Source organism: Dendrobates tinctorius, unplaced genomic scaffold, assembly GCF_039654945.1.
Source record: "Dendrobates tinctorius isolate UK_male_01 unplaced genomic scaffold, ASM3965494v1 ptg000196l, whole genome shotgun sequence".
NCBI classification, from domain to species: domain Eukaryota; kingdom Metazoa; phylum Chordata; class Amphibia; order Anura; family Dendrobatidae; genus Dendrobates; species Dendrobates tinctorius.
The window spans coordinates 15,453,436-15,525,524 of NW_027361863.1; the positions used below are offsets into that span (position 1 = coordinate 15,453,436).

Sequence of the window (72,089 nt, forward strand, 5' to 3'; positions counted from 1 at the left end):
AAGAATTACATGCAAAAACAACCAGGGAGGGAGGAAGGAAGGAAGGCGTTCACTGTGAATGTTGAAATTTTGGCATGAATGCAAAAGAACAGCTTGCTCTAGTTGTTTCTATAAGCCCTTATACAAATGCAAGCCATTGTGGTGTGCACCAAGTTGTGTCCTGGATAGTACTTTTCTATACACATAGAATGCTGGAGCAATTCAAGATGTCATGTTGTTGAATTCTAAAGAGACATGTCAGACAAGTTTGGGCAGTTCCAGAGCTGTAATAGCAATGAGGAAAGATTAGAAAAAATGAAAGAAAAGTCCAGAGGGAGAAAAACAGAACTAGTAGAACAGCAGCTCAACATAACAACATAACATAGCATAAGATAGAACGTCAACTATGTCACCACCCTCACATGACTCACCCAGATCCTTATGTGTCCTACCTGATCTCTATGAGCAGTTCTTAAAGGAAAAGGTTGTGTCTGTATATGTAAATCCCCTGCCTAACAGTCCCTGTATTACATTACACACATAATCAGATCTTAAGAAAAAGTATTTCTGTAGTCCGTTTATGGTATGTAAATGAGGACTTTGACAAATCGATGGGGAGTTAGTGTCATCATAACTTACAAGCGCTGTGCTTCCCTCACTCAGGAACTCGGCTGCCTGCCCTCTCATTATTGATCATCTGAAGCCAGATGGACGCGAGTTCAAATGGTCAATGATAGTTTCTGGCTTCAGAATAATAATAATAGTTTCTGCCTTCATAAAGGCGCACTGCGCATGATCAGAGTCACAGTGGATTATTAGAAAAACAATGACTGATGTAGCTGAGCAGGAAAAACAATAACTGGTATAGCAGAGCTGGAACCAAGCTGACTCCGGTAGTGCTGAGCGGCAACGCATTCACATTACCTGCTGCTACTGCCGGCTTCTAAGCAGTGAGCTGTGCCTGTGTGTGCACTGCAGTCTGCAGATGAGTCCCGTCCTCCACCACACCTGCTTCCTGCCCAGCGCTTCTTGTCTGAGACAGCCCAGGTGGATGACGTCACCATCCCATCATCATCCAGCACGCTGCCTCAGACAGAAAGCTGCCGGGATGTGCTCCTGCGGGGAGGTGAGCTGTGCTGTGTGTCTGTGTGCTTGCATGTGTGTATGTGGTCTGCTGCTTTGTGAGTGTGAGAGGGGTGATGGGGAAGGACAATGATATTGGTGGGGGAGGCAATGATGGTGGGGAGAGGCAATGATGGAGGTGATGGGCAATGATGTGGGTGAGGCAATGATGGAGGTGATGGGCAATGATGGTGGGGAGAGGCAATGATGGAGGTGATGGGCAATGATGTGGGTGAGGCAATGATGGAGGTGATGGGCAATGATGTGGGTGAGGCAATGATGGAGGTGATGGGCAATGATGGAGGTGATGGGCAATGATGGAGGTGATGGGCAATGATGGAGGTGATGGGCAATGATGTGGGGGGAGGCAATGATGGAGGTGATGGGCAATGATGGTGGTAGGGGGAGGCAATAATGGAGGTGATGGGCAATGATGTGGGGGAGGCAATGATGGAGGTGATGGACAATGATGGTGGTAGGGGGAGGCAATAATGGAGGTGATGGGCAATGGTGGTGGAGGCAGGCAATAATGGAGGTGATGGGCAATGATGGTGGTGGGGGAGGCAACGATGGAGGTGATGAAATGGGAAATGATGGTGGTGGGGGAGGAGGCAGCAATGGAGGTGATGGGCAATAATGGTGGTGGAGGCAATGATGGAGAATGATGATGGGGCAATGATGTGGGGGAGGCAATGATGGAAGTGATGGACAATGATGGAGGTGATGGGCAATGATGGTGGTGGGGGATGCAATTATGGAGGTGATGGGCAATGATGGTGGTGGGGGAGGCAATGATGGAGGTGATGGACAATGATGGTGGTGGGGGAGGCAATAATGGAGGTGATGGACAATGATGGCGGTGGGGGAGGCAATAATGGAGGTGATGGGCAATGATGTGGGGGAGACAACGATGGAGGTGATGGGCAATGATGTTGGTTGGGGGCAGGCAATAATGGAGGTGATGGGCAATGATGTGGGGGAGGCAACGATGGAGGTGATGGGCAATGATGGTGGTAGGGGGAGGCAATAATGGAGGTGATGGGCAATGATGGTGTTGGAGGCAGGCAATAATGGAGGTGATGGGCAATGACGATGGTGGTGGGGGAGGCAACGATGGAGGTGATGAAATGGGAAATGGTGGTGGGGAGGAGGCAGCGATGAAGGTGATGGACAATAATGGTGGTGGAGGCAATGATGGAGGTGATGGGCAATGATGGTGGGGGGCAATGATGTGGGGGAGGCAATGATGGAGGTGATGGGCAATGATGGAGGTGATGGGCAATGATGGTGGTGGGGGATGCAATTATGGAGGCGATGGGCAATGATGGTGGTGGGGGAGGCAATGATGGAGGTGATGGGCAATGATGGTGGTGGGGGAGGCAATAATGGAGGTGATGGACAATGATGATGGTGGGGGAGGCAATGATGGAAGTGATGAAATGGGCAATGATGGTGGTGGGGGGAGGCAATGATGATGGTGGGGGAGGCAATGATGGGGTAATGAAATGGGCAATGATGGTGATGGGGAGGAGGCAACGATGGAGGTGATGGCCAATAATGAGAGCTATCACGTGACCGCGCACACAGGAAGAAGCATAGCATACCGGCGCCAGCTGGAGGTAAACAATGCAGGGACCGCGTGACACGGAGGACTCAGGTGAGCCCGTGGGAGGGAGAGGAGGAGACTGAGCCCAGAGCCATGCATACAGGGGAGGGGGGAGACTGATCCCAGAGCCATGCATACGGGGGGAGACTGAGCCCAGAGCCATGCATACAGGGGGGGAGACTGAGCCCAGAGCCATGCATACAGGGGGGGAGACTGAGCCCAGAGCCATGCATACGGGGGGGGGAGACTGAGCCCAGAGCCATGCATACAGGGGGGGAGACTGTGCCCAGAGCCATGCATACAGGGGGGGAGAGATTGAGCCCAGAGCCATGCATACAGGGGGGAAGACTGAGCCCAGAGCCATGCATACAGGGGAGGGGGGAGACTGAGCCCAGAGCCATGCATACAGGGGGGAGACTGAGCCCACAGCCATGCATACAGGGGAGGGGGGAGACTGAGCCCAGAGCCATGCATACAGGGGGGGAGACTGAGCCCACAGCCATGCATACAGGGGAGGGGGGAGACTGAGCCCAGAGCCATGCATACAGGGGGAGACTGAGCCCAGAGCCATGCATACGAGGGGGGGAGACCGAGCCCAGAGCCATGCATACGAGGGAGGGAGACTGAGTCCAGAGCCATGCATATGAGGGGGGGAGACTGAGCCCAGAGCCATGCATACGAGGGGGGGAGACTGAGCCCAGAGCCATGCATGCGGGCGGGAGACTGAGCCCAGAGCCATGCAGACGGGAGGGGGGGGAGACTGAGCCCAGAGCCATGCATACAGGGGGGGAGAGACTGAGCCCAGAGCCATGCATACAGGGTGGGGGAGACTGAGCCCAGAGCCATGCATAAGGGGGGAGACTGAGCCCAGAGCCATGCATACAGGGGGGGGAGACTGAGCCCAGAGCCATGCATAAGGGGGGGAGACTGAGCCCAGAGCCATGCATACAGGGGGGAAGACTGAGCCCGGAGCCATGCATACAGGGGAGGGAGGAGACTGAGTCCAGAGCCATGCATACAAGGGGGAAGACTGAGCCCGGAGCCATGCATACAGGGGAGGGAGGAGACTGAGCCCAGAGCCATGCATACAGGGGGGAGACTGAGCCCAGAGCCATGCATACAGGGGAGGAGGGAGACTGAGCCCAGAGCAATGCATACAGGGGAGGAGGGAGACTGAGCCCAGAGCCATGCATAAGGGGGGGAGACTGAGCCCAGAGCCATGCATACAGGGGGGGGGGAGACTGAGCCCAGAGCCATGCATAAGGGGGGGGAGACTGAGCCCAGAGCCATGCATACAGGGGGGAAGACTGAGCCCGGAGCCATGTATACAGGGGAGGGAGGAGACTGAGTCCAGAGCCATGCATACAAGGGGGAAGACTGAGCCCGGAGCCATGCATACAGGGGAGGGAGGAGACTGAGCCCAGAGCCATGCATACAGGGGGGAGACTGAGCCCAGAGCCATGCATACAGGGGAGGAGGGAGACTGAGCCCAGAGCAATGCATACAGGGGAGGAGGGAGACTGAGCCCAGAGCCATGCATACGGGGGGGGGGGACTGATCCCAGAGCAATGCATACAGGGGAGGAGGGAGACTGAGCCCAGAGCCATGCATACAGGGGGGAGACTGAGCCCAGAGCCATGCATACGGGGGGGGGAGACTGATCCCAGAGCCATGCATACAGGGGAGGGGGGAGACTGAGCCCAGTGCCATGCATACAGGGGGGAGACTGAGCCCAGAGCCATGCATACGGGGGGTAGACAGAGCCCAGAGCCATGCATATGGGGGGGATACTGAGCCCAGAGCCATGCCTACAGGGGGGAGGAGACTGAGCCGAGAGCCATACATACAGGGGGAGGAGACTGAGCCCAGAGCCATGCATACAGGGGAGGGGGGATACTGAGCCCAGAGCCATGCATACGGGGGGAGACTGAGCCCAGAGCCATGCATACAGGGGAGTGGGGAGACTGAGCCCAGAGCCATGCATACAGGGGAGTGGGGAGACTGAGCCCAGAGCCATGCATACAGGGGAGTGGGGAGACTGAGCCCAGAGCCATGCATACAGGGGAGTGGGGAGACTGAGCCCAGAGCCATGCATACAGGGGAGGGAGACTGAGCCCAGAGCCATGAATAGGGGGGGAGAATGAGCCCAGAGCCATGCATACAGGGGAGGGGGGAGACTGAGCCCAGAGCCATGCATACATGGGGGGGAGAATGAGCCCAGAGCCATGCATACAAGGGAGGGGGGAGACTGAGCCCAGAGCCATGCATACGGGGGGGGACTGAGCCCAGAGCCATGCATAGAGGAGGGGAGAATGAGCCCAGAGCCATGCATATAGGGGGGGGAGACTGAGCCCAGAGCCATACATACGGGGGGGAGGGAGACTGAGCCCAGAGCCATGCATACAGGGAGGGGAAACTGAGCCAAGAGCCATGCATACAGGGAGGGGGAGACTGAGCCCAGAGACATGCATATAAGGGGGGAGACTGAGCCCAGAGCCATGCATACGGGGGGGACTGAGCCCAGAGCCATGCATACGGGGGGGAGAGAATGAGCGCCGGGGGGAAATGAGTTCTGGGAGGGAATGAGCGGAGCCTGCACTGGGGAAACGGGTGCACTGGGGAGATGGCTGCACTGGGGAGATGGCTGCACTGGGGAGATGGCTGCACTGGGGAGATGGCTGCACTGGGGAGATGGGTGCACTGAGGAGATGGGTGCAGTAGGGAGATGGGTGCACTGGGGTAATGGGTGCACTGAGGAGATGGCTGCACTGGGGAGATGGGTACACTGGGGAGATGGGTACACTGGGGAGATGGCTGCACTAGGGAGATGGCTGCATTAGGGAGATGGCTACACTAGGGAGCTGGGTGCACTGAAGAGATTGGTGCACTAAAGAGATGGCTGCACTAGTGAGATGGCGGCACTGAAGAGATGGCGGCACTGGGGAGATGGGTGCACTGGGGAGGGGGTGCACTGGGGAGAAGGGTGCACTGAGGAGATGGCTGCAGCAGGGAGATGGGTGCACTGGGAGATGGGTGCACTGAAGAGATGGCTGCAGAAGGGAGATGGGTGCACTGAGGAGATGGCTGCAGACTCAGTAGGGAGATGGGTGCACTGAGTAGATGGCTGCAGTAGGGAGATGGGTGCACTGGGGAGATGGGTGCACTGGGGAGATGGCTGCACTAGGGAGATGGCTGCACTAGGGAGAAGGCTGCACTAGTGAGACGGCGGCACTGAGGAGATGGCGGCACGAGGGAGATGGCTGCACTGGGGAGATGGCTGCACTAGGGAGATGGCGGCACTGAGGAGATGGCGGCATTGAGGAGATGGGTGCACTGGGGAGATGGCTGCACTGGGGAGATGGCTGCATTAGGGAGATGGCTGCACTGGGGAGAAAGGCTACTTTCACATCAGCGATTTTTGCCAAAGTGTCGGCATTAGTCATTCTCATCAATGGGGGAGGCAGCACTAAAAGTGCCTAGGGCAGCATAAACTCTAAATACGGCCCTGGACATGCCCATCTTGGGTGTAGGGAGGAAGAATCTTCTGCCACCCAATTATTAATAAACCTGCCTGGACAATTTAACAATACCGCTTCCTGTGCCTACCTCAACTGCAGCTGACTACAAACCTCCACAATATATATATACACAGAAAAAAAACACAAAAATTGAGCTTTGCTTAAGTTGGTATTAGCGATGAGCGAGTATGCTCGTTGCTCGGGTTTCCCCGAGCATGCTCGGGTGTTCTCCGAGTATTTGGAAGTGCTTGCAGATTGTTTTTTGGTGCAGCTGCATGATATGCAGCTACTTGACAGCCTGAATACATGTGGGGATTGTCTGTTAGGGAATTCTCATATGTATTTAGGCTGTCAAGTAGCCGCAAATTATGCAGCAGCGGCAACAGAAACTAAATCTACGAGCACTTCCAAATACTCGGAGATCACTCGAGCATGCTTGGGGAAACCCGAGCAACGAGTATACTGGCGCCGGCCCTCCCTGACTTACTGCTCCACAGCAGCCGCATGTGCTATGGGCCCCTGAGGGTGGAGGAGCTCTGGCCTGCCGGCCCTAATAGCAGACAGTGTTAACCGCAGCCTGCAGCTAATACTGCCCGCTGTTAAAGTGAAATGAATATTCACTCCTCTCCACGCCTATGGGGGCGTGGGGAAGAGAGAATATTCATTTCATTTTAGCAGCGGGGACAGGCTTTAGCCTCAGCAGCTGGCTTCTGCCTCCTGTCACCAACTGCTGCTCCGCTGGCACTGGGGGCCCCCATAGCAGCTGCATGGTTTGCTGCTATTAGCGACACGCCACTGGCTGGGGACCTCTGGAACAGTAGGGGCCCTAGGCAGCCGCTGGCCCTGTATGCCAGCAGGTGTCAGTGCCTGGGCCCACCAGAGAATCCTCCGGTTTTCCGGTGTGCCAGTCTGACCATGGCGGCATGGCATGGAGGTGATCAGTCTGTGGCACTGCTGAGGTGTTATGGAAGCCCAGGTTACTTTGATAGCAGCCTTCAGCTCGTCTGCATTGTGGGGTCTGGTGTCTCTCATCTTCCTCTTGACAATACTCCATAGATTCTCTATGGCAGACCTGTGCAAGGGGCGGCCCCTGGGCCGCATCCGGCCCACCCGCTGCCTGTGACCTGCCCGTGGAGGGGTCCGGGACTTTTCTGGTTCCTGCTTTCCTCATGAATCATTTGTGGCGCCCCTGAGGGTTCAGTTGCCACAGAGGTACTGCACCTCCTCCTGAGGTGTGGTACCCCGCCATCCAGGTTAGTTGGAGGCTCCTGACCACATTCCAACACCTGCACCCATCTTCACAAAGTAGTGTAGCAAAGCCACATTGAGGCTCCCTGCTTGGAGTGTAGCAGAGCACCTTTGGTGGCTCCCTGCTTGGAACACGAAACGTGCTGGGAGGCGGGTGTAGTTAGAATACATAAGAGTGGGAAGGTTTAGGAGTTCAGTTCAGTTCAGTTGAGAGTTGAGTTCAGTTCGGAGTGGAGGAGAGGAGATCCCTGGGAGAGGGATGGAAGAAGGAAGTTCTGCAGCAGATCACAGTGACCTGGGTCTGCTGGCACGGGAAAGGAAAGAAAGAGACAGACATTAAAGAGAACCCTGATTTTCCATAAGAAGGAAAAGACTAGTATGGAATGTAGGAGTAAAAGGGAACAGAGGACGTGGGTTAGAAGAGAACCCTGCTTAGAAGTTCTAAGCGCAAGGCCGGGGCCCGGTCCCCGAGGTTGTATGGATACTAAGGGTCCTACAGCAGACACCGGTGGAGTAGTGGGCTGTAAATGCACTAGTCCAATCTAAGACTTGAGGGCACAACAGCAACTTGGATAGTGAGCAGGGACTTAGGAGTGAGGAGTCCCCGAAGCAGGCTACAGCTGTCTGCCGTACAAGTATAGCTCTTGGGAACATCTGACAGGAGGAACTCAAGTGTAACTCAGTACTAGGAGTACTTCACTCAAAGGCGCTATAGAGGAGACGTTCAGAAAGGCACATGCTGGCGGAGTGTTGGAAGGGAGCATTCCATCTTGCTTGGAGGCTGACTGAGCCCCTGACCCGGAGGACACAGCACGGAGGCAGGCACCTGTGTGTACTACAGACTGTGAGTAAAGCTTTGGAACTACAGGCCCTGGTGTCCTCTGCTCATTCCGGCACCAACACCCCAACACTGCTACATTGCTGCACCATCCACCTCTCCCAACTATCATCTCCTTTAGGCTGAGTTCACACGTGGCGTTTTTTTCGCGTTTCCGCGGCGGTTTTAACCTCGCGATTTTGCCGCGAAAACGCAAAAAATAAGCATCCCATGCATTCCTATGGGATTCCGCAATGCTGTGCTAATGCTGCGGTTTTTACCGCGGCGGAATCGCTTCGCGGTAAAAACCGCAGCATGCTCATTAATTTGCGGTATCGCGGCGATCCCGCACCCATAGGAATGCATTGTTCCGCTTACTTCCCGCATGTGGCTGTGCACACCATGCGGAAAGTAAGCAGAACATTTGCGGATGGTACCCACGGCCCGGAGGAGAGGAGACTGTCCTCCAGGCTTTGGGTACCATATCCCTGTAAAAAATAGAATTTAAAAATAAAAAATATTGTTATTCTCACCCTCCAACATCCCGCACAGCCTTCCTGCCTCTCTCCACGCTCTCGTTCCCAGTAGTCCTTTGCGAAAATGCCCACGATGGCGTCCGTTCTCGCGGGATCGCGAAGTCTCGCGGTCATTCGCGCGACGTCATCGCGAATTACCACGAGACATCGCGATCCCGCGAGTACGGATGTCATCGCGGGCATTTTCGCAAAGGATTACTGGGAACGGATGCGCGGGACGTCGGAGGGTAAGAATAACACCATTTTTTATTTTTTTTTACATCCTATCTTTTACTATTGATGCTGCATAGGCGGCCTCAGTAGTAAAAAGTTGGTCACACTTATCAAACACTATGTTTGACGAGTGTGACCAATCTGTCAATCAGTTCTCCAAGCGATGCTACAGATCGCTTGGAAAACGCTAGTATTCTGCAAGCTAATTACGCTTGCAAAATGCTAGTTTTTCCGCGGGAAAATCACGGGAATTTAAAATGCGATTTTCCCGCGGACTGGAATTCCAGAATTCTCGCGGTAATTTCCGCGAGAGTTCCGGTACGTGTGCACTTAGCCTTACACTGCCCTGGGACTACAGCTTCACCTGTGGGGAGCTTTTACATCTTTGCTGCACCACACCACTAGTCCCAGTGGATCTGCATGCAGCGTCGGCTTAACATCTCAATTGCCGAACACCACAGGTGGCGTCACAAACTATTCATTTAATCCACTACATTCCACCATTCAAGCTCCCCTATTAATTGGGCGCCCAGGGCCATGGACCGGGTCACTGCTGCCGTGACACATCCCGCTGACACCGGCCCGGTACCGAGTGCCCCACAGCCCTGGGAGGGCGACCCACATTCATGAGGAAAGCACAAAGAGGAGTCCCGGCAGACGCGGAAGTGAGCAGGGCGGACCCCGACCTCCTGAGAGCAGCACAGAAACATTGCCTCCAGCGCACCGCCCACACACCAGACCTGCAGCGCTGACTGGTCGAGGCTGGAGGGGGCGTGGTCTGAGAGAGGGCTGCGTAGATGCCGTTGGTGGCGTCTGCTAGCAGCAGTATACATCACACCACGCCTCCAACTCTGTGCTAATATGTGCGGGCGTGGAGGCGTGGTGCGATCTATACTGCTGCAAGCAGACCAGGGACACTGTGGTGCAATGTAAGGCTAGCATCAATTACTTTAGACTGGGTGTTTACGTCAGGCCAGGGTCTGGGACTCTGGGTAGAGTTAACTTTTAGACTATGTGCACACGTAGCAGAAAATTTCTGCACAAAAACCTGACTCCCTTCCCAGAAACCGTGCCTTTTTTGTCTTCGCGTTTTTTGTGCGTTTTCGTCATGGTTTTTGCGCATTTTTGATGCGTTTTTTCTGGTGCATTTTCAAAACATATTGTACTAGCCAGAAATGCGGAAAAAAACGCGAAATTAATGAGCATGCTGTGTTTTTTACCGTGATGCGTTTTTTTCGCAGTAAAAAACGCATCAATGTGCACAAAAAGTGCTAAATGCATAGAAATGACTGGGAAGCTTATTTTTAGTGGTTTTATAGGGAAAACCGCTAAAAAAAAAATGCTGTGTGTGAACACAGCCTAAGGCCTCACACTCACTGGCGATAAAATCGGCCGATTGCAATCCGATTTTTAATCGGATTGCACTCTGACCCATGTTAGTGAATGTGTGTCATCTCACTTGCGATTTTTTTTCTCAGCCAAAATCGGTCTGAGAAAAAAATTGCAGCATGCTGCGATTTGCCGCAATTTTCGGCAATAGAAGTCAATGGGTGCGATTAAAAAAACGGACCAAAAACGGACCATCCGTTTTCCATCCGTTTTTGATCCGTTTTTAACGGATACATCACCATTCTGTGGTATAGAACACTGTAAATGGTCCTGTAAATGACTGTAGAAAAAGAGTGGCTGGGAAAAAAAACGGATGAAAAACGGACACAAAGCGGATGGAAAACGGATGGGGAAAAAAAAAAATCGCATGACACTGGCATAACACTCCACCCTTTTTTCCAGTCCAGAAATCGGACCTTTTTTTAGTCGCCAATGGGTATCAGGCCTAACACTGTTAAAGTTAACAATTAAAGAGAACAATCACAAGCTGGTTACAGTTCATCGTCTCATCATTAAATAAAGATGTAATTAGGTCCTCCATATTTTCATTGTATTGTTTATGAAAAGATAGCATATGTATACTATATATTCTATACATATAGAGTATTGGGTGCAACTGAGTTAATTACATTAGTCCGGCCCTCTGACACCATCCCAATTTCTAATGCAGCCCATGGGCAAAATTAATTGCCCACCCCTGATCTATAGGGTTAAGGTCAGGCGAGTTTGCTGCCAATCAAGCCCGGTGATACTGCTGTGTGTACACCAGGTATTGGTCCTTTTGGCCGTGTGGACAGGGGCCAAGTCCTGCTGGAGAATGACATTTCCATCTCCAAAAAGCTTGTCGGCAGAGGGAAGCATGAAGAGCTCTAACACGTCCTGGTAGACGGCTGCGCTGACTTTGGTCTTGATAAAACTCAGTGGACCTACACCAGCAGATGACATGGCTCCCCAAACCATCACTGATGGTGGAGACTTCACACACACACTTTTTGGATCTGTACTGACACACAGATGGATACAGTTGAAACCAGAAGTCTCCATACACTAAATAAGACACATCTGCAGGTTTTTCTCAAAATCCAACATGAAATCAGAATAAACCTTTTCTTAGGTCAATTAGGATAATCATAATTATTAATATTTGCCAAATACCAGTATAGTGAGAGCGAGAATGTTTTAAGGCATTTTTATTACTTACTGCAAAGTGATAAGTTTCTATCCACTAAGATTACTATGCCTTTAAGCAATTCTGAACTGCCCATATGATGAGGCCATGTGTTTTGGAAGCTTCTGATGCATTTTAATGCACACATGAAAAACACTGCTTCTTTGTGTAGCGTCATGGGAGAGTCATCACCATATAGTTGCATACATATTTGCATTAAAGAGTTAATGTGCAGAAACGAAGTTCATAACGTAATACTGAATCAGCTCAAAACACATACAGTGCAGGAACCAGATCATTACTTATATACATCACCAGGTAAAAGTATTGGAGAGTTTGGTTAAAATAATAAATAATAAATGGACAGAGACCTAGAGTCCAGTGATGTGTCACTTGCCAGGCTGCTTGCTGTAGCTTTGATAAAATCACTATTTTATCAGCAGGAGATTATCATTAGAGGACTAGTAAAACTGCAGTCAGGTAGTCCTCCATATTCATGAGCTCTGTATAACTGCGCCCCCACCAATGATTTGCAGCTTTCTGCCAGTGCACACAGTAAGCAGCCAATCAGTGGTGTGGGTAGGGTTATACACAGCTCAGCATTCAGAGAACTGGCAGATCTGCAGCAGATAAAACAATATATAATCAAACCTACAGCAAGCAATGAAGTAAGTGACTAGAATCAGGGTCTCTGTCCCTACATCATGCTGCTGTCAGATAGGGGAGCAAAAACCTGGTGACAGACTTCTTTTAATCCTGCATTATACATTTTTCATGTGTTGCTCTGCTCCTCTACTGTTACCTTGACAATGGTAAATTAATACCTTGGCTTCACAAACACTATAATGAGGCTGCTGAGAGAGGATACCAGCTCCGGGGGGAATAAACAAAGGCGCTCAGCGATTCCTTATGTGTTTAGTGGTTGAAGCCGAAGGCTGCAACGGAAAAATACACAAAGCAGGAGGATAATGGCTCAGTGGTTAGCAGCGAGGTTTCTATCCAGCGCAGGGATCCTGAGTTCAAATCCCCCCAAGGACAACATCTACGAGGAGCCTGTAGATTCTCTCTCTGGGAGTTTGTGAGTTTTCTCCCACACTTTAAAACAATCCAGTGGTAGGAAATTTAGATTGTGAACCCCACTGGGGACAGAAATAACGATGTCCTGTGGAATATATTGTCAGTAAATATAAATTCCGGTTTTGCCCCTGCCATATTCACTGGTATCTACGTCTTTAGGACAGGTGTGCAATTTATTCCAGGAAGGGGCAAAATGGCGCAATATGTGATTCTATAGATGAGCCTCTATCTCGCGCCATCATCTTATTTCTGTCACATGTGTAATTATACGTTAGGCTAAGGCTCTGTGCACACGGTGCGGTTTCTGCTGTGGATCCGCAGCGGATTTGCCGCTGAGGATCTGCAGCAGAACTGCAGGTGATGTACAGTACCATTATAGCCTATGAAAAAAAAAACGCTGTGCACATGCTGTGGATTTTTCCGCGGTAAAAAAAAAAGCAGCATGTGACTTCTTTTGTGCGGTTTTGCTGCAGTTTTCCACCTGCTCCATTCTACAAATCCGCATGTGGAAAACCGCACAAAAACAGCTGTAAAACCGCAAAAAAAAGGAAGAAATCCGCAGGAAAAATGCAGGTCATTTGTCCTGCGGATTTAGTAAAATCAGTGTGGAAAAATCCGTGGGAGGATCCGCACCGTGTGCACATAGCCTAAGTGCACACGTAGCAGAAAATTTCTGCTGGAAAACCTGACTCCCTTCCCAGAAACCGTGCGGTTTTAGTGCAGAAAACGCGCGTTTTCAAAACGCATAGAAATAGCCAGAAACGCGGAAAAATGGGCAAAATTAATGAGCATGCTGCGTTTTTTACCGCAAAGCGGTTTTTTCGCAGTAAAAAACGCATCAATGTGCACAAAAAGTGCTAAATGCATAGGAATTAATGGGAAGCTTATTTTTAGTGGTTTTATAGCGGTTTTATTGGGAAAACCGCTAAAAAACCACTGTGTGTGAACACAGCCTTACAATTCATACAAAGCGTGGAAAGAACGAGTCCTGGCTCGTCTGTGGTTTGTGGAGCATAAAACAATAAATTACTGCAAAAAAACGAGGGAAAAACTGGCAAAAATGAATAATAAAAGAATCCCTTGTGTAGAACTGAGGTGTTTGTAGCACAACCTGTAGGTAAGACAAGGCCGCCTTTATCCCCCACAGAATTTATTATACACCACATCCTGGAGATCAGGTTATACTTTGCATGAAGAGTAAACACACAATGTTTGCTTTGGTTGTGTCTGCACCTGGTAACCTCACTGCTGCCTGCAGGTAACGGCAGATAACGAATTCTGCAACTTCCCCACTGTTGCTTCATGAACCCACTGCCAGCTGAAGTCTCCACTGTGTTCCCTGTTAGACCGGGGTCACACTAACCGACGCAAAATACGGTCCTTAGTTTACATGCGTAATACGGATGAATGGCCCCTAAACAGTGCTCCGTATGTCATCCGTAATCAAGGTGCGGTTGCGTATTTTGCACATGTCAGAATCCGTATGTGATCCGTATGGCGAGATTTTCGCGCAGCCTTGCAAAATGGACATTTAACGGTTTTGAGGCCTGCAAACTATTTAAATCATTAGCCTGCACCCTATTTATTGGCTCAGGAACAGGTGGCAGCCTCCATTCTGCCCATTTGTGACCTTGCCTTCACTAGGTGTGTTGCTGTTGTATGTGCAACATGGCAGACAGTCTGAGTTTCAACACAACTGACCGTGTTCTCTTCAACTGGCTTTTGTCACGGCGCTTTGGGCAACCATACCCAGTGATAGTGGATCCGCGGAGGAGGAGACGCATGTGGGTACATCCACTTTTGAGGCAACGACTCACAAGAGGTCATTTTCACCGCCTCTATTCTTCTCTGCGGGATCATCCTGTAAAATTCTACCAATACTGTCGCATGAGCCTTGCAACATTTGATCGACTCTTGGAGACAGGTTATCCCAGGGCGCACTTTCAGGACACAAGGATGCACAAAGCCATATCTGCAGAGGAGCGACTTCTACTCACAATACGGTATGTACCACACAATCACATTCTCTATGTTCATGATGTGTTGGCCAAAGTCTGTATTTATTGCTTCATGGACTAAGTTTAATGCCCTCATCTTATTCCAGATATGTTGAAACTTACAGACCAGAATGTTATGTGTAATATGTACTGAATGTCACTTAGTCATTGTGCAACCAAATATATGTGTGTTAGTAGATGTGAATCACTAACAAGTTTGGTATGTACAGTATGTACGTGGTGTTTTGTTAATTTGTGCATTCTAAAATCTTCCATTTCTGTTGTTCTTCAGCTTCCTGTCCACTGGCCTGTCTTATGCCGCCCTCCACCATGAGTTTCTCATTGGAAGATCTACCATTTCTGGCATAGTCAGGTCGACATGTAGTGAAATCTGGACAAGACTCCATCAAGTGGTCATGCCCGAGCCCAGGATGGAAGACTGGTTGAGGATCTCAAGGGACTTTGAGGAGGAATGCCAGTTTCCTAATTGTATTGGGGCCCTTGATGGCAAACATATCCGGGTGCGTAAGCCGCCGAACTCTGGCTCCCAATTCTTCAATTATAAACAATACTTTTCTGTTGTATTGTTGGATGTGGCCGACCCTCAATACAAGTTTATAATTGTTGACATTGGGGCCTATGGAAGGACGGGAGACTCTCGAGTCTTCAATACTTCCATAATGGCTCGGCGGCTACGCACCAACCAGTTGGATCTACCACCACCACGCCAGCTACCAGGCTCCACTCAAGAATCTGTCCCTTATGTCCTTGTGGCAGATGAGGCGTTTCAGTTAACGCGCAATGTCATGAGGCCATATCCCCGACGCAACCTTGACCACAGGCGCAGAATTTTTAACTTGCACCTATCACGTGCTCGGCAACTGGTGGAGTGTTCCTTTGGCATTCTTTGTGCAAAATGGCGGGTACTCCAGTCTGCCATTCAGCTGAGTGAACAAAATGTTAATGAAGTAGTTAAAGCCTGTGTGGTTCTTCATAACTTCACCAGGATACATGATTGCTCCTCCTCTGCTGGTGTTGTGCGTAGGCCGGACAATGTGCGCAGGGCGAGACCACCTATCAACCATCAACATAGACCGATCTCTGGCCTCAAAGTGCGTGATTTTCACTAATTCCTTAATGTCACCTGAGGGGGAAACTTCTTGGCAAAAGCATGTTGTGTCTATGTTATAATATTTTGGTTTATGTGTGTCTAAATATATATATTTCTTCCCCTTCTGATTCTATGACTGTTGAATTGCATTGGTAAGCGTATGTTATAACGTATGCTAACACGGTTTTTTTTAATTGAGACAGAGACGTAAAATGTATTAGACAAATGTTTACTTTAGCCTTTTTTTTGTTTTCTTTTTAAAGCAAAACATATCAGAAATGTGGAAATGGGCCAAATTGGCCTTTTTGCAGATGTGAACATTGTGTGACAATAAAATTTTCACACATAGAAAACAACAAAAATAACATTAGGCAATAACAAAATGGAAACATTATAAATTTTGGTACGTTGGGGGAGGAGAAGGCGGAAGACCAGCCTGTGTTTGCTGCTGGCTACTTTGCCCAACTTGCCCATCGCCCTGTGTGGGGGCATACTGTTGCCCATGATGTGGGTAGTGTACTGCCTCCTGGGATTGGGCTTGGTACTGGCCAGAGTAATAATGAACAGGGGCATCTTGCTGGGTCGGGTAGGCTGGTGTCTCATACCCACCAATATAGCCATGTCGTCCCCAACCAGGTTGGGACCAGCCTCCAACACTGGGTGGGAAAAAGTGGCCATATTAGTGAGGTTGGCTAGAGGCAGACATATGTTGCTGGTGTTGTAAAGGTTGGGTAGGGGGAGGAAGGGGGTGAGGTGTAGGCCCACGTATCTGAGGATCCTCAGAGCCTGCTTGAGCAAGCATGTGTGTGTGGTGTCTAAGGTGCATTAGATTTCTGGGTGAAAGCTGCCACCTCTCCAGATATTCAAACAACTCATATGGAGTATTGGGGTGTGTGCTTGCATCAAGCAGGATCTGAAAACATCCTCGAATACGGAGCCTCACCTCACGGGAAATGGCACGAAGATAAAGGGCCATGCTGCGTGAGTATGCCTCCTCGCCATCATCATTATTGACTCTAGACAGATAGTTGAGGACCCCTGTGTCCACATTGGTCCGGGTATCTTGGGCAGGGATCTGGCGCCTTTTTCGTCCTCGCTGGGATGTTCCAGCAGGCTGTGGGGAGCCCCGGATCTGGGCAGTTGGGCTGCTGCTCATGTTGCCCTGCTCCTCCAGTATGGCTGATGGTGCAGCAGCAGACGGTCCTGGTGGTGGGGATTGTGGCGCAGGCGCTGGGTTCTCCTGAGAGGATTCTTCACCCATGCTTCTTGTAGGGGGAGAAGATGGGCCAGCCACCTCATCCCCTACAGGATCAATGATGGGCTCTGTATCTGAGCCAGTTCCTCTATCCGTAAGGTTGGACTGAGTTCTGTTATGAAATAGAACAGAGACAAAAATAAATCAATATTTTTGGCCCTGTAAAGTATCTGTGTAATGTGGTGTGAGGTATCTACTTACGGTCTCAGATCCAGAATAGGGGCGAGGAAGGAGAGGCGATCATAATAGACGTATTTCCTCTTTAGGTGTCCCGCATCACCACTCCTGGACCGCTGCTGACGTTCCCGCCTGTATTGGTCGCAGATGCTGCGCCAGCGTCTCATCACATCTTCCACTGCAATGTGACAGGAAATATTCTCAATTTCACATATTTGATAGCTCAAATTTGCTACCAGTAGCCTAGGCATGTGGCCTTCTGGGGTGTGCTTTCTACCCAGGGTGGCATATCTAATTGGGCCATCCAGGCCAGATACACAGGGTCACAATAGTTCAGGTATCAAGTAACTGCACTTAATAACTTGGTAGGGTAGGAGGATGAGGAGCTTGTGGCCTGGGCCAAAAGATGGCAGTGTAAAACCATGGGTCACATCAAAATCTACCCGCCTCATGAGGAAAAAAGTACAAGCACAGGAAGGGGGGGGGCTGATTCTATATGCATTTTTTGATGTGAGGTATTTTTAATCAGTTTTTGGCCTTGTACTTACTCAGTTTCTGCTGCTCCTCACGTGGCCAATCACCAAAATCATGGAACATCTGGCGACATATGCGCCTCCATGACGCCTCCATGACGCCTCCTTTCTTGCCCGGTTGGCATAATGGGCATCACGTTGGTCCCAGAGTTCTGGCCGCTCCTGCACTAACACAATCAACATCTCCACATTCAGAAAATATGGCGCCATGACGCTGATGTACTCCGTGGAGGCGTACTTCCTGGATGTCTGGAGCGCTTTTTGAGCTCATTTGCATGTCTAGGCTTCCTGATGATGGATTGGCCCATTTCCTGTCACCTGCCAAAAGACCTGCGTATTTCTCACAAGTCACACGTGTGGTCCGTGTGTAATCCGTATTTTTTGCGCACCCATAGACTGACAATCCATGCTGCGATTGGCACGGTCTGTAGAATACGGGCGAGAATTATACGGCTGTTGGGAGCTGCCCCATAGAGAATCATTGGTCCCTGTGTAATGCGTGCTTTTAACACCTCTCACTCATCCGTATTCCTCTCTAGTGTGACCCCGGCCTTACTGGCAGCTCTGGATCACTGTTACAGATGAGCGGATCTAGCAAGATTTCAGTTTAACACATCACTTGTAATAATAATAACAATAATCTTTATTTATATAGCGCCAACATATTCCGCAGCGCTTTACAGTTTAAGGCTATGTGCCCACGTTGCGTTTAAATCCGGACACTGAAAACCGGACTCCTTCCCAGAAATCGCGCGTTTTTTTCCGCGCGATTTTACCACGATTATGTTCGCGATTTTGCCGCGATTTTCGCGTGCGATATTTAGGCTATGTGCCCACGTAGCGTTTTAAAACGCTAACAAAAAACCGGACTCCCAGAAATCGCGCGATTTCACCGCGATTCTGTTCGTGATTTTACCGCGATCTTCTCAAGCACTTTCCAAGCGATAGAATGTTAAAAAAGAGAAAAAAATAAAAAATCAGGGTATATTTACCTTCCGGCGTCCCGCGCTGCATCCCCGGGCATCAGCGTTCCCAGTAATGCCTTGCGAGACCTGTGATGACGTTGGTCTCGCGTTGGTATAGCGATCTCGCGAGACCACGTCATCACAGGACCGTGCCGCAAGGCCTTACTGGGAACGCTGAGCGCGGGAATGCAGCGCGGGACGCCGGAAGGTAAATATACCCCGATTTTTTTATTTTTTTTTTACAGGGGTATGGTACCCAGGGCCCGGAGGACAGTCTCCTCTCCTCCACACCGTGGGTACCAACCGCACATGAGACGCTTAACTTCCTGCATGGTGGGCATAGCCACATGCGTGAAGTAAGCGATTCTCATGCATTCCTATGGGTGCGGAATCGCGGCAATTCTTTGCGATTCCGCACAAAAGAATGAGCATGCTGCGATTTTTTCCGCGATGCGATTCCGCCGCGGAAAAAAGTGCAGCATTAGCACAGCATGTGCGGAATGCCATAGGAATGCATGGGGGGCGTTCTGGACACGATTTTTAAATGTTTTTGCAGCGTTTTCACGCCGAAAATCGCAGCAAAAACGCTTAAAAATCGCATCATGGGCACACAGCCTTACAGTTCCAAACACAAGTCCTAAGTAACAACGTTAACAATACAATAATTAAAGCAAAATAAGATGAAATAAGACGACCCTGCTCGTGAGAGCTTACAATCTACAATTGCTCAGACTTTGCAGCGACGTTTTTCTCTACAAATTGATGGCTCCTTAGTATACTCCAAGCGCCAGAGCATAATAAATGTAGGATAAAAAAAATAATAATTCTTCACAGCTCACTTGTTCCACCACCCCCACGTCTCGCCGTTCCGTCCTCGGTGCCTCTTCTTTTCTCTTTGCCTCTTTCCGCACATGGTCTTCGCCTCCTTCACTTCAAGCACCGATTTCGGTTTGACCATGCCTCGGACTGGTGTCACTGCACATGTCGTGCCGTCAGTCGGGCGACCTACGTGGTACCAATATGATGTCACATTGCACGTCACGCTTTGACATCAGTCAGAGGCCTCATCATCCCAGAAGACAAGGTCCACAGTAAGGAAGTATTGATATCATTGGAAAGCACAAGCAGCTTTTTAATCACTTTGTTTGGGAGATAAATTGTAAAACAGCAATTCTGGCTCTGCTGTCTGATACATATAATTTTTTTTTTAAGTATTTTTTTATTATTTGTTTCATTTACATTTTTGTATGGCATTGATGTTAAAATGACATGATAATTTTATTGCTTGGGATCTTTAACGATCCGGGTGTGGATGCAACAATACAAATTATGTCTACTTGAAAAATTGTATCATTTTTTCTTACAATTTTTTTTATTTCCTTTTCATTTCTCTATTTGAACATTCATATTTTTGATGGCAATGCTAATGTATTTCACTGCATTATTCCCGTTAGTTTCATTTCTACTTCCAGTTTATTAGACCTTGATTCTGACAGGACCTAACACTTCCATAGATGGCAGATCCTGGAGGCCATTATTAGGCCATCATAACCAGTGGTTCCCACATTCACATCTCGAGGATGCAGTGGCTGATGAAATCCAGATGGAGCTCCTCCCTCTATCAACCACTTAGTTGCTGCTGTTACTATTGGCTATATTAAATTATCAATATTTCCGTTTAGCTCAGACTGGGACCATTACAGCAGCTTTTTAATGGTATGTTACAGCACCTGTGGTGTTCGGCTATGGAGATGTAAGCCGACGCTGCAGACAGATCCTCTGGGACAGATGGTGTGGTGCAGCAATGAGGGTATAGCCCTCCACAGGCAGGGCTGTAGTCCCAGGGCAGAGTAGGTGAAGTGACACGTAGATGGTGTGGTGTCAGGCACAGAGGGGGTAGCAGTGCTGGACAGGTTGGCTCAGGGAATAAGTGTAGGACACCAGGAAATGTAGTTCCAAAGCTTTACTCACAGTCTGTTGTACAAACAGGTGCCTGCCTCCGTGCCATGCCGTGTCCTCCAGGTCTGGGACTCAGTCAACCTCCAGGCCAGATGGAATATTCCTTTCCAACACTCCGCCAACATGTGCCTTTCTGAACGTCTCCTCTTATAGCGCCTTTAAATGGAGTACTCCTAGTACTGAGTTACACTGGAGTGCCTCCTGTCCGATGTTCTTATGAACTCTACTTGTACGGCAGACAGCTGTAGCCTGCTTCGGGGACTCCTTGCTACTAAGTCCCGGCTCACTATCCAGTTGCTGTTGTGCCCCCAAGTCTTGTGTGGGAATAAAGCGGTCACTACTTCTATTCCTCCGGTGTCTGCTGCAGGACCATTAGTATCCTTACAACCTCGGGGACCGGGCCCCGGCCTTGCTCTTGGAACTTCTAGGAAGGGTTCTCTTCTAACCCACTTCCTCTGTTCCCTTTTACTCCTCACGTTCCGTACTAATCTTTCTTTCTATGGAGAATGAGGCTTTCAGTCTATGTTGCTCTCTCTCTCTCTTCCTTTCCCGTGCCAGCAGACCCAGGTCACTGGGATCTGCTGCAGCACTTCCATCCATCTATTCCTCTCTCCGGGGATCTTCTTCTCTCCAACTCCCTAACCACCTGAACAACTAATCCCAAACTCTTCCCGCTCCTTGTAATGTAAACTAACTCCACCCACCTCCCAGCACGTTTTGTGTTCCAAGCAGAGAGCCACCTATGGGTGCTTTGCTATACTCCAAGCAGGGAGCCGCCGAAGGTGCTTTGCTACACTACTTTGTGGTGTGGGGAGCAGGTGTTGGAGTGTGGTCAGGAGTCTCCACCTTACCTGGATGGTGGGATACCACACCTCAGGAGGAGGTGCAGTACCTCTGTGGCGACTGAGCCTCAGGGGCGCCACAAGTACACCTGTCTCATCAGATCTAACATCTATTTAACATTGTATGGAGCTTATACTGCGAAATTTGTTTCAGGTAGCATACAATATACACAGGTAAATAGGAGTATGTACACTCACTATGCTCATGCATGCTCACAAATACTTACCTGCTACATACACACATATGTATGCTCACTACATGCAGGTGAAAACAAGACATATACAGTAAGGTGCAGAAATATTTGGATAGTGAACACATTTTTGTGATTTCAGCTCTGAAGGCCGCTATTTTGAATTTAAAATGAAGCCTCTTGGATGCAAACGAAGTGTAGACTTTCAGGTTTAAAGGGGTATACACATCTCAAAGAACTAGCCCAATATGTGGTAGGTGTAATAATAATATTAGCAAATACCTCCAATTAGAAATTTAGTATAGTAAGGGTATGTGCACACGGAGTTTTTTGGCTCTGCGGATTTTGTAGTGAAATCCGCAAATAAATTATCTGCGGTTTTGCCTGCGGTTTCACACCTCATAATGGATGAGGTGTGAAACTGCAGCGGTTCTGCACAAAAGAATTGACATGCTGCGGATTGTAAACCTCAGCAAATCCGCGCTAAAAAATCAGCAGCATGGGCACAGCGTTTTTTTTTTCATAGGAAATAAAGGTACTGTACAACGCAGCAGAATCTGCTGCGGACCCGCAGAGCCAAAACCGCTGCGGATCCGCAGCAGAATCCGCAGCGTGTGCACATACCCTTATTCTGATTAGCTACGTTGCTTGCCCCATGTGCAGGGCATTGCAGTAGCTTAGGTATCCATGGTTGCGGCCACTAACAGCTAACTGTCACTATATACGGTAAGTGATCATAATCATGGATACCTAAGCTACTGCAATGTCCTGCACATGGGGTAAGCGGTGTAGCTAATCAGAAGAACTAAACTACAATTCTAATTGGAGGTATTTGCTATTATTATTATTACATCTACTACATATGGGGATAGGTTCTTGGAGATGGGAATACCCATTCAGGGTTGAACAAAAATATTCTGAGAACCATTTAAGAATTTCAACCATATTTCTACAAAGCTCAAAAGTAATTGGACAAATTAACTTTCCCATAAATAAAATAATTATTTTTAATACTTTGTAGAGAATCCTTTGCAGGCAAGCATTGCCTGAAGTCTGGAGGCCACGGACATCATCATCACTAGGTCTCATCCTGGGTGATGCTTTGCCACCTTTACTGCAGTGTCTTCAGGTTTTGCTTGTTTGTTGGTTTTTTTACTATGTTTTGTCTTCAGCCTGTGAAATGCGGCTCGATGGGGCTGAGATCTGGTGATGAGTCAGCAATAACAGAATTTTCCCTTCACCCATGACAGCACCACATGAGAGAGGGATCCGCCCCGCCAGGACAGGAACCTACTGAGACATAAGGGGCGGCACCTCTCCCCCGCTTCAGTTGGGTTCCTGTCCTGGAAGGAATCCCACTGTGGCGGTGCCTGTCATGGGCGAAGAGAAAGAAGACCCAGGCCCGTCCCGGCGCGGGAAGAACAGGTAGCTTACCTGTAGCGCCGGCCGTCGGGTCCTGGAAGCGCAGTCCCCGGGGTCCCTGGGGCTCCGGGTTCGTGCGGGCGTGGATGGGATCCCGGTGGCTCCGGGAAGCCCCCACCGCGCCGCCCTCCCCTCGCGCACGCCGCATCTCGATCCCCGTGGCAGGGGAGAGACGCTGGCGTCTTCCGGCCGCTGACGTCAGCGGCGCTTGGAATGCTGGGTGCGCCGGCTGACGTCAGCAGAAGGCGACGGTGTAATGGCGCCGGGTGCGACGCCGGCCGGCTTTCTGAAGCGCTGGGCCGGCGGTCGCAGGGGGGAGGGGAGGAAGACACTCACCAGGCGGAGGCATGCAGATTTAAAGGGGAAGACAGCGGTAGATCGGCGGTGCAAGATGGAGTCCGAGCAGGAACGTTCAGCGTCCCTGCCTCCCTCACAGCCCTCTGGCAGAAAGCATGGAAGCCATTCAAGCAGCAGTCGCCCCAGCCGCAGGTCGGGGCACTCCTCAAGGTCCAAAGAGCGCGGGTCAGGTGCTCCGACGCAGCCTCCAAATCCGGTACCCTTGATTACGGGTGGTGAGTGATCTTCGTGAATGTCAGCAGTATGTTAATAGGGGGTTTTTCTATTGTATGCTTCACCCTGTAGGAAAGGCCCAGAAAAGCAGGAAGCAAGAAGAACAATAGGGATTGTGCTATATGTAAATCTCCCCTAGCAAGAGACTGGCAAAAAGATCTCTGTGCTTCGTGCATTCAGCGAACTATGGCGGAGGAAGCACCTAGTTTCGCAGCCAATCTAATATCTGCCCTCAGGTCAGAAATGGAAGGCTCAATTAAGTCCTTATTGAAAAAAGGGAAAAAAAGCAGGAAGGATTTCCCTAGTTCCCCCTCAGATTCCGCATCAGTATCATCTCAGGCGGAAAAATCATCCTCCTCAGACTCCTCAGATAGTGACACAGGGGGTAAGCCATGTTTCCCTGTAGAAGATACAGATGCCCTCCTAAAGGCCATTAGAACCACAATGGGCCTACAGGAAGAAAGGGCGGCCAAAACCCTAGAGGACGTCATGTTTGGGGGGCTTCAGGAGAGGAAAAAACGAACCTTCCCAGTAAACGCGAAAATCCAGGCGCTTATTGAGAAGGAGTGGAAAAAGCCTGAAAAATCGGGGGCCCTTCCATCCGCTTCTAAGAGGCGATACCCCTTTGAATACAAGGATACGGAAATATGGGACAAAGTCCCAAAAATAGATGCAGCGGTGTCCAGGTCTTCCAAAAGGTCGGCCCTGCCCTTGGAAGACGCAGGGGTTCTTAGAGACCCGCTAGACAAAAAAGCGGACTCATATTTGAGGCACGCATGGGAAGCAACAGCAGGAGGTCTTAAGCCGGCGATAGCGGGCACCTGCACGGCACGCTCCCTCATGATCTGGCTGCAGCAGTTAGAAGAGAAGCTGGCGTCAAGGGTCCCAAGAGAGAAGATCTTATCAGACATGTATCTCTTGCACGGGGCAGCGGCTTTTCTGGCAGATACCTCGGCGGACTCTATGCGATTAACAGCCAGAGCAGCGTCACTATCAAATGCTGCTAGACGCGCGTTATGGCTTAAAGGCTGTCCGGGTGACCTTCAGTCCAAGACCAAATTGTGCTCTCTCCCCTGCGATGGCCGATTCCTGTTCGGCAAAAACTTGGACGATATTCTGGAGAAAGCAGGCGATAAGAAAAAAGGCTTCCCCAGATTCCCTATGGATCAGAGGAGACAGCCCTTTCGGAGGGGAAGATTCAATAGAGGACGTCCTCCCGCTGACAGAAGAAGATGGGAGGATAAAAAGAAGAAAGAATCAGGGTTTATGTTTGGTGGAGGCACCTCCACCTCCAAAAAGTCACCACAGTGACGCCAGTATTCCAGTAGGAGCGAGATTGGCACTCTTTTTCCAGGCCTGGGAAAAGATCTCCTCCAACACCTGGATTCTGAGCATCCTAAAAGAAGGCCTGAAAATCCCCTTTATTCGTCAGCCAAAATCCGTGGTCGTCATCACACCTATCAGGAAGATGACCGAAGAACAACTGGCCTTAGAAACAGAAATCCTGAGCCTGATAGACAAGCGGGTACTGTCCGAGGTGCCACGCTTACAGGAAGGAAAGGGGTTTTATTCACCCCTTTTCCTAATAAAAAAACCGGATCAGTCGTTCAGGACAATCATAAATCTCAGACGCCTCAATCTATGGATAAAGAACCCGACCTTCAAGATGGAATCAGTAACTACGGCAGTGAAGCTGCTACATCAAGATTGCTTCATGGCCGTAGTCGATTTAAAGGATGCGTATTACCACATCCCTATCCATCCAGATTACCAGAAATACCTGAGGGTAGCGCTTTATATTCAGGGCACACTAAGGCACTTTCAGTTCAGGGCTCTTCCGTTTGGCATATCCATAGCCCCGAGGGTCTTCACCAAGGTCATAGCGGAAGTGACAGCCTTTCTCCGGATTCACGATACGGTCATAATACCATACCTGGACGATTTTCTTATAGTGGGCAGTTCAGAGGACCACTGTACAGCACAGCTGACTCAGGTGATCAACACCTTGCAAGAGTTAGGGTGGATAGTCAATTTCAAAAAATCAAAATTACAACCCCTAAAGAAACAGACCTTCCTAGGATTTATACTGGACTCAGAAAGGCAAGAGTGTCTGCTCCCAGAGTCCAAGATAGAGAAGGTGCAAAATCTGGCCTTGGCAGGCCGAAACCAACCATGTATGACATTAAGAAAAGCAATGTCCCTGCTAGGTACCCTAACATCCTGTATTCCGGCGGTCAGGTGGGCTCAGTTTCACACCCGGCAACTCCAGTGGGAGATACTAAGAGCACAAAGATCGCTAAGAGGGCGTTTGGAAGGAAAGCTGGAGCTTTCCTTAAAAACCAGAGACTCTCTCAACTGGTGGTTGAACGAGACAAATCTGACCTTAGGAATACCATGGGACAGACAGGCGACAGATATAATTTTAACAGATGCAAGCTCCTCGGGGTGGGGGGCACACCTAAGGGGCCTCATAGGTCAGGGTTCCTGGACACCTCAAGAAAGGAAAGCATCCTCCAACCTGAGAGAACTGTGGGCAGTGGGCAAGGCCCTAAACCACTTCATTCCGCTACTCCAGGGTCAAGATGTACGCATCATGTCAGACAACAAGGTAGCAGTGGCATACATCAACCACCAAGGAGGGACAAGATCACACTCCTTAATGGAAGCAGCAACAAACATTCTGAGCAGGGCAGAGGATCACCTACACTCCGTGACAGCCCTACACATAAAAGGGGCAGAAAACATAGAGGCAGATTTCCTGAGTCGCAATACCCTGAGGCAAGGAGAATGGGCACTAAACCGATCCATTTTTCAAAAGTTAATTCAGCTTTGGGGGGAACCGGTGATAGACCTCTTTGCAAACAAGCACAACAGGCAAACAGAAAGGTTCTGCTCTCTAAACCCAAGGGAAAACCCATGGGCAGTGGACTCATTGCACATCCAGTGGAACTTCAGACTGGCTTACGCGTTCCCCCCAGTAGCTCTGATCCCGACTGTGGTAAGAAAAATCAGAAACGATCAAGCCAGGGTGATTCTAATAGCTCCATTTTGGCCAAAAAGGCCCTGGTTCGCTCTGCTACGGAAGATGTCCCTCTCCGATCCTTGGGTTCTGCCAGAAATCCCGGACCTACTAGTTCAGGGTCCAATATTACACGCTCAGGTCAAAGGATTCCATCTGACGGCGTGGAATTTGAAAGGTCGCTTTTAATAGATAGGGGGTTCTCCCCTGGGCTGGTGGCCACTCTGCAAAAAAGCAGGAAACCGGTGACTACTAACATCTACGGCAGAACATGGGATAAGTTCCTACAGTTCTTGGGTAAGCCGTTAGGGAAAGAACCTCCGATTAGTGACATCCTAGAGTTCTTACAATCTGGGTTGCAGATGGGGTTAGCAGTAAACACACTTAAGGTTCAGGTGTCGGCACTAGGGGCGCTCTACAATTGCAAACTGGCATCAGATAGGTGGATAGCCAGATTTATTAAATCCTGCCATAGAGCTAGACCTATTCCAATACCTAGAATAGCCCCCTGGGATTTAAACCTGGTGTTAGAAGCCCTTACAAAAGAACCGTATGAGCCATTACATCAGCTACCCCTAAAGTTTTTGACCCTAAAAACGATCCTGTTAGTAGCTCTCACATCAGCCCGCAGGATAAGCGACTTACAAGCTCTCTCAGTAAATCCTCCTTATACGCAAGTCTTTCAGGATAGGGTAGTGTTAAGAACAGACCCCAGTTATCTGCCCAAGGTAGTGTCAGATTTCCATCGGGGTCAGGAAATTGTTCTTCCATCCTTTTGCGAAAATCCAAAAAATCTGGGGGAGGAAAAATTCCATAGTCTGGATGTTAAAAGAGCTCTTGTAGAATATATATCTGCCACTAGCCAGTGGAGGAGGTCACAGTCCCTATTCGTAGCTTTTCAGGGTGCCAGGAAAGGCTATGGGGTTTCAAAAGGGACTATTGCTAGATGGATCAGGGAAGCCATTAGTGTAGCCTATTCAGCTAGTGGTATCCCGATTCCTGACGGCATCAAAGCTCATTCCACCAGAGCCGTGGCGACCTCCTGGGCTGAAAAGGCAGAGGTATCAATCGAACAAATTTGTAAGGCCGCTACCTGGGCCTCACCTTCAACCTTCTTTAAGCACTATAGATTAAATCTATCCTCCTCTGCTGACTTAACCTTTGGTAGAAGGGTGCTGCAAGCGGTGGTCCCTCCCTAAGGTGTTTCGAAGTCTCCAAAAATCTCTCATGTGGTGCTGTCATGGGTGAAGGGAAAACCACCATGGTTACTTACCGGTAGCCGGTTTTTCCGGAACCCATGACAGCACCCGTACATTCCCCCCCTTTTTCACTGTATGGTGTGCACAATTAGTAGGGTGTTTTGAGTGTTGTGGTGTTGGATAAACATGTAACTAACCGGGAAGTCCTCTCAATGCTCTGTAACCCAACTGAAGCGGGGGAGAGGTGCCGCCCCTTATGTCTCAGTAGGTTCCTGTCCTGGCGGGGCGGATCCCTCTCTCATGTGGTGCTGTCATGGGTTCCGGAAAAACCGGCTACCGGTAAGTAACCATGGTGGTATTCCACTTCTTTGCTTTTGCAGGATGTTTTGGGTCATTGTCCATCTGTCCAAGGTCCAATCAACCTGGCTGCATTTGGTTGAATCTGAGCAGAAAGTATCGCCCTGTACACACAGAAGTCACCCGGCCACTTCAGTCACATCATCAATAACCACTAGTGACCTGGTGCCATTGGAAGCCATGCATGCCCGCGCCATCATGCGGCCTCTACCATGTGTTACAGAGGATGTGCTGTACTTTGGCTCAGGAGCTGCTCCAAGCCTTCTCCAGAAGTTCTTCTCCCCATCATTCTGGTACAGGCTGATCTTAGTTTTGCTTTTCCAGAACTGGGCGGCATCTTCAGATGTTTTTGGCAATGTCTAATCAGATCTTTCTATTTTTCAAGCTGATGAAAGGGAACCTGTCACCTCTTTTTGCCTCTATAAGATGCGGCAACTGCCTTTCAGGGCTTATCTACAACATTCTATGATGCTGTAGATAAGCCCCCAGTCCGACCTGCAAGATTAGAAAAATAAGGGGGGGCGGTCCGGTGTGTCCGATCGGATGGGTGTCACAGGTCCGGGTCCGGCGCCTCCCATCTTCATGCGATGTCGTCCTCCTGCTTGTTTGGTGTCGCGCTCCTGCGCAGGCGTAATTCTCTGCCCTGTTGAAGGCAGAGCAAAGTACTGCAGTGCTCAGGCCCCAGAAATGTCAGAGAGCCCCAGCGCCTGCACACTGTAGTACTTTGCTCTGCCTTCAACAGGGCAGAGAATTATGCCTGCGCAGGAGTGTGACACCAAGCAAGCAGGAGGACAACATCGCACTGGACTGTGGGATGGAGGATGTGTGATGGGTATATGGGCACGGGACTATGGGATGGAGGATGTGTATGACGGGTATATGGGCACGGGACTATGGGTTGGAGGATATGTATGATGGGTATATGGGCACGGGCCTATGGGATGGAGGATGTGTGATGGGTATATGGGCATGGGACTATGGGATGGAGGATGTGTGATGGGTATATGGGCACGGGACTATGGGATGGAGGATGTGTGATGGGTATATGGGCATGGGACTATGGGTTGGAGGATATGTATGATGGGTATATGGGCACGGGCCTATGGGATGGAGGATGTGTGATGGGTATATGGGCATGGGACTATGGGATGGAGGATGTGTGATGGGTATATGGGCACGGGGCTATGGGATGGAGGATGTGTGATGGGTATATGGGCATGGGACTATGGGTTGGAGGATATGTATGATGGGTATATGAGCACGGGACTATGAGATGGAGGATGTGTGATGGGTATATGGGCACGGGGCTATGGGATGGAGGATGTGTGATGGGTATATGGGCACGGGACTATGGGATGGAGGATGTGTGATGGGTATATGGGCACTGGACTGTGGGATGGAGGATGTGTGATGGGTATATGGGCACGGGACTATGGGTTGGAGGATATGTATGATGGGTATATGGGCATGGGACTATGGGTTGGAGGATATGTATGATGGGTATATGGGCATGGGACTATGGGATGGAGGATGTGTGATGGGTATATGGGCACGGGACTATGGGATGGAGGATGTGTGATGGGTATATGGGCACGGGGCTATGGGATGGAGGATGTGTGATGGGTATATGGGCACGGGGCTAGGGGATGGAGGATGTGTGATGGGTATATGGGCACTGGACTATGGGATGGCGGATAATCATTATAATTTGTTATAACTAACCAGTTAGTTACTATGCCTGGACAACACCGGGCTCTTCAGCTAGTTGATTATAAAATTGCATCTTGAATATGATTTGGCAAATAGCTAAAACTTCAAAACTTGTGTCACTGTTGAAATATTTCTGAAGCTACCTGTATGTGTTTACACTTGCATACTTAGGTTGTGTGCCCACCGTGCATTTTTTCCTCACAGAATTGGCCCAAAAACACTAGGGGATCTGTATGCCAGCAAAGTCTATGAGATTCCTGAAGTGTTGTGCCCATGATCAGGATTTTCTGTGTGTTTAATCCGCAGCATGTCAATTCATTTTTGCCCAATTGAATGCACAGGGAAAAAAACGCATGCAAAAACATTGATTTTCTACAGCGTTTTTGCCGCCAAGTGATGCAGAAACCTTGCAGAAATTTCTGCAAGAAAATACTCAATTATAGTATGTACACGGCTGCGTACAGCCACTAAGCACACACTCAATACTTACAGTGCACTCGCCACGGATTGGGCCTATAAATGATCATTTTATGGTAAAAAGCTTTGATAAAAAAATACCAATTTGTAGACTTTTATTTTTCATATCACCGATATTAAGTGGGTTTTACTATGATTAGTTAGTCATATAAACTTACAGGAACTTTAAGAAGCTCTCTAGATAGAACAACATGAAAACCAGCGAAGTAAAAAAAAACCCTGCGGTATTTGTCCAGTAATGTTAAAACTGAAACGTTCCTATCTCCGGAGCGCAGCGGCCTCCTCTTCCCTTATCACTTCCCCCTAGAATAACTGACTTGTTCAGACGGGTAAAGGCAGCGTCTCCACGTAGGATGCCCTTTGTCAGCAAAGTTCCTTTCATTCTGCATTTTTTAAACCCATTGGTCCGTTCATAGGAGCCGAACACAATGAATGCAAGTGGCGACCTCTCACCTGCAGAGAGTTGGGGCATTTAGGAGCCGTGAATCCATATATGATTATGCAAATTGTCTCTTCAGAGAGGAAGAGGACTAGAACTCTAGTGCCACCTATTGGAGGTAGCAATCCTAAAAGTCAATGTCGACCCTTTAACGAGCCGTGTTACATGACTTAGGATAAAAGCCAAGGCAGAATCTCAATTTGCAGACACTGTGTTTCGGGGTACTGCCCCTCGTCAGTGCAAAGTGTGAGATCTGGTTTGGCTGTGGGAGAGGCGTATATGCATCATTTTTTCTAAGGTTTTCTTCCTTGGCAGTTTTGCATTTTAAGAATTAATACAGCAAAAAAAGGGGCTGCAGCATTTACCTACACGGTCAGGATGCAGCAACCCCATATACCAAAGATGGCGGCGACACAGGTGGAAAATACTGATGAGACCACAACTCACAGCCTACCGATTCATGGAGGGGGGATTGCTTAGTATTAGATTACACAGAAGCGGCTTGTATAGGGCGCTGGTCACACACAGGTAATGGCTAATAGTATGGGCGTCACTAATAGGCTGTAAGTCAGACACTGGGCATTCCCTGACAGTGCACTAGTTCTGAGACCTGGACAGGTGAACACTGCTGCCGCTGGTTTCCTGTATTCATTCTTGAACTTTTGGAGGATTTTTATTCCTCTTTGTGGCTTTTCAGCTTTGCATTTTAAGCAAATGTTCGGGTGACACAATCCTTCCCTTCTGTTATCCTGCACATTCTCTCCAGACTTCTGTGAACAATGCTGGAGCCTGGTTATGGCAGCTGGCACCAGACACGTAGTATGAGACTGCGGTGACCCACGCAAACACCCCCGATAATCCCCCTCTCCCGCCACCTCCCGAAATATCCCATCTAAGGGCTCATACTCACTTGCGAGAGACTCGCACGATTCTCCGGTCCAAGTGCCGGCGGCAGTGCCGGGTTTTCACGCGAGAGATTCGCACGGGAATCGTGCAAGTCTCTCGCAAGTGAGTATGAGCCCTGACAATAAGGTCGAGCACAGCTTTTATTTTATCCTGTAAAAATATAACAATAAACGGAAGCACTTGAAACTTAACAAAAGACCAGTTGCCGAATACGCTGAATCATCGGCAGGAAAGGCAGCCTACTTAACTGAACATATCCGGTGCTTCCTTCCTTGATAACGGCCGCTGTCACTGAAATTTCTAAAACAAAACAAGTATTAGCATACACTCAAAAAGGGGACGGAGGGCGGGACGAGCACCTCCAGGACCCAAAGGGAAGAGACAAGCTGCTGCTGCAGCAAATGTATTCCAGATTGTAAAGGGGGGGGGGGGGGGGGGGTTGAACTTGGCCCAAGGGGCTTTTATTGGCCAAGTGACAGAGGGAGGGAGAGGGAAAGCCAAGCAAGACAGCAAGCAGATAGGAGGGGCCCCCTGCAGTCAGTGGCACGTTCCTTAACCCCTTAATGATTAGGGGTAGTGTTGAGCATTCCGATACCGCAAGTATCGGGTATCGGCCGATATTAGCGGTATCGGAATTCCGATACTGACTTCCGATACTTCTGTCATATCGGATACCGGAATAGGAAGTTCCCATCATGCTATGAGCCTGCTTGCTTTGATTAAGCCAATGGGAATCCTCCGAAGTGTGGGCACATCCTGTTAGGCATGTAGGCATGTTAACTATTGGCATGGCTGTGATTGGCTGCCAAAATGATGTCATGATGCACTATAAAAGCCACCGCAGCCGCCATTTCTGGTTCACTCTGCTGTGAATTCAGTTAGGGACAGGCTGCTGTAGAAGACTGTGAGGGACAGTTAGAAATAGCGATTCCACCAAACATCTAGTGCTTTACCCAGGCTACATAAACCACCACTGTAGCCTTCTTTGCCCTAGCAGCAGTGTTCACAGCTGTCTGCAAGGGCTGTGTGAGTGCAGCTCACGCTGTGGAGTGGGTCCTGCAGCCACGTCAGGCTGTAGGCCACCCAGTGTGATCACTGCTGCCTCATACATCTTTTAATTTTTGAGCTGCATTTTTTACATAATTTCAATCTAGTGTGCTTCCATCCGTATCCATATACATTGGTTGCAAACACTAGTAGTAGACAGCGGAGCCTTTCTGCAGCCTTTCAGTGCTAGTGTCCACTTAGCTGCACTGTTCACGACTGTCTGAGAGGTCTCTGACTGTGTGTGAGTGCAGCTCACGCTGAGTAGTGTGTCCTGCAGCTACGTCTGGTTGTAGGACGCTCAGCGTGCGTCAGTGCCTCACACATATTTTTATTTGAGTGCAGCTCATTTTTTCTTCTATTAGTGTGCATCCATCCGTCTCCATCTACGGTGGTTGCAAACACTATATAGGAGTACACAGCGGAGCCTTTCTGCAGCCTGTCAGTGCCAGTGCCCACTTAGCTGCACTGTTCACGGCTGTCTGAGAGGTCTCTGACTGTGTGTGAGTGCAGCTCACGCTGAGTAGAGTGTCCTGCAGCTACGTCTGGTTGTAGGACGCTCAACGTGCGTCACTGCCTCACACATATTTGTCTTTGAGTGCAGCTCATTTTTTCTTCTATTAGTGTGCATCCATCCGTATCCATCAACATTGGTTGGTTGCAAACACTATATAGGAGTAGATAGAGGAGCCTTTTTTTCTGGCTTGTGCCCTGCCGGCGCAGCCAGATTAGTATTACCCAATTTTTTTGGAGCCTCATCTTTTGCATCGTAGGTTACCTGCCTGCATTGCAATAGCTCCAAAAAGTTGGTGATACTATCAGTTTCAATTCTTTGTTCACATACTTTGAGTTTGTTTCCAACAAAGAAACCACAAAAAAAGTTCACCAAACACTACATTTGGAACTTGTGTAGGCCACATCAGCTCCTATTAAAGTGTAGTCCACACACACACACTTCATAAAATTAGTGTTTCTTGTACCTGTAACCAGCTGTTCAGGAATAAGCACACTAAGGCCCCCCTTTGTACTTTTCTGCCTATCTTAAGCAGTCTGGCAAGATGAAGAAGGCAGGGAGTAAGGCGCGTGGGCGTGGGCGTGGAGTTTCAGCAGGGAGAGGACGTGGGGATTCTGCAGGGAGAGGACGTGGGGATTCTGCAGGTAGAGGACGTGGGGATTCTGGGCCTGCTGCGGGCACCAGTGGATCAGCATCCCCCAGTTTTAGCAGGCAACAGTCCTTTATGCGCAGCTTTGTAGGAACTCAACGTACCCCACTGCTGCGGGAGGAACAAATTGAAGCCGTTGTCGGATGGATGGCAGCTAACGCATCGACTTCAATTACTTCCACAGCCTCTCAGGACCAGAGCACCGAAGAGCAACCATCTGTCTCTTCACCACCTGCCAAAGTGCCCAGGCAGTCAGAGAGACATGGACAGGAGCCATCACAGTCTCTACTTCTGTTCTCGGAATCTGTTGGCTTGGAAAGAGGGGGCCAGCCAAGCAGCATTCCTGAATGTGAAGAAGAGGGAGTATGCAGTGATGAAACTTCTTTGTCCCTCTGAATCTGAAGAGGCGAGTGGGCCAGTGCCTATGGTCAGCACACCTCAGTACGCATCAGATGATGACGAGACTCAGTTGCCACTTTCTGGTGCATACGGTGCTGGCGAGACAACCCCGGAGAAGCAGCTGTTTGAAGAGGGGAGGGAAGATGATGAGGTCCTTGACCCATCATGGCGTGAGAAACAGGAAGGTGGTGGGAGCAGCTCGGAGGAAGAGATTCCCTACCGGCCAAAACAGGAGGCAGAGGGAGGGGGAAGACTTGGTTGCCTGTACCCTCCACTTCGGCACCCGTTAGGAGCATTCCTCATTCCAAAGGCAAAACGGGCGCTCCCAAGACTTGCAGTGCGTGGTCCTTTTTTGACACAGTTGCAGATGACATTTGCTTTGTCAAATGCAAGCTGTGTCATCAGAAAGTCAAAAGAGGGAGAAATGTCAGCAACCTCAATACCACAAATATGTGGAAACATGTGCGCACCAAGCACGAGTTGGAGTTGCAGAGACACCCTGAAGACGTAGGCCAACGTACAGCACCACCTACCACCTCTTCAGTTCGTGTTGGGGCCTCTTCCTCCAGCTCACACACTGCTGGTTCGGCTTCCTCACAGGATCGCCAAGGAAGAACCTCTGCCACTGTTGTCCGGAGACCCTGTCAGATTCCACCCATAGCAGCACGTTCCCATCCATCACAGCCATCGGTAGCACAGGCATGGGATAAAAGGCGCCCTTACTCGGCAAACCATCCCCGAGCACAGTCTCTGAATGCTGGCATTGCCAAACTTCTGGCAGTTGAAATGCTGTCATTCAGGCTGGTGGACACTGACACCTTCCGGGACTTCATGGCATTGGCAGTGCCCCAATACAACGTGCCCAGCCGCTTTTATTTCAGCAGGCGAGCCGTCCCTGCCCTGCAGAAACATGTTGAGGGCAAAATAAAACATGCGCTACTAAACGCCGTTAGTAGCAAGGTCCACCTGACCACCGATGCGTGGACCAGTAACCATGGACAGGGACGATACCTTTCCCTCACTGCCCACTGGGTCAATGTTGTGGAGCCGGGTACAGATCTGGAGAGTGGCGCTGTACGTGTTCTCCCAACGCCACGGATTGCAGGACTCCAGTCTGTACACATAGACTCCTCCTCCTACTCAAGTTCCTCAGAAACAGCAGAGCAGGAGCCTGTTACGACCGATATGAGCACAGCCGTGGCCAAACGTCAACAGGCTGTACTCAAATTAATTTCTTTGGGGAATCGAAGCCACACAGCGCAGGAGCTCTGGAATGCTATCAAGCAGGAGAGCGATGTGTGGTTTGGGCCAGCGAATCTCCAGCCGGGCTTGGTAGTGTGTGACAATGGCCGAAATCTGGTGGCAGCTCTTGGCCTAGGCAACCTCACACACATCCCATGTCTGGCACATGTGCTTAACTTGGTCGTGCAGAGCTTTCTAAGGGACTATCCGGATCTTGATGCACTGTTGCACAAGGTCCGCATAGAGTGCGCTCACTTGCGGCGTTCCAGCACGGCAAGATCGCGCCTCGCTGCTCTGCAGCGACGATTTGGCCTTCCGGAACATCGCATCATATGTGACCTACCCACCCGGTGGAATTCAACGTTACATATGTTGGAGCGGTTCTGTGAGCAGCAGGCAGCAGTCATGGAGTACCAGCTGCATCAGGCGCAAACAAGTCGCACTGTGCGCTGTTCACACTTCAGCACCATTGAGTGGGCCTCTATGAAGGACATCTGCCTCGTTTTGCGTGCCTTCGATGAATCCACGCGGATGGCGAGTGCAGATGATGCACTAGTCAGCATGACTGTCCCCCTTATCTGCCTGCTTCAACAAACACTGCAAGCACTAAGGGATGAGGTTTCGGAAGAGGTGGAGGATGAGGAGTCCCAAATGCCATCTGCTTCTGGACAGTCTGCGCTACGTGTTTCCTCACAAAGGCCTAGGCAGGGGACACTTTGTGAGGAGGATGAGGAGGAGTCGATGGAGGAGGAAGACATCTCTCCAGAGGAGGGAGGTACACAAACCTCTACTCAGTATGTACAGCGAGGGTGGGGTGATGCAGAGCAGGCAGAGGTCACGCCTCAAACAGGGGACAGCGGTTCTTTGGCAGTTGGGAGTCTGCAGCACATGGTTGATTTCATGCTGCAGTGCCTGACAAACGACCGCCGCATCGCCCACATTCTCGTCTCGGCTGATTATTGGGTGTACACCCTCCTAGATCCTCGCTACCGGGACAGCATACAAAGGCTCATACCAACGTTGAACCGGGAGCGTAAACTGCGGGAGTACGAAGAGTCACTGGTGCAGTCCATAATGTTTTCCATTCCACCCGACAGCATTGTTGCTAGTGCTTTACAAAGCAGCTCTGTGCGTCGAGGCAGTGGAGGAAACTCTGCACAAAGAGGGAGCAGAGGCAGCGCCGCAGCACAAGGCAAGACCAGTATGGCCCAAATGTGGCAAAGTTTTGTGTGTCCACCACAATTGTCTACACCAGTGGTCCCCAACCTTTTTTGCACCAGGGACCGGCTTGAACCAAGACCATTCTTCCATGGCCCGGCAGGGCGGGGATGGAGGTGTGACAGGGGCGGGGCTTTGGTCATAAGGGGGCGGGGCTATGGACGCGGTTGTAGTTTAGCAGTGCATATTTATCATTTAATTATAACATTTTTAATGTGACTCAACTCACCATAGGTTTTGAATGAGTGGGAGCACCTGGCTTGTTTCTCTGTTTCAGTGGGAGCACTGGGCTACTTCTACTGATGACCGTCACTGCTAATGATGATTGGAACCTACAAGGAAATGGAGCATTGAGCACTTAAGAACAATTGTACTGGAGTACTGTACATGCTGATTATTTTCTAATCATCAGAAAATGTATGTGTGGTCCCCCCCGTCCAGCTCTGTGTGGCTCCCCCTGTTGTATGCATGGCTCCCCTGTCCCATCCTGTATACATGGCTCTGCTCCCACTCTCCCATCCTGTATACATGGCTCCGCTCCCATCCTCCCATCCTGTATGCATGGCTCTGCTCCCACTCTTCTATCCTGTATACATGGCTCCCCTGTCCCATCCTGTATGCATGGCTCCGCTCCCACTCTCCCGGCCTCCCTTGTATATATGGCTCCACTCCCACTCTCCCTCCCTTGTATATATGGCTCCGCTCCCACTCTCCCTCCCTTGTATATATGGCTCGGCTTCCACTCTCCCTCCCTTGTATATATGGCTCCGCTCCCACTCTCCCTCCCTTGTATATATGGCTCCGCTCCCACTCTCCCTCCCTTGTATATATGGCTCCGCTCCCACTCTCCCTCCCTTGTATATATGGCTCCGCTCCCACTCTCCCTCCCTTGTATATATGGCTCCGCTCCCATTCTCCCTCCCTTGTATATATGGCTCCGCTCCCATTCTCCCTCCCTTGTATATATGGCTCCGCTCCCTCTCTCCCTCCCTTGTATATATGGCTCCGCTCCCACTCTCCCTCCCCTGTATATATGGCTCCGCTCCCATTCTCCCTCCCCTGTATATATAGCTCCGCTCCCACTCTCCCTCCCCTGTATATATAGCTCCGCTCCCACTCTCCCTCCCCTGTATATATGGCTCCGCTCCCATTCTCCCTCCCCTGTATATATGGCTCCGCTCCCATTCTCCCTCCCCTGTATATATGGCTCAGCTCCCATTCTCCCTCCCCTGTATATATGGCTCCGCTCCCATTCTCCCTCCCCTGTATATATGGCTCCGCTCCCATTCTCCCTCCCCTGTATATATGGCTCCGCTCCCATTCTCCCTCCCCTGTATATATAGCTCCGCTCCCACTCTCCCTCCCCTGTATATATGGCTCCGCTCCCATTCTCCCTCCCCTGTATATATAGCTCCGCTCCCTCTCTCCCTCCCCTGTATATATAGCTCCGCTCCCATTCTCCCTCCCCTGTATATATGGCTCCGCTCCCTCTCTCCCTCCCCTGTGTATATGGCTCCGCTCCCATTCTCCCTCCCCTGTGTATATGGCTCCGCTCCCATTCTCCCTCCCCTGTATATATGGCTCCGCTCCCATTCTCCCTCCCCTGTGTATATGGCTCCGCTCCCATTCTCCCTCCCCTGTGTATATGGCTCCGCTCCCATTCTCCCTCCCCTGTGTATATGGATCTGCTCCCATTCTCCCTCCCCTGTGTATATGGCTCCGCTCCCATTCTCCCTCCCCTGTGTATATGGCTCTGCTCCCATTCTCCCTCCCCTGTATATATGGCTCCGCTCCCATTCTCCCTCCCCTGTGTATATGGCTCTGCTCCCATTCTCCCTCCCCTGTATATATGGCTCCGCTCCCTCTCTCCCTCCCCTGTATATATGGCTCCGCTCCCATTCTCCCTCCCCTGTATATATGGCTCCGCTCCCATTCTCCCTCCCCTGTGTATATGGCTCCGCTCCCATTCTCCCTCCCCTGTGTATATGGCTCTGCTCCCATTCTCCCTCCCCTGTGTATATGGCTCCGCTCCCATTCTCCCTCCCCTGTGTATATGGCTCTGCTCCCATTCTCCCTCCCCTGTATATATGGCTCCGCTCCCATTCTCCCTCCCCTGTGTATATGGCTCCGCTCCCATTCTCCCTCCCTTATGGCTCCGCTCGGCTCCCCCATCCTCCCCATCATACTTACCCTCACATCGCTGACCTTCCTTCCCGTCGCTGCACGTCCCTGCATCTCGCGGCGCTTCAGCTTCTTCCTGTGCGGAGCGGTCACGTGCTACCGCTCATTAAGGTCCATGAATATGGATGCCACGCCTATGGGAGATGAGTGGCGTCCATATTCATGACCTTAAATGAGCGGTAGCACGTGACCGCTCAGCGCTGGATGAAGCCGCCGCGGGATGCAGGGTGAGTATCAGCTGCTGCACCGCCCCCCGGCTCCCCTTGTGTCCGCGGACCGGCAAGGGCCCTGCAACGGCCCGGTGCTGGGCCGCGGACCGGCGGTTGGGGACCCCTGGTCTACACCATCAGCGACGCCTCGAGTCAGCAGGAGGCAACGCTTCCGTCAGATGGTGTCAGACTACATGTCTTGCCCTGTCACTGTACTCCCAGATGGCTCTTCCCCCTTCAAGTTTTGGGTCTCTAAGCTGGATACATGGCCAGAGCTTAGCCAGTATGCATTGGAGGTGCTGGCTTGCCCTGCTGCCAGTGTATTATCGGAACGCGTCTTTAGTGCCGCAGGTGGTGTACTAACAGACCGTCGCACGCGACTATCTTCCGATAATGTTGACCGGCTGACTTTTCTGAAAATGAACAAGGCCTGGATCTCCAAAGACTTTGCCATTCCTCTTACAGACTAAATTAGTGGTTGGCAACTGTATCCAGGTCTGCTGGTGTGTTCATTTTTCTACCACCTGAACTATAATCCCTGTGCTTCAACACAGCCAGTTGTCGCTCAGATGTGTCGTCTGCACAGAGAAACACACTAGCTCCTGTGTTAGTGGGGTTCAGTAACGCCAGCTGATCCCCTGCTGTGTGGACGGCAAAGTCACCAGCTCCATCAACATTCAAACCACTACTGATTTTTAACCGTGCCCAACTTAGGTCTCTGGCTCCACTGTCTCTACTATTTCCCCTGGCCTCCAACCCCGCCATCTACATCTCTGAAGTGGCGTCAGCACAATCTACACTTGTTCCTGTGTTCCTGTGGCTCAGTCCTGTCAGTTTATCCCCTGATGTGTGTCCGGCAAGGTCTCCTGCTCTGTCCACATTCCCATAACCAGTAGTGGGAATGAGGACAGAGCTGGCGAACTTGCCGGACAAACATCAGGGGATCAACTGACGGTACTGAGCACCAGTAACACAGGAACAAGTGTAGATTGTGCTGACGCCACTTCAGAGATGTAGCTGGCGGGGTTGGAGGCCAGGGTAAATAGTAGAGACAGTGGAGCCAGAGGCCTAAGTGGAGCATGGTTAGAATCAGTAGTAGTCAACAACCTCCATAAAAACCGCTGCCCATTGGCCTCTGCATGCGGCATGCGTAATCCTGGGCTCCAACAGCGTCAGTTGGTGTTCAGAAGTGTCGTCTCCACAGAGCCAAACACATTCGTTCAAGTGTTAGTGGGGTTCAGCACTGCCAGCTGTTCCCCTGCTGTGGAGATGGCAAGTCTCCTGCTGCCTACACCTGCCAAAAGCAACAGGCCCCAGCCTGCTCCTCGCCTAATCCTGGGCTCCAACAGCGTCAGTTGGTGTTCAGAAGTGTCGTCTCCACAGAGCCAAACACATTCGTTCAAGTGTTAGTGGTGTTCAGCACTGCCAGCTGTTCCCCTGCTGTGAAGATGGCAAGTCTCCTGCTACCTTCACCTGCCAAAAGCAACAGGCCTCAGCCTGCTCCTCGCCTAATCCTGGGCTCCAACAGCGTCAGTTGGTGTTCAGAAGTGTCGTCTCCACAGAGCCAAACACATTTGTTCAAGTGTTAGTGGGGTTCAGCACTGCCAGCTGTTCCCCTGCTGTGGAGATGGCAAGTCTCCTGCTGCCTACACCTGCCAAAAGCAACAGGCCCCAGCCTGCTCCTCGCCTAATCCTGGGCTCCTACAGCGTCAGTTGGTGTTCAGAAGTGTCGTCTCCACAGAGCCAAACACATTCGTTCAAGTGTTAGTGGTGTTCAGCACTGCCAGCTGTTCCCCTGCTGTGGAGATGGCAAGTCTCCTGCTGCCTACACCTGCCAAAAGCAACAGGCCCCAGCCTGCTCCTCGCCTAATCCTGGGCTCCTACAGCGTCAGTTGGTGTTCAGAAGTGTTGTCTCCACAGAGCCAAACACATTCGTTCAAGTGTTAGTGGGGTTCAGCACTGCCAGCTGTTCCCCTGCTGTGGAGATGGCAAGTCTCCTGCTGCCTTCACCTGCCAAAAGCAACAGGCCCCAGCCTGCTCCTCGCCTAATCCTGGGCTCCAACAGCGTCAGTTGGTGTTCAGAAGTGTCGTCTCCACAGAGCCAAACACATTCGTTCAAGTGTTAGTGGTGTTCAGCACTGCCAGCTGTTCCCCTGCTGTGGAGATGGCAAGTCTCCTGCTGCCTACACAGTCCTACTACTACTGATTTTTAACCGTGCTCCAATTAGGCCTGTGGCTCCACTGTCTCTCGTATTTCCCCTGTCCTCCAACCCTGCCAGTTACAGCTCCGAAGTGGCGTCTGCACAATCCACACTTGTTCCTGTGTTACAGGTGTTCAGTCCGGTCAGTTAATCCCCTGATGTGTGTCCGGCAGGCGACATTGCCGGACACACATCAGGGGATTAACTGACCGGACTGAACACCTGTAACACAGGAACAAGTGTGGATTGTGCAGACGCCACTTCGGAGCTGTAACTGGCAGGGTTGGAGGACAGGGGAAATACGAAAATCAGTGAAGCCACAGGCCTATGTGGAGCTTGGTTAAAATTAGTAGAAGTCTACAACCGATCTTAAAATTTCTTCAATGCAGCCTCAGCCTGCTCCGTGCTTGTCCCTGGGCTTCAACACAGCCAGTTGTTGCTCGGAAGTGCCGTCTTCACAGAGTAAAACACTAGCTCCTGTGTTTGTGGGGTTCAGTAACGCCAGCTGTTCCCCTGCTGTGTGGATGGCAGTCTCTCCTGCTGTCTCCGCATTCCAAAGACAGTAGGCCTCTGCCTACACCCTCCTATTTCCTGGGCTTCAACACAGCCAGTTGTAGCTCGGAAGTGCCGTCCACACGGAAAGAGACACTTGCTCCCGTGTCTCAGTGGGGTTCAGTAATGCCAGCTGTTCCCCTGCTGTGTGGATGGCAGTCTCTCCTGCTGTCTCCGCATTCCAAATACAGTAGGCCTCTGCCTACACCCTCCTATTTCCTGGGCTTCAACACAGCCAGTTGTAGCTCGGAAGTGCCGTCCACACGGAAAGAGACACTTGCTCCCGTGTCTCAGTGGGGTTCAGTAACTCACGCTGTTCCCCTGCTGTGTGGATGGCAGTCTCTCCTGCTGTCTCTACATTCCAAAGACAGTAGGCCTCTGCCTACACCCTCCTATTTCCTGGGCTTCAACACAGCCAGTTGTAGCTCGGAAGTGCCGTCCACACGGAAAGAGACACTTGCTCCCGTGTCTCAGTGGGGTTCAGTAATGCCAGCTGTTCCCCTGCTGTGTGGATGGCAGTCTCTCCTGCTGTCTCCGCATTCCAAAGACAGTAGGCCTCTGCCTACACCCTCCTATTTCCTGGGCTTCAACACAGCCAGTTGTAGCTCGGAAGTGCCGTCCACACGGAATGAGACACTTGCTCCCGTGTCTCAGTGGGGTTCAGTAATGCCAGCTGTTCCCCTGCTGTGTGGATGGCAGTCTCTCCTGCTGTCTCCGCATTCCAAAGACAGTAGGCCTCTGCCTACACCCTCCTATTTCCTGGGCTTCAACACAGCCAGTTGTAGCTCGGAAGTGCCATCTTCACAGAGTAAAACACTAGCTCCTGTGTTTGTGGGGTTCAGTAACGTCAGCTGTTCCCCTGCTGTTTTGATGGCAATCTGTCCTGCTGCCTCCCAATTGACAGCACATCAGGCCTCAGCCTGCTAAGTGCTTGTCCCTGGGCTCCAACATCGCCAGTTGCTGCTCATAACTGACTTTGGCACGGGTACTCCCTCCTGCCCAGCTTGGTTCCAGCCCTGCCTGCTGTTTCCGGGAAGTGTCAATGTCAGTTTGCCACCCCAAGTTGCCATGTCGTGTTGCGGTTGGGTTAGCCGAGGCTAGGGTGCCAGCAGTTTAGGTGCTTCCTATGTGGACTGCGGGTTCTGGTAAGAAAGGCTTGTTCCGTAGTGCCAGTAGGACAAGCACCCCCTGTAGGACTGTGTGATTCGGTAACTGCGGCCAGCTTGCGGCATGCCAACTTTGCTTTTCAGGGATAACTTCAGCTGCCCCTCCGGGTTCCAGCACCGTCAGCTGGTTCTCGGCAGAGACTTTGGCCTAGGTGCCTCCATCTCGGTATCCGAGTTCCGGCAACGTCTGCTGGTCCTTGGTAGTGCTTTGTAGCACAGGTACCTCCTGCTTAGTAACCGTGTTCCAGCACCGTCAGCTGGTCCTCGGTTGTGCCATTGGCTCTTATTCCTTCTGCTGCCCCTCCGGGTGCCAGCACTGTCAGCTGGTCCTCGCTATTTCCATTTGCTCTTGCAGCTTATGCTACCCATCCGGGTTCCAGCACAGTCAGCTGGTTCTCGGCAGAGCCTTTGGCCTAGGTGCCTCCATCTCGGTATCCGAGTTCCGGCAACGTCTGCTGGTCCTTGGTAGTGCTTTGTAGCACAGGTACCTCCTGCTTAGTAACCGTGTTCCAGCACCGTCAGCTGGTCCTCGGTTGTGCCATTGGCTCTTATTCCTTCTGCTGCCCCTCCGGGTGCCAGCACTGTCAGCTGGTCCTCGCTATTTCCATTTGCTCTTGCAGCTTATGCTACCCATCCGGGTTCCAGCACCGTCAGCTGGTTCTCGGCAGAGCCTTTGGCCTAGGTGCCTCCATCTCGGTATCCGAGTTCCGGCAACGTCTGCTGGTCCTTGGTAGTGCTTTGTAGCACAGGTACCTCCTGCTTAGTAACCGTGTTCCAGCACCGTCAGCTGGTCCTCGGTTGTGCCATTGGCTCTTATTCCTTCTGCTGCCCCTTCGGGTGCCAGCACTGTCAGCTGGTCCTTGCTATTTCCATTTGCTCTTGCAGCTTATGCTACCCATCCGGGTTCCAGCACCGTCAGCTGGTTCTCGGCAGAGCCTTTGGCCTAGGTGCCTCCATCTCGGTATCCGAGTTCCGGCAACGTCTGCTGGTCCTTGGTAGTGCTTTGTAGCACAGGTACCTCCTGCTTAGTAACCGGGTTCCAGCACCGTCAGCTGGTCCTCGGTAGTGCCATTGGCTCTTGTTCCTTCTGCTGCCCCTCCGGGTGCCAGTACCGTCAGCTGGTTCAAGACGACAAAGAACAGGAAGACAACCACCAAGATGCAGAACAACAAGAGAGAGAAGACAAGGAAGCATAAAAAAACAAAGCAGAAGAACATTAAGCATAAGACTAATACTCTGAGCAAATGATATTATCTTATTTATAAGCAGAAGAAGACTAAGCAGTGTATGGGGGTGAGTCCGTTCCTCCTCGTGGTGCCCCTGGAGAAGGCCTGCTGCTGCAGGCCAAACTGAACGCGGACAAATCCTGTTGTAAATCTTTTGTGACAGGAAGAACGGAAGGTGTAAACTTCTAACTTTTATAGATAACAACTACAGGAATGCCTGACACAAATAAGAATATGATGAAGAAGAATAGGAAGAAGATGAAGAAGTTGAATATGTAGAATAATAATTGTTGAATAAGAAGAATATGAAGAATGTAAGAAAAGGAAGAAGAAGAAGAATGTAAAAAAAGGAAGTAGAAGAATTTAAAAAAAGGAAGAAGAAGAATGTAAAAAAAGGAAGTAGAAGAATTTAAAAAAAGGAAGAAGAAGAAGAAGAATGTAAAAAAAGGAATAAGAAGAAGAATGTAAAAAAAGGAAGTAGAAGAATGTAAAAAAAGGAAGAAGAAGAAGAATGTAAAAAAAGGAATAAGAAGAAGAAGGTAAAAAAAGGAAGAAGAAGAAGAAGAAGAAGGTAAAAAAAGGAAGAAGAATAAGAAAGAAGAAGAAAGAAGAAGAAGACATACATGTCTGGCAAAATATAAATGAGGCTAACATAGTCAATATCTTTGTAACTCCTAACGTCTTTAAAAAAAAAGTTTAATTCCTGCTATTCCATTTGATTGGGCTAAACCTTTATGGCTTTAATGTCTCCTCCACCTCCCACAATACATTCTACATTATTCTTAGTTGTTTTTCTTCATGTAGAATTAACCTACAAGGAAAGAAAGGGTTTTTTTTAATTCCGATATTTTGGCCCCATTGACTTGCATTGGTTCCCGGTATCGGAATCGGCGATACCGATACTTTTTTTTAAGATCGGCCGATCCATTCCGATCCGATATTTTCAAGTATCGGCTGGTATCGCTCAACTCTAATTAGGGGTAATTCAGTTCTTGAATTTCTGGTTTTTGCTCCCCTTCTTCCCAGAACCATAACTTTTTTATTTTTCAATCAATATGGCCATTTGAGGGCTTGTTTTTTTGCAGGACAAGTTGTACTTTTGAGCGACACCGTTGGTTTTACCATATCGTGTACTGGAAAACAGGAAACATTTCCAAGGGCGGTGAAACTGCAAAAAAAAGTGCAATTCCACAGTTGTCTGTTTGTTTGCTTTTGCCATATTCACTAAATGCTAAAACTGAGCTGTCATTATGATTCTCCAGGTCATTACGAGTTCACAGACACCAAACATGTCTAGGTCCTTTTTTATTTAAGTGGTGAATAAAAAATCCAAAATTTGTTTTAAAAAATGGTGCCATTTTCTAAGATCTGTAGCTTCTCCATTTTTTTTTATATGGGGCTGGGTGAGGGCTTATTTTTTGTTTTTATTGATACCATTTTCGTGCAGATACAATCTTTTCATCGTCCATTATTGCAATGTAGTGGTAACCAAAAAAGTCCTTTTTTTTTTTCATTATGCCATTTAATGATCAGGTTAATTATTTTTTTACATTGATAGATCGGGAGATTCTGAAAGCGACGATATCAAATATGTGTATGTTTGATTTTTTATTTTATTTTGTATGACGTGAAAGGGGGGTGATTTGAACTTTTATATTTTTCAAATTTTTTAAATATTTTTAAAAACATTTTTTTTTAGTTTTTGCATGCTTCAATAGAATCCGTGGGAGACTAGAAGCTGCAGATGTCTGATCGCCTCTGCTACACACAGGCGATGATCAGATCACCAGATCACCTGTGTGTAGCAGAAATGCTCATTTGGACGCCGCTCATAGCAATCTGGCAATGACAACAATATAGGTCTGCTGCAGACTTATGGTTGTCATGCCGACCCATCGGTGACTTGCGATCATGTAATGGGGTCACCGATGGGCGGGATTTGCAACGTGCTTTCGTTAAGCGCAGTTTAAATGTCACTGTCAGAAATTGTCAGTGTCATTTAATTAGTAACAGCCTTGGGAGGATCACGATTCCACCCGCAGCTGTAGCGGGCACATGTCAGCTGTACAGATCAGCTGTCATGTGCTCAGAAAGGGGGAGTCTGACGTGGGCATACTATTACACCCAACATCAGAAAGGGTTTAAACAGTGTCAGGAGAAATTTCTCACAGTGAACTGCGGTGAGCTCATGTTAAATATTAATAATCCGTTAATTTCTTATAAGACTCAGTTCTGTAGAATGCTTTAGCTTACATGACATAGGCTATTTTTAAGCTTGGCTCATGGTAGAAAGACAGCTCCATATATGTAGAGACCACGTGCTTTAGGAGACGTATATAATTCATGGCTAACTGTAGAGGTCGCTCCTCTTCTTCCCTCACCATCATGAGAGACAGACGCAAGATGACATGACATAACAGCTGGTATATTACTTGACGGCGATGTGAGAAGCCGAACTGAGACACAGCAGCCATTTGCTATTCAGGATCTCGGAGAGAAGAAGAATACATGTTGCTTTTGCCATGTGGGATCTCAGAGCATGATCTAATGGACAATATCTCTTTCACTTATTTTTATTCACCTGTTTTTCTGTAATAACCTTTCTTTGATGGAAGAAACCAAATAAACCACTATATTTTTATCTGGTAACTAGTCCTGAGTATTTTACAGGATATGCATTATTTTACATTGGAGAGCCAGCCAGATCTGAATTTTTGTACTTTTTTGCGGATTTCCCTCAACTTGCACACACGGGGGATTGGACTTTGCTAACGTCAAATCATATGTGCAAGTTATCGGGAATTCCACTACTTACAAGAATCACATAGAACCTAGAAGTAAGAAGTACCAGATAGATTGAGAAGTACTACAAGTGCCAAAAGTACCAGACCTAAGCCAGACGTGTGAAGACAGGAACCCAGCGTTGTCTATCAAAGAAACAAGCTGAGAAATTTCAAGGTAAGAGAAATGGATGTAATTAATTGTCTTGCTAAGCAGAGTAAATTGAAATTTAAGTCTGTAGACAATTCTAATTCAGAAGTTTTATGGTTAAGTTTATATGCCGAGTGTGAACTCGAGAATCAGAGGTTAGATTCTAAGTTTTTCAATAGAGAAAGAGAGAGATTAAAAAATATTCTACAGATGGTAGATATATTTCATAGATCTGTGTCAGAGAAATCCAAAAATGATTGTTGTGATGTTCTCGAGATTGGCTGTAAAGTTAGGGAGATTGACTGTAATCAAGTGTCTGTAGCAGCCATTGAAGGTGACCTTGCAGACGTGGAACAAGATGGAGAAGTAGGAGGAGACTTCAGAACTGACGTAGAGGACGTACAAGGGAAAGACGTACCACTAAAAATAGAAGACTCACAGGCCCAAATCCGAAGTAGCGTGAGGAAGGATTTGATAAAGATATGCCAAATAATTCCTGCTTATGACAACAAAATAGATGTTTATAGAAACTCTGAGATTTATGAAAGTTGTACTGATAACTTTGATTTATCTAACGAGGAGAAGAATCAGTTGTTCAAAATGTGGATCCCTGTAAATTTTGCTAGGAGATTGTCTTTAAAGTTATCTGGTGAGACACATGAGAATTTAACTGATAAGGACAGATTAAAAATTCTCATTTTTTGTTCATCAAATGAAAATCATCCAGATATTGATATTCTTCAAAAATTAAGGATTGGTCGGAAGGAATGTATTTTTACGTTCATGTCCATATATGAACGTTTGTATAGAATGCTGAGTGAGAATGTCAAAACACCGTCCCTCATAAGGAGTTTTGTAAGCAAATTTTGGTTTCTAAATCCTGCATCTCGTGTTATTGCGTCACAAAAAGATTCTTTGTTTGAATGTGCGCAATCCCTTGATTTTGCCAGAAAACACGAGAATCGTGAGAGGAAAGTAAATTGTGCTAATTTTGTAAAGACAGGCAGAGTAAAATCTTATCAGAAGCCTGTATTAGCAAAGCCTTCTAAAATGAGATTTCCCCAAAATCAAATCTACGAAGAAAGAAAAAGAAAATCACATGTTTGTTATAAACCATATGGAATGATGCAAAAGAACACCGAAAAGACACAAATTGAATTAAGAAAAATGATGAGTTCTGATTTTCTTTCTGTAACAAAGATGGCCGAATTTAACAGACAGAAACAGGTGGTGAGTGACATCATGGCCTGTAAACTGAATACTCTGCTCCAAGAATCTATCAGCTTTAAAATGGCAAGAACCTTTCAGGATATTTTTTGCAGAGAAATAAGTATGGGTGTAGGAATTGGCTAGGAAAAAAGTAATATATATTGTGTAACAGTGTTATACAATTAGTGAGTTATAGAGTATAATCCTGTAGTTTTATGGTTTGTGGATATATACATATTCATACAGTATATATAGAGTGTTTGTAGAAGTAGAAATAGTAGAACTGTATTTTTTAATGAAAATTAAAATCTACATCAGTAATAATATTTAGAATATGAATATGATATTAACCTTATTTTTTATGTTTCCTTAGAATTTTCATTTCAAAGCAGGACTTAATCGAGAAAAATTCTCTTCCAAGGATTTATGCCTTTATTTACACAGGAAGTTGCAATAATTGCATGATTTTATATATCTAACCCTTAAAAGGAAATAACTGATTGCTTTTTTAAAAAAAAATGTCTTGTGTGTGTGCTTTTCTGCTGCATGGCTTGAATGACAACCTCAACAGGTGAAAATTTCAACCTTGTTCTAATAATAAGTATACCAGACCAGTATACTATGTCCCTGTTTCATAGGGAAAGAATTTTCAAGGGGGTCTCAACTTTTGCAAACCAATGGAATTTTTTTTTTTCCAGGCCTAAATGTCAAGTATAGCTATACAACATATATTTATGTAATGTGGAGGAATATTCAAAGAAATATTAAGAGACTAAATTGAAATAGTTTACAATGCATTGATAATTAGGATAATTTGGGTTAAAACACGTGTATTCATCACACCTTCGTATGTGAGGTATTTGGTTTAAAGTTAATATGTGACACAGTCTGAGTGACAGTGACTGAGTGTATGAGCAGCTGCTGAGCGAGTAATGTGATATGTTTGTGAGACCTCAGGATCCTGAATGCATGAGAGAAAGGAAAAAAAAAAAAAAAACCCAAAAGCTTTTATCTTTAGGAAATTATTAGAATATTAGGATATATAATGAAATATTATCTATACAACATATATTTCTATATTTCTATAGTAATTATTATTTCTTGATTTAGTTAATTGTGGATAAGTGCAATCGCACAACAAAATAGAAAATAGTTTAGGAAGAAAATCTATTCTTTCCTTATCAGCTTTAGCTCTTTTAAACAGGCACCAGCACAGAGCCTGGTATTCACCAGCTGCATCTGGGAATAGTGGACCTTCCTTCTCTGTCCAAGTGTGTTAATCTTAAACTACATTTAAATTAATTTTTCCAAAGGATAATTTTATGATATTCAAATTAATTTTGATGGTTACACATCTTCAGACAAATAATGGTATAAGCAAGTATAAATTCACATAATTTATACATTAATTATTTTTAATTTTGGTTTTGATAAATGAATTATTTCATGAAACAATATTTTTTGGTATTAAGGGGGAAAATATGTTTTTTATCCTGACTACATAATCACATTTGATAAATATCTCTTCTTCACACATTTTAATAGGAAAAAAATATTAATAAGGTACAATGGTATAAGTATTGGGTATAATAACAAGTATTATAAAGAGTCATTTCTTTACACTAAGAGGAATTACATGCAAAGTTGCATAATTTGAATATTTTGATAACACAAGTTTATGACAATTATGAAATAATCCAGATCATGGAAATATTAAGGGTATATGTTACTGAAGACATAACTACTCTGCATCAACATAAAGGCCTTATTCTTATTTTTATTTTTATTCTTATTTTTCATTATTTTTAATTCTTTCACCAATATTTAGTAAAGTAATATCTACTGAGAATATTGCTTCATTAAATATAGCAATTATATGGTTCTATTACTAAGAAAATGTTTCACTTCTGAGTTATATGCAACAATTCTTTTATTCATTCATTCGCTCACTCATATATTCTTATTTTGGTTCATGGCTATACATTCCTACATATTATTAGTATAATAAATATATTCCTTATTAATAAAGATGATAACACTGGTTACATAAAACACAGTGACACCTATGGGTTGAAAAAGGTAATTACACCCATGACATAAAAATGTTCTATCACATGAAAAAAATGGATAATAATGTATTATCACTTATTATTGGTTTATTATTTCAAATATTGAAATCCATATACGGTACAAATTCTGATAATAATTATATGGATATTACTGATTGCTATGGTACGCTGTGATATTATAGGATAGGAAATTACCAGATTTGGTATAGGATAGGGAATGAAGACTTCAAGCAAGATACTGAAATTATGTTAATAAAGACTTTTCACATTTCTAAACTTCATTGATTTTTATCAGTTGCAAGAAGAAGAATGCCGCGATCCAGAAGTCCCAGAAGGTAACAAAGCTATGATTTCTGAGAAATGAACTGTGTTAATTACAAGTGCAGTATCCACCACTGACAGTCACGATTAAAGTGTCTAACCTGACAACCAGAGGACGATGATCCTATGATGCTGAGAAGAACTGTGTTATCACGTTCTTATCAAGTTCCAGAGGTTTTCAATCACCTGAAAAGCTTCGATGAAAGCTGGTGAACAATGAAGGTAATTAACCCTGACATATGTCCTGTGCATTAGGACAAGGACTGGTTATGGTGCTATGTTTAGCAAGGAAGAGTCATTTTAACCCTTGCTTTGCTGACCAAAGACGTCACACCTGTTCAAAGACCAGTACCGATGGAGGATTCCAGAATATCCAAGGCGAGCCAATATAAGCCCAGGTTTTTAAAGATGACACTGCACAGATATTAAAGCTGCATAGACTTTGTTTTCGTATTAACATTTGAAATTATGGACTTTGATTTGATACACAACACAATTTCTATATGCTATAAGAAAACTGTATTTTTAAAAGAACCAAGAAGAAGACAGAAGACATCAAAATGAAGACCAGATGACATCAGATGATGATGACTGGACCTGAGATGCTTCAATTTAGACTTAGGGAAGTATAATTATACATATTTTATATGAATATTGTTCACGGCTTACCATAACATGAATTCACATCAATTATGTCATTGAGTACTTATAACGGTAATCTGATATTATTATTATTATTGATATTAAATTATTTTGTCAAAGAAGAAGAAAAGAAGAAAAAAGATCGTTATATTTGAGGGTTCCAATTAATGTCTGTCTCCCTCAAAAGGGGGAATTGTTAAATATTAATAATCCGTTAATTTCTTATAAGACTCAGTTCTGTAGAATGCTTTAGCTTACATGACATAGGCTATTTTTAAGCTTGGCTCATGGTAGAAAGACAGCTCCATATATGTAGAGACCACGTGCTTTAGGAGACGTATATAATTCATGGCTAACTGTAGAGGTCGCTCCTCTTCTTCCCTCACCATCATGAGAGACAGACGCAAGATGACATGACATAACAGCTGGTATATTACTTGACGGCGATGTGAGAAGCCGAACTGAGACACAGCAGCCATTTGCTATTCAGGATCTCGGAGAGAAGAAGAATACATGTTGCTTTTGCCATGTGGGATCTCAGAGCATGATCCAATGGACAATATCTCTTTCACTTATTTTTATTCACCTGTTTTTCTGTAATAACCTTTCTTTGATGGAAGAAACCAAATAAACCACTATATTTTTATCTGGTAACTAGTCCTGAGTATTTTACAGGATATGCATTATTTTACAGCTCACCGCTGTACCGTGAGACTTTTTCTCACAGTGCCAGAGGTAATCTCAACAAGGTCCCCGCAGTTCAGGTGCCCGGCTGAGAACGCAGTCTCAGTGACAGGCAGTAACCTCGATGACATCACCGCAGGTCACTGATACTGTGCTCACAGTAGCTCATTCCCCAGTGGTTCTCAGCATGGACACTTGCATCTTGGCACCGTCCAGGTTGAATACTTTTTATCCCCAGGCATGGATTATGGCGTGTGACAGAATGACAGACAGGTGAGGGATTTGGTTGTTTTTATTTTTAGATTTATTACAGGAGACAAGGGATTCAGTGGAATTAGGCGTTAGGTGTGTATAACTGTGTTTGTTATATTTAAATAAAAATGGAAACGTGTGTTTTGTTTTTATTTCAAATAAAAATACTATATTCTGGCTGTGTCTTTATTTACCATACAACTGTAGGATTAGTAATGGATAGGTGTCTTACAGAAGCTTCTCCATTACTAAGCCATGGGTTTGATGTCACCGGACAATACAAAGGTGACATCAACCCCACAAATATGAACTTGCCACCGCTACAGTGTAAGTAGGAAGAGCAAGGCAAAACGGGGGGCTGGTATTCTCAAGCTGGTAAGGGGCCATGGATATACCCCCCAGCCTAAAAATAGCAGCCCGCAGATGCTCAGAAAAGGGCCATCTATTAGATGTGCCAATTCTGGCACTTTGCCCCACTGCCCCACTCTTGCCTCTTCCCCTATGGCAGTGGCAAGTGGGGTTCATATTTGTGTGGTTGTAATAAAACAAAAGTAAAAAAACAACTGTAATCCATATCTGGGAATAAATAGTTTTCAACCTGGACAGTGCCATGATGCGACCGTCCAGGCTGAATACCAGTGAGCAGAAATCTAAATAGGACATCTCTTGAGTAAAGGAGAGTCCCACAGCTGGCACAGGCCCATCTGGCATTTACCAGAATTGCCAGATAGCCAGTCCGGCTCTGATCATTGATACCTCCAGAACTGTTTTTCCAGTATCGGAAATATCAGGAAGTGTGAAAGAACCGTAACACAGAGCAGCTGCGATGTGAGTAACAGACACAGCAGCGGATCACATGTGACGTGTGGACAGGGAGATGTGCGGATGAGGGAAAAAACAGAGAAACTTAATACATCTATTGATACACTGTGCTTGAGGGTGAGTGTCACTGACAGTAATTGTAGCAATATGTTATATGTTGATATGGCCTCTAGGGGTCTCACTACTTTGATGTGTGTACTATAGAGTGTAAGAACTTGTTGGTTAGTTGTTGTTAGCAGACATCTTGTAATGGAGGAATGTATCACAAGTCTCATGTAATAAACAAGCCTGGAGATATCCAAGGAGTGTGATCCTCGACCGGAAATACATAACAGAACATGGTGGCAGCTGGGCACAGAACCTGCAAATCCTCAGAGCTTGTGTGAGGCTGGGACTGTACAGAGGATCACAGAGACACATAACAGAACAGTAATGAAGGTGTTAAACCCATATGAACATGACCTTTTATGGTCTTATATCACGCTCACATTTAACACCTTCGATATCACCCTCTTATAGAGGAAGTGGCCACTTCCTTTAGTTTGGGTCGCACAATTGATATATGAATATATCATTATTGTCAGCGACACACGCATCCCAGCACAGCACGGACTGGACGCATTCATTGTCCGCACCTCACATGTTCGCTTGTGCCCATTAGTCAGACCTTCCTGATAGGACGCTTATTCCGGTCCGTCTTAGACTTAGACTATTATTTACTGGCATTGCCTAAATAACATTAACTGTCTGTGATATGACTTATTGAGGGGAATCTGTTGGTCATATTTCCCTTATATAACACTCACCCTAGTTCTCTTGAAGGGATTACCCATAGAAACAGTGAGTGTTGGATGACTACCATGTTGTATACATGCTTTTATTGTCTCATCTTTTGTATCTCCAAGTTTTCCAATAAAGTTGCATGTTATATACGGTATATTTTCTCTGTGGCATTGCATCAGGTGTGCACACCATTTTTTGTTTTCTCATTTTCTTCCTAGTCCACATCCCATGATTTACCGTGGGCTGGTACTATGCTGTACTTAGCAGATGTATTTTCAGGGGTGTGGGTGCACTGCACCTGGCCTGTGCTTTTAATTGCTTTTAAATCTCCCCGTTTGTCTATTGGTGATAATAAAGCATATATTTTTATTGATTAATCGGGAGTGTGCATCTTATATGTATGGTTCTTTCTCGCCCCTTGATAATGTCATTTCGGGGAAATTTGCATGTTAACTTTAAACGACAAAATCTCAGAAACGGAGAAGACAAATAAGAAACTGATAACTACGTTATATTCTGCTTCTCAGCTCCTTTATGAAGAGGAAGTGAGTTGAATGTGCAAAAAAGTGTTGAAAGGTCATCATTAAAACAGTATATAAGTAAAAGACCCTGTGCACAGTGACCGCACTCCTGGCTCTGCCATGCACACTCGGCTCTACCATGCACGCACACTCGGCTCTACCATGCACGCACACTCGGCTCTGCCATGCACACTCGCTCTGCCACGCACACTCGCTCTGCCACGCACACTCGGCTCTGCCACGCACACTCGCTCTGCCACGCACACTCGGCTCTGCCACGCACACTCGGCTCTGCCACGCACACTCGGCTCTGCCATGCACACTCCTAGCTGTCCTGCATGCAGCGCTTTCTTCTGATTCCCAGGGGTTTCTGCTGCTTTTCCTTCCCACTGAATCAGATTGCAGCACCAACTACCGTGAAAAATATGAGACTCCAGAGCAATCATGGAAAATCCCGATGGAGCAAGGAAAATACAACGTCACCTGCAACTCATGCCGCCGACATCTCAGTTTTACAACATCCCACATACAGTTCCGGACAGGAACTTACCGGAAATTACCGGACAGGTGCAATCCAAACTGAAGCAGCAGCTGCGCTGACTGCGGTCAGACAGATCATATAATCCTAAACTGCACCTGTCATTGAGGGGAGAGGCCGCAGCTGCAGGAAATGCGACTGTCAGCAGATTAACCCTGTGCGCATTGCAAGATTTCTACAGAGTAATGCGGAAAATTCTGCTGACTAAAACAGTAAATTAAATATATGTTCCCCTTAGACTATATGGTTTACAGTTGCACAAACCACTGTGAAAAATGTCACACATGAAGCCTATTCAGTATTACTGCAATCAAAAATGTTTTATCTATAAAGATATTTATTTATTTTACTTAGATAGCGCCATTAATTCCACAGCGCTTTACAGACATCATCATCGCTGTCCCCATTGGGGCTCACAATCTACATTCCCTATCAGCATATCTTTGGAGAGCCTGGAAGCCACTCATGCAAACGCTGGGAGAACATACAAACTCCTTGCAGATGTTGTCCTTGGTGGAACATGGAATTATTAAAGGCCCTTTTACATTTAGCGATGCACCAGTGATCCCGAACACGATACGTCCCGGTCAGGATCGCTGGTGCATCGCTAAATGATCGCTAGTGAGCTGCCACACAGGCAGACCTCACTGCGATGCAGCAGTGATACAGCGGACGATGCTTAACTTTCAGACGCGGCGATCCTGACGTCCTCCCGTCCGCGTCCACGCGTCACTCGTCGGCGCCACAGGAAGCGCCCGACGAGAAAAGGAGCCGGCTGATCTCGCGCGATCAGCGATGGACAGCGGGGGAGCCGGTCGGAGGTAAATATTACACATAGCGATATTGCTAGCGATTTCGCTATGTGTAAAACCCCCTTAAGCCATAACTTCCAGCACACATCAACCAAGAACTACAACTCTCAGCATGTGATTCATCATCTCCTGCTGACATGGGAAAAGTGAATTGATCCACAATGTGAGGAAGTCTGTCCTCCTCCTTCTCTGTCTGGTTGGTACTTATCGTCCTTCTTGGTCGTTGCCACCATCATCATCATCGTCATCTTCTTCTGCTTGTCATCTCCTCTCCTTTATCATCATCTGTCTTTCATTAGTGATTGTGTGGCCAGGAAGTAACTATAGGAGACCAGTCACCCGCCTGTGCTAACAGAACTCCCACCCGACCAGGTTGCTGATGTTGTTGACCCTGTATCATCACTTAGTGGATTCTTCTGATGGTGTGTGCTCAGCCAAAAACGATACCTAGCCAACATTATTTCGCTAAGAAATCCATGACTGCCTTGGGTATGGTCACTTTGTGCAGTAAGGTTCACTCCACCATCAACATGTGGAGTAACAATTATGGCCAGGGGCAAAAAATGTCTTTACGAGACCATTGGGCGTAATGAATGCATCATGTGACAGACCATGATGTTACTCTGAAATCAGGTATCAGCAGCTCATCGACGACATGTGTCATATACTCAGGCCTTTGAAGAGCCCACCAAATTTGTCAGTGTAGAGGCAACTGTGGCATCATGTCAACCCCCTCATATTTATATTATAGCAACCATTCACATTAATGTAAGAAATGATAGAGGAAGAATAGCTTCCACACAGTGCTCGCTGTCCTAGGGCTGTTGGGGACCCATAAAGGATAGTGTCACTTGTAGGTGGATGAGGAACTAGAAGGACTTGAGCAGGAGAAAGTTTTTGATATAGAAAGGAATCCTAGGAGACTACACTGATGCCAATTGTGATGATGATGGTGACACTAGCTGCGACGAACCATTACAGTGCGGTGCCGAGAGCTGAACAACTGGGTCCTCAGTCATACTGGCAACTATGGCAAGATGCATGCATCTTTTCTTACATGCTGATAGGTGTATAGTTAGCATCAAGCAAAGGAATGAACTTCCATTGGATAGCCATGCTCTTCGACCCCCACTATAAATGCAAAATGGAAAGTCACAATTGGCATATTACCAGGGTAATCCCTTGCATCCAACTTGTTGCAACTCTCTACTCTCTGCAGTCACCGCTCCACCACCTCTGACACCACTATCACTACGACTAGTAGCCAAACAGCAGCAGCTAAAGTAATCTCTTGAATATGATTGACCTGTTTTATCTGCTGAGCCCACCTGGTACACATCAGCACATGTAGACACACTGCTTGATTATGACAGGTTCTGCCACCTCTTCCTCACAGCAGATACCCTGGACTTTGACAATGTAGACACTTGATCAGCAGATTAGACTGTTGGATGGAGTTTGCTGTCAGTGTACCGTCTCGTCCTGCCTCCAGTGCAGTTTTAGAGGGTATTCTGCATGGAAGGTGTTATTGTCCCATTGAAGTGGACACGTTTGTTCTCCACAAAAATGAAAAATATTACGTTGGTGAAAATTAATCTGTCATGGATCTGTGGGGATTTTAATTTACCTCATGTTGATGGCAATAATTAGGTCTGCCATTGCTGACAGTGGGGACTAGCTTTTACTCACTGGCCCATTAATGTCACTGCTTGGCTGTCCATCATGTTCCATACAGTCTTGCTGCTGCTGTCACTGCCGTTATACTGACGGACATTTCCTGCCTTTTGTATAACTTCACTGTTACCACTTCAAAAGTTTGATATATTCCTGTCCACTATGTTCCATACGGTGCTGCTGTTGCTGCCACTGCCACTATACAGCCAGAGCTCTCCTTCCTGTCCATTATGTTCCATACTGTGCTGCTGTTGCTGCCACTATACAGCCAGACATCTCCTTTCTGTCCATTATGTTCCATACTGTGCTGCTGTTGCCGCCACTATACAGCTAGACATCTCCTGCCAGTTCATCATGTTCCATATTGTTCTGCTGCTAGGAAGGAGCAATATAGCAAGAAACCTTAAACTGTTTCCTAAAAACTGATTTTTTTTTTTTACAACTAAAAGAAGTCATTGCTTTTTCACAGTCCATACAGTCCTGCTGCTATGAGAAAGGATCTCTAGTCTACACTAAAGGGGGCTTTACACACAGCGATATCGCTAGCAATATCGCTAAAGCGTCACCGATTTTGTGACGCAGCAGCGATATTGCTAGCGATATCGCTCTATGTGACACTTACCTCTGACCGGCTCCCCCGCTGGCTATTGCTGATCGTGCGAGATCGGCCTGGTCCATTTCTCGTCGTCGGCTTCCTGCTGGCGACGATGAACAACGTGTGGACGCGGGTGGGAGGACGTCAGGATCGCCGTGTCTGAAAGGTAAGTAACGACCGCTGCTGCGTCGCTGCATCGCTGTGAGATCTGCCTGTGTGGCAGCTCACTAGCGACCATTTAGTGATGCACCAGCGATCCTGACCGGGTTGTATCGTGGTCGGAATCGCTGGTGCATCGCTAAAAGTAAAGGGGCCTTAAAATTTAAACAAGAAATCATAAATTACTGCCAAAACAGAGACCTTTTTCACAGCTAAATTAAATAAGCCATTGTTTGTTCATTGGATGTAGTATCCTGCTGCTGCGGGGAAGTAACACTTCCCTAAGCAGGGAAGATTTAAAGATGACCTTTCACAACGTCTGACCTTATAAACTGTCCAGTCTTGTATAAGGAGGGGGTGGAGACCCTCGCTTGCCCCTCTCCCACACGGGACCTATGTGACATTTTTTGTATGATAAGTATGTGCCATGTGTATTGACTTGTAAAATAGATGTCTTGTGCTGTAATTAATGTGTACCATAAAATGTACTGTATGCGTTACGTAGTTTCATTGGACTGACTTATGCTGCACTTGCCTTGTACATATTAAAGCTAGGGACAGAAGGGGTTAACCCCAGAGGTTGAGCTAACAGCTGAAGAATGACTGGAGTTCCAGGTGTAGAGTCAGAGTCCAGGCAGGTTTGCCCAGGGCAGATGCTCAGCTGCGGCTGGGAGCCTTGCCAGACCCCAGAAGGGGAAATGTTGCTGCCCCGGACCTTTCAGCAGCACAATGGGCACTAGGACTACGTAAGTGCCCCGCTGAAGGGACTTCAAGCTTCCAGATTCCGGCATATGGACTACCTCCTTTTTCGGCCGCCATGGCTGCTGTGGACATCGTTAGGGAGAGCGCAGGAAGTTAATGTTGCACTTTATTCATCTCTTTTCTTAAACCGTTTCCCTGTTGGACTGCAGCTGCGCCTGGGATTGCATCTGTCCCGACTATTTCTGTACGAGGTGCTGGGGAGTACACTGACTGTGGCTCAGTTGACTCAGCTGGAACTACCACCCCGGGCCACCTCATTACACTTGCACATAGTAGAAGATATGTAGATAAAAACTTTTTTCTGTTTTTACTTTCTCCACGCCGCTGTAAAGATACAGACCACCAAAATTATTGGTGCTTAATGTTTTACATTTTTTTTATCATTCATTTGTATGATCTATAGCAGGCCTGGGCAAACTGCGGCCCGCGGGCCACATCCGGCCCCCTGAGTGTTTCTGTGCGTCCGCTGACTCTCACAGCCAGAGGGCCAGAGGAGAGTAGTGATGTGTCATTCCTGAATGATCTGACACAAAGAGCCGGCTCCCTGCTGTGAATGATGGGAGCCGGCGCCCCAGTGAGAGCCACCAAAATCCTTGAATGACTCTCACTGGGTGTAAAATCCCGCTGTTCGGCAGACGTAACTCCGCACACCAGAACAAAACCCCGCCCACTCAGCAATTTAATTGGTTCTTAGAAAGTGGGCAGGGTTTATGCGGTAGGTGGGTGGGGTTTTGGACGCCTGAACACACATGCAATAGGGATCCATTTAGGATCCTAAAAGAGCCGGCTCTTTTTGGTGAGCGGAGCCATGATAGCTGGATCACCAACAAGAGCCGGACTGTCCATCACTAGAGGAGAGGGACGATTTATGATTGTAATCTTTCTCAGAAGCGAGTGTAGCCCCGCCTCTATCTTCTCATTGGTGGATGTGGGGCTGCTCAGTTCCTCACTTGCAGAGCTGCTGAAACCTGTGCAGGAGGCAGAGCGCAGGACAGGAGGAGGGAAGCAGGGACTACAACACCCATCTGCAGCAGATAATGGACAAGTAGCTTCTAAGAGGAGCCCAGACACCACCCTGTGTCTGCTGTGCGGAGAAGGTCACAGCACCTGCATTGCCTTCCACAGTGTGGAATGAAAGTTGTGGGACTGCAGCTTATGTTCAGGGAGAGCAGCTTATTAGTAGCCACTAAAGCTCCCTGGATCTTCCTGGCAGCTGATGGGAGATAAAACACTGGGGCTGAGTATTCCTACTGAATATGGCATCCACCGTCCAGCAGTGACGTACCTCCCTCTTTGCTCCCAGCTTGTACTGTTGTATGTCCTGTGCAGGAGAGGTAAGGGTTAAATCCCCCATAGTGCTCCCCCTGTGATCTGTGGCTTATCACATCCCCACTCCATAGACTGCAGTAAGGATTCCCACCCCCTCCTGTCAGCTCCTGCCCCATATGTGATGTGGATCTATGCATGTGGAACAAAGGTGGGGAGCAACAATGTTCCCAATTTTTTACTTGACTAGCTGAAGAGCCTGGCGCTGCCCGGGCATAGTAACTAAGTACGGTTAGTTATAACAAATTATAAAGTTTATATCTATATATATAGCTGAGTGTATAGCTCCGCCCACTCCGCATAGCCACATTCACTATAATATCCCACATCGTCCCGTCAGCCAGAGCCACCGGACTACTACCCCTAATATCCCACATCATCCCGTCAGCCAGAGCCACCGGACTACTACCCCTAATATCCCACATCATCCCGTCAGCCAGAGCCACTGGACTACTTCCCCTAATATCCGACATCATCCCGTCAGCCAGAGCCACCGGACTACTACCCCTAATATCTCACATCATCCCATCAGCCAGAGCCATCGGACTACTACCCCTAATATACTACTACCTAGAGTTGAGCGACTTTTGGTTTTTTAGGGTCGCGTTTCGTTTCGTGTAACCCGACTTTTCCAAAAGTCGGGTCGAGCAAGATCGTCCGATTATAGGGAAAAGTCGGGGTCGTCCCGAAACACGAAACCCAATGTAAGTCAATGAGGATTAAAAGTCGGCAGTGAGAGGAGACAGGAAACACACCTACAGTGCCCATTTGAATGCCAAAAGCATCAATTCTTCTTACTTAAGCTTGTCAACCTTAATTAACTTCATAATACAAGTTACGCACTGAAAAATGGGGGTTATTTGGCTACAGTTGTGGGGGGGGAGGGCTGGCTGCAGGTTTTCATGTGCCCTGGGCGAAAGAGCACCCCTTTAACACATACCACAACTCATCATGCTCCGATACGGTAGAGAAATAGCGGTATAGTACAATGAAAAATACCTCACTTTTTACATCTCATGACGAGGCCCATCTATTTCTCCATACAGAATCATTGGTCCCATATAATGTTTGAAACAGTATATGATGAGCTCCACATAATGCTACAGTATATGTTGGTCCCCATGGATGAAGCTCCACTGTCTTATGGGCCCAAATAATGCTCCAAACATAATGGGCCCCATTTCTAATGCTCTAGTGTATAATGGGCCCTGTAAATGCTGCTCCAGTGTCTGATGTCCACCTTTGGAATGTTCCAGTGTATGGTGGGCCCCATCTATCATTCTCCAGAGTATAGTGCTCCCCAAAAATTGCTGTCCCAACATTGAAAACAATCAAATAAGTCTCCTCGTTAGGGAATCCCTGTACTTGTCTGGACAGGTGCTATAGCTTGCTTAACAGCTCGCCAGCCGTTCTCACGCCCAGTATGGATTACATGTGATTGCACAAAGGTGAGAAAGGGTACCGTATCCCCAGATAACATGTATGGATAGCGTACACATTCAAAATATATGTCTCAGGAGGCAGGCTCAGACGGTGTTAGGCCCAGTATGGATTGCACGTGATTGCACAAAGGTTAGAAAGGGTACCGTATCCCCGGATAACATGTATGGATAGCGTACACATTCAAAATATATGTCTATACAGCATGAGGCAGGCGCAGACGGTGTTAGGCCCAGTATGGATTGCAAGTGATTGCACAAAGGTTAGAAAGGGTACCGTATCCCCGGATAACATGTATGGATAGCGTACACATTCAAAATATATGTCTCAGGAGGCAGGCTCAGACGGTGTCAGGCCCAGTATGGATTGCACGTGATTGCACAAAGGTTAGAAAGGGTACCGTATCCCCGGATAACATGTATGGATAGCGTACACATTCAAAATATATGTCTATACAGCATGAGGCAGGCTCAGACGGTGTTAGGCCCAGTATGGATTGCACGTGATTGCACAAAGGTTAGAAAGGGTACCGTATCCCCGGATAACATGTATGGATAGCGTACACATTCAAAATATATATGTCTATACAGCATGAGGCAGGCTCAGACGGTGTTAGGCCCAGTATGGATTGCACAAAGGTTAGAAAGGGTACCGTATCCCCGGATAACATGTATGGATAGCGTACACATTCAAAATATATGTCTATACAGCATGAGGCAGGCTCAGACAGTGTTAGGCCCAGTATGGATTGCACGTGATTGCACAAAGGTTAGAAAGGGTACCGTATCCCTGGATAACACGTATGGATAGCGTACACATTCAAAATATATGTCTATACAGCATGAGGCAGGCTCAGACGGTGTTAGGCCCAGTATGGATTGCACAAAGGTTAGAAAGGGTACCGTATCCCTGGATAACATGTATGGATAGCGTACACATTCAAAATATATGTCTATACAGCATGAGGCAGGCTCAGACAGTGTTAAGCCCAGTATGGATTGCACGTGATTGCACAAAGGTTAGAAAGGGTACCGTATCCCCGGATAACATGTATGGATAGCGTACACATTCAAAATATATGTCTATACAGCATGAGGCAGGCTCAGACGGTGTTAGGCCCAGTATGGATTGCACGTGATTGCACAAAGGTTAGAAAGGGTACCGTATCCCCGGATAACATGTATGGATAGCGTACACATTCAAAATATATGTCTATACAGCATGAGGCAGGCTCAGACGGTGTTAGGCCCAGTATGGATTGCACGTGATTGCACAAAGGTTAGAAAGGGTACCGTATCCCCGGATAACATGTATGGATAGCGTACACATTCAAAATATATGTCTATACAGCATGAGGCAGGCTCAGACAGTGTTAGGCCCAGTATGGATTGCACGTGATTGCACAAAGGTTAGAAAGGGTACCGTATCCCTGGATAACATGTATGGATAGCGTACACATTCAAAATATATGTCTATACAGCATGAGGCAGGCTCAGACGGTGTTAGGCCCAGTATGGATTGCACAAAGGTTAGAAAGGGTACCGTATCCCTGGATAACATGTATGGATAGCGTACACATTCAAAATATATGTCTATACAGCATGAGGCAGGCTCAGACAGTGTTAGGCCCAGTATGGATTGCACGTCATTGCACAAAGGTTAGAAAGGGTACCGTATCCCCGGATAACATGTATGGATAGCGTACACATTCAAAATATATGTCTCAGGAGGCAGGCTCAGACGGTGTCAGGCACAGTATGGATTTGACGGCCCAGATTACACAGCGGAGGAGCAGGGAAAGGTAAAGATTGCAAATGCTGGGGCCCTGCCCAAGCAAGGGGGGCCCACTCGTGGGCGTCGGTACTGGCACTGGGCCCCTCATAGTACAGCGGTGTGTCTGACGGCGGGTGTGCACCACCACCGTCAGAGACACTTGATTGCACTATGAGGGACCCTGTGCCAGTGCCCGCGCCCAAGAGTCGGCCTACCCACCTGTCCAGGGCAACGGCACTCGCACGGTGTCGTGCGCTAGGTGGTGACCCCGGCCATGGGGGGGGAGGCAGCACAGTTAGGGAGTTTTAGGAAGTGGCATATGTTGATGTTGGACATTCAGCTGATGCAAAAGGCGAAATAGGTGAAGTACCAGGAAGAGGTGGACCAAAGCAAGCCATTTTTCTGTCACCCTATGTGTCATCAGGGGAAGGTGGGACAAAATCCTTGGAAACCCATGCGTGGTTCATTTTAATGAAGGTTAGATCATCCACATTTTGGGTTGACAGACGGGTCCTTTTTTCTGTCAGGATTGATCCAGCTGCACTGAAGACGCTTTCCGATAGCACACTTGCAGCTGGGCAAGCGAGCTTCTGTAAGGCATATTGGGCCAATTCAGGCCAGGTGTCCAGTTTAGCGGCCCAATAGTCAAAGGGGAATGACCTGTGTGGGAGAACATCGATATGGGAGGAAAAGTAGCTTGTAACCATAGTTGACAACTGCTGTCTCCTGTCACTTTCCATCGATGCAGTATTACCAGTTGTGTGAGCGGTATTTGAAAAATCAGTCCACAACATTGTCATGAAACCCCTGTCTCCAACGCCACTTCTGCTGTGTGCACCACGAACACCTCTGCCAAGCTGCCCCCGGCCCGTACGGCTCGTGTGAGAACCATCACCGCTGCTGTGTGCTGGGAATGCCTCAAGCAACCGATTTACCAGAGTTGCTTGTTTATTAGCCAATATTAGGTCAAGGTTCTCATGTGGCATGATGTTTTGTAATTTGCCTTTATAGCGTGGATCCAGGATGCTGGCCAACCAGTAGTCGTCATCGTTCATCATTTTGGCAATGCAGGGATCCGAAAGGCATAATCTGACATGTGGGCCAATGTTCCCGGTGTCAATGATGCACTGCGAGTGCTGGTTGGAGGAGCACTTTCTGGCAAATCCACATCCCTCCAGTCACGCACAAACCCTGTACCAGACCTTGCCACGCCAACATTTTCACTTGCCCCACGAGATGCATCCTCCTCCCCTAAGTAATCATCCCCATCATCCTCCTCATCCTCCTCTTCTTCCTCCACCTCGTCCAGGAGAGGTCCCTGAGCAGACAATGGCTGAATGTCATCAAGGATTCCCTCCTCCTCTTCCTCCTCATCAACATTGGCTGCAGACGCCTGCTCCTTAAGGTGCGTCAAAGTTTGCATGAGCAGACGCATAAGTGGGATGCTCATGCTTAGGATGGCGTCGTCTGCGCTTACCAGCCGTGTGCATTCCTCAAAACACTGAAGGACTTTACAGAGGTCTTTCAGCTTCGACCACTGCACACCTGTCAACTCCATGTCTGCTCTCAAAGTGCCTGGCCGTGTATCCTCCCACAAATGCATTATGGCCTGCCTCTGCTCGCACAGCCGCTCCACCATGTGCAGGGTGGAGTTCCACCTTGTTGCAATGTCGATAATGAGGCGGTGGTTGGGAAGGTGGAGCAATCGCTGCAGCTTCTGCATACGAACGGAGTGTACAGGCGACCGGCGGATGTGCGCGCACAGTCTTCGCACCTTCTGGAGCAGGGCTGTTAACTCCGGATAATTTTTGAGGAAGCACTGCACCACCAGGTTCAAGGTGTGAGCCAAGCAAGGTATGTGGCTGAGTTTTGAAAGGGCTATGGCTGCCACAAAATTACGGCCGTTATCACTAACTACCTTGCCTGCCTCAAGATGTACACTGCCCAGCCATGACTCAGTTTGTCGCTTCAAGTACTCGGCCAGCACCTCGGCGGTGTGTCTGTCGCCCAAACACATCATCTGCAACACAGCCTGCTGACGCTTTCCACTAGCTGCTCGATAGGGGGACACATCGTGTGCAACAGTGGCAGCTGCAGATGGAGTGCTCGTACGACTGCGCTCTGTGGACAAGCTTTCGCTTCTGGAGGAGGAGGGTCGAACGCCTACAGCCAACTGTTTCCTATACCGTGGGCTAGGCAGCACTGTCCCACCACCGCTGTCCCCTGTGGACCCTGCATCCACCACATTAACCCAGTGCGCAGTGATGGACACGTAACGGCCCTGGCCATGCCGACTGGACCATGCATCAGTTGTGAGGTGCACCTTTCCGCTCACTGACTGCTTGAGTGCATGGACAATGCGGTCTTTCACATGATGGTGGACGGCTGGGATGGCTTTGCGAGAGAAGAAGTGGCGACTGTGTAGGTCATAGCGTGGTACTGCATAGGCCATGAGTTCACGGAAAGCTGTGCTTTCCACCAACCGAAAGGGCATCATCTCAAACGAGATTAGTTTGGCAATGTGGGCGTTCAAACCCAGTGTACGCGGATGAGAGACTGAGTACTTTGTTGACCTACTCATAGTGTCTGGGAGGGTGAGCTGGACTTGAGAGCTGCATATGGTGGAAGTAGCGGTGGACAGGGCGGACTGAGAGAGGGTTGATGATGGTGATGGAGTTGGTGTTCTTTCTGATGGCCTAGAATCAGTCTTTCGTTGATATAACAGTGGGATTCCCTGACTGCTGTGGCCTTGCAACGACACCTCAACATTTGCTGCTCTGCTAACCGGTGGGCTTACAGTGGGGGAAACAATGTAGCGTTGCTGACTACCTTCGTTGTGATCAGTTGCACATGTGGCACTTGAGGTTTGGTGTTGTGTCCACGCTTGCAAGTGCATGCTGGTTAAATGTCTAAGCATGCAACTGGTATTCAAATTTTTCAGATTTTTCCCTCGGCTAATGGTCTTTGCGCACTTCTTATAGATAACCTTGGTCTGATCATGAGGATTTTGTTCAAAAAAGTGCCACACTGCACTCTTCCTACTTTGGCAGACATTTTGCGGCCTAGCACGCTGTGATCTTTTGACCCTCTGGACAAGCTGTCCAGCAACTCTTTTGATGTTTGGAACCTGTCTTTGGAGTGCTCCGGGCCTGCCAGATAACAGCTGTTGCGATGTCGATGTCTGCTGTGGATGCTCCTCATCTGAGCTATTGGAAGCAGCACCCTCTTCCCCCAATGGATGCCAATCTGGGTCAACAACTGGGTCATCCATCACCTCCTCTTCTATGTCATGTGCACCTTCCTCTGTGTCACCGTGTATGGTGGTATAGTGTGCGGGAAGGGGCACCTGAGTCTCATCAGGGTCAGAATCTGGCTCTGTACACTGCGAGGACAATGTAGTGCTCTGAGTGAATGTACCAGCAGAATCATCCATCAGCGGCTGTGCATCAGTGCACTCCATGTCAGATTCATCTTGGCCTGGGTAATTCACCATTTCACTTGATAATCCAAGCATGGTATGTGAAAACAGCTCCATGGAGTAATCAGTAGTATGGCCTGCGTCATCCTTCAATCTTGGTTGGGGTGAAGGACACAAGGAAAGGTGTGGTTCATGAACATGAGCCTCCAATGACGACTCAGTGCTTTTACTTTTTACAACTGAAGAAGAGGAGGCGATAGAGCTGGAGGCTGAGTCAGCAATGTAAGACAAAACTTTTTCCTGATGCTCTGGCTTTAAAAGCGGTTTGCCAACTCCTAGAAAACTAAGCGTTCGAGGCCTTATGTAGCCAGACGATGACGCAGGGTCAGCACCTCCTGCATTCGGTCCTATTTTGCTCTTGCCACTACCATCAGATCCACCACCAACACCATCATTACCAGCTGCCAACCCCCGCCCAATTCCACGGCCTCTTCCACCAGCCTTCCTCATTTTTGGTAGAAATGTAGACAAAATCCAACAAACTATATAGTAATGTAAAACAAGGTACAAGGTGTCTATAGGACAGGGGAGATTTTGAATTTCTGCACACACTTTTGGACACTGGACACTTTTGGATTGTGTGAGGCCCACTGATATCTGAGCGCTATGTGACAGGCTCGATGGCACAGCTGTGACAAAAGTGACTAGAGGATAAGGGAGATTTTGAATCTCTGCACACACTTTTGGACACTGGACACTTTTGGATTGTGTGAGGCCCACTGATATCTGAGCGCTATGTGACATGCTCGATGGCACTGCTGTGACAAAAGTGACTAGAGGATAAGGGAGATTTTGAATTTCTGCACACACTTGTGGACAGTGGACACTTTTGGATTGTGTGAGGCCCACTGATATCTGAGCGCTATGTGACAGGCTCGATGGCACTGCTGTGACAAAAGTGACTAGAGGATAAGGGAGATTTTGAATTTCTGCACACACTTGTGGACAGTGGACACTTTTGGATTGTGTGAGGCCCACTGATATCTGAGCGCTATGTGACAGGCTCGATGGCACAGCTGTGACAAAATTGACTAGAGGATAAGGGAGATTTTGAATCTCTGCACACACTTTTGGACACTGGACACTTTTGGATTGTGTGAGGCCCACTGATATCTGAGCGCTATGTGACAGGCTCGATGGCACTGCTGTGACAAAAGTGACTAGAGGATAAGGGAGATTTTGAATTTCTGCACACACTTGTGGACAGTGGACACTTTTGGATTGTGTGAGGCCCACTGATATCTGAGCGCTATGTGACAGGCTCGATGGCACAGCTGTGACAAAAGTGACTAGAGGATAAGGGAGATTTTGAATCTCTGCACACACTTTTGGACACTGGACACTTTTGGATTGTGTGAGGCCCACTGATATCTGAGCGCTATGTGATAGGCTCGATGGCACAGCTGTGACAAAAGTGACTAGGGGATAAGGGAGATTTTGAATTTCTGCACACACTTGTGGACAGTGGACACTTTTGGATTGTGTGAGGCCCACTGATATCTGAGCGCTATGTGACAGGCTCGATGGCACAGCTGTGACAAAATTGACTAGAGGATAAGGGAGATTTTGAATCTCTGCACACACTTTTGGACACTGGACACTTTTGGATTGTGTGAGGCCCACTGATATCTGAGCGCTATGTGACAGGCTCGATGGCACTGCTGTGACAAAAGTGACTAGAGGATAAGGGAGATTTTGAATTTCTGCACACACTTGTGGACAGTGGACACTTTTGGATTGTGTGAGGCCCACTGATATCTGAGCGCTATGTGACAGGCTCGATGGCACAGCTGTGACAAAAGTGACTAGAGGATAAGGGAGATTGGATTGCTTTTAAAAAAGCAGTTTGCGGAGCAGTGGGTAAACAGAAATGCCAGCCTGTCAGGAAGCCTTAAAAGGCAGCCCAACAACCAACACCACTGATACACCACAATATAGCCTCCCCTTGCACTGCACACACAGTGACTGGTGTGTTGTGCAGGCCAAATCGCTAGCAGCAGAAGCAGTTTTTTTGTCTTCTTCCCTGCCTAACGCTCTCCCTACAGAATCAGCAGCAACCTCTCCCTATACTAAGATCGGCAGAAGTAAGATGGCGGTCGGCGTGCACGCCCTTTTATACCCCCTGTGACGCCCACCAAAGCAAGCCAATCACTTGCATGCCCTTCTGAAAGATGGTGGTGACCCGTGCCTATGTCATCACGTTGCCCACAGTGTCTGTGGATCCTGATTGGCTGAAAAAGAGCGCAAAACAAACTTTTGAAACGCGACTTTGGCGCGTAAGTCGCCGACCTCGTGGCCGACCTCATCCTAGGGTCGGGTTTCGTTTCATGAAACCCGACTTTGCCAAAAGTCGGCGACTTTTGAATTTTTTCGACCCGTTTCGCTCAACTCTACTACTACCCCTAATATCCCACATCATCCTGTCAGCCAGAGCCACCGGACTACTACCCCTAATATCCCACATCATTTTGTCATCCAGAGCCACTGGACTACTACCCCTAATATCCCACATCATCCTGTCAGCCAGAGCCACCGGACTACTACCCCTAATATCCCACATCATTTCGTCATCCAGAGCCACCGGACTACTACCCCTAATATACTACTACCCCTAATATCCCACATCATCCCATCAGCCAGAGCCCCCGGACTACTACCCCTAATATCCCACATCATTTCGTCATCCAGAGCCACCGGACTACTACCCCTAATATACTACTACCCCTAATATCCCACATCATCCTGTCAGCCAAAGCCACCGGACTACTACCCCTAATATCCCACATTATTTCGTCATCCAGAGCCACTGGACTACTACCCCTAATATCCCACATCATCCCATCAGCCAGAGCCACCAGACTACTACCCCTAATATCCCACATCATCCCATCAGCCAGAGCCACCAGACTACTACCCCTAATATCCCACATCATCCCATCAGCCAGAGCCACCGGACTACTACCCCTAATATCCCACATCATCCCGTCAGCCAGAGCCACCGGACTACTACCCCTAATATCCCACATCATCCCGTCAGCCAGAGCCACCGGACTACTACCCCTAATATCCCACATCATCCCGTCAGCCAGAGCCACCGGACTACTACCCCTAATATCCCACATCATCCCATCAGCCAGAGCCACCGGACTACTACCCCTAATATCCCACATCATCCCGTCAGCCAGAGCCACCGGACTACTACCCCTAATATCCCACATCATCCCGTCAGCCAGAGCCACCGGACTACTACCCCTAATATCCCACATCATCCCGTCAGAGCCACCGGACTACTACCCCTAATATTCCACATCATTCTGTCAGCCAAAGCCATCGGAATACTACTAATATCCCACATCATCCCGTCAGCCAGAGCCATCGGACTACTACTCCTAATATCCCACATCATCCCATCAGCCAGAGCCACCGGACTACTACCCCTAATATCCCACTTCCTAACTTCCATACCGGGGATCCCTTTAAGAGAGGCCTGGGGTCAAAGCCAAAGCGCTGGATGGATTTGCCCTGACTTCTATACCAATGATCCCTTTAAGAAGGAAGATGTGCCTATGGGATGGAGGATGAGTGATGGGTATATGGGCACGGGAGGGGGGATTCATTTCTGTCATGTGCTCTGCTCCTTTCTGGGGGTGGACAATAGCTGGGAACTTATGTTCCTGGGGATCCTAGATTTCTCCCACCATGGCAGTGTCTGCTGAGGTGTTGTCACGGAGTGAGAAAACTATTGCTCATAGCATCCAATCACAGCTCAGCTTCTTTGCTTAGTGATTGGTTGCAAGGAAAACTGTTGCTCATAGCAACCAATCACAGCTCAGGTTCTTTTAAACAGCTCTGGTGAAATGAAAGATGCTTTGTGATTGGTGATACACACACACATACATACATTCAATTTTATATATATAGATCAACCAATATTACGTGTTACGATAAGCTTTATTGCAACAAGTATTGTCAGGCTATGTTCACATGACTGTAATATTTGTCCAAGTGCTGTCTGTGAAAAAAAAATAAACCCGACATCAGACAAAGCGCTAGGAGCAATGTTATGCAATTGAGCTATTTAGATTACAGTCAGAAAATGTCTGTGTGAGAAATGTCAATACAGATGGAAAATCGTCTTTTTCTGGATGAAAATCGTGATTTTTTTATATGCTCATGTAAACTTCATCACATAAGCAACTGCTGTTTTATAAAGTGATAAAATTAATATTATGCAGAATTAAGGGTGATCCGAAACCAAAGGTGGCTTTCATACTAATAATAAATAATTTTTATTTTTATATAGCGCTAACATATTCCGCAGCGCTTTACAGTTTTACTAAATTTAATTCATAATCTAATCACTTTTCCAATATATTTCAGTTAAAAAAAATTTCTAACGTTCCCTCTCTACTCTAACTTCCTGTCTGCTTCTGTTTTCTTTTTAACTTCCAATGACACTTTGTTCAAGAATCCCAGGGCATTTTAGGGTACTCACATGGGACATCATCAGGGGGCAGAGGATGCGGCTGTCACAGCTGCTTTTCCCACCATGAAATAAAGCGTCATCTGTTTCAGAGACTGGACTGGTCCCTGCCAGGTCATCTCTTCTCCTTAGAGCCAGCAAGGGAGCGCACTGTCACTGAGCATTCAAAGGAATATAGCACAGGGAGCTCATACTGAGTATACGTCAGAATTTACAACCGACGTATTATCAGGTGAGCAGGACTAGCCGAGCCTCCAAAACAGACATCACTGATGGCGCCTCATTTCAGAGAGGGGCAGAGGCTGCGGCAGTGACAGCAGCTTCCGCCCCCTAATGACAGCTCATTTGAGTATCCCGGCATGCACTGGTGAATCTCAAACATAATGTCATGGGACGTTAAAAAAAAAAAAAA

The 72,089-nt window shown here is 48.0% G+C and overlaps 1 long non-coding RNA gene across 1 annotated transcript; it reads left to right on the top strand.

The window, feature by feature from the left end:
• Positions 1-13,602: 13,602 nt before the first annotated feature.
• On the top strand, positions 13,603-15,903 carry LOC141056202 (uncharacterized). Its single transcript, XR_012221594.1, has 2 exons — positions 13,603-14,676; positions 14,963-15,903. It is a non-coding gene; the product is annotated as an uncharacterized lncRNA (long non-coding RNA).
• Positions 15,904-72,089: the final 56,186 nt, after the last annotated feature.